Genomic DNA, 69467 nt, shown 5'->3' with positions numbered 1-69467 from the left:
CTTATATAGTAGGATCTAGAATTTGCTACCCTTATTTGTCATTCTAAACTTGTCCTTTAAATTTAGTAACTTATCACTTAAGTACGCATGATTGAGGAAGCTCGAGAGGCGCAAACAACTCTGCAATTACCTTTTTTTTTTTTGCCCTTTTCTTTTAATAAATATAGGGTTTGATCTGCAATTACCTTTTTTGTTTTTTGCCCTTTTCTTTTAATAAATATAGGGTTTGATTAAGAGGTGTGTGATGAAATTACCCATTTGTTTACAACAATGCAATTAATTCGAAAATGTATCTAAATATAGAAACATAATATATTTATATGGCGAGTTTGATATTAACTAATGCCTAATAAATGGAGTGCAAATGAATCATGTCTAGTCGAATTTTGATATAATCGAGTCGAATCGAGATTTAGAGTGCGTTTGATAAAATTGAAATTTGAATACATTAAATTATTAAATTGTTAAGTATTAAATTTAATATATTTTAGTGGATATCACATTCAGTGATAAGTGAATAGTTTATCACTTAATTTTGGGAGCAAGTTTTACTTAGAAAATTCAGTGTCACTTAATTAAACCATATGTTTAATTTTTTGTTATAAAAAATATGTTAAGATTTGAATTCATTAAATTTAAGCGTTAAAATAAGTTATCAAACAGGGCCTTAGTTTTATCAAGCAATATGGACGAGCTCTCAATGTAAAATTCAAACTCGAGTTTGACTCAAATTCAAGTCGAGCTTGAGTTTTTTTTAAAAAAAATAATTATTTTGTTTTTTTAAAAATGAATAAAAATATAATTATTTACCAACTAATAAAATATTAGGTTATATATGTAATTATACTATTAAAATAAAAAATAAAATGTATACATATATATATATATATATAATATCAAGCCAACTTACAAATTAATGAGTTGAGTATTTTTGAGTTCAAGTTTTACTTTTGATTCAACTCGAATTCAAATCAAAATTTGATTCGAATTGCTCGCGAGCATTCATCCCTACTAATAAATCTTAACAAATACATCATATTTTCATTAAATTTGACAATTACTGCTATGCTTCTCTAGTTTAGAGTTAAAATTTGGCATGAAACAAAACCTTTTTGTTTCCTCTGCTAGTTTCCTCTAACATTTTATAGATTGAAATTGTAAAATTGAATACAAAAATTTTCCTAAAAATTAATTACGTCTTAGAATAAAAGCCAGTGTATTAGAATTATCCATTTGAAGGTAAAATATCTAAGTATAAAGTAATGTAGATTTTTAGATTACCTCAACTTTCGTTTGTCAATAGAAAAAAAGAAAAAGAAGAAGAAATATATTAAAATAATTAATAAATTATAAATTGAAATACCGTCCAAGTTATATATGCAATAGTAATATGGAATACCACCATCTCAATTGAATAGGTGATATAATTTGCTTTGTCCTCAGTCCTCACTCGTTTAAACTGTACAGAACTCGTCACTTGCTGTCCTATTTCTCAAGTTAGATAAATGCCGACAACCTAATTTGAGATTATCCTGATTCATCACTTCCCAATTTGAAGGATAAATCTACAGGATAGACTTTGAACGCAACATAAATTTTACTGCTGCCCTGGCGTCTTTGGATTGTTGGTATTCGTTTGTTGGCATTACTTAATTATTGACGTGCACGACTATTATTAGACTCAAGTTAAAATAGCCAATTATTTATGTAATCACAAGAAATTCAAAAAAAAAGAAAAAACACATTAGACTCAGCCTGATAAGAAAAGAATCCCTTGCAATGCAACGGAGTTTAAAACTTCAATGATGTGTTGGTCTTCAAATGGGAAATGGGCAGTTGGGGCATTCGCTTTCAATTTTCTTTTTCCCAGATACTTATCGGATGTCGCAGTCACGTGCATTGCACAGCAAACCAAACACGTCGCAATCCGACAAAGTGTATCAGATTAGAAACAAGGAAAATATTGGTTTGGATGTAAATGTAAGGAAAACACGTCCAAATAAGGCTGCCACGTCATCCAGACAAGAGTTTGCTAATGAAGTGCCTGGCTTAATCCGGAATAATAATGAAATGCCTCGTCCAGCCCGTTGTTGGATTTGGGATGCTAGTCACACAACACGCGACAGCATACACTACAAATGTTAAGCATTTACTTTAATTAATTTAACTAGTGGGAACATTAGTCCGATAATTATCAATTCCTTAACGACTTCTATTTACAGTTCATTCCTTTTCTTTCTTCTTCTCCTTTACGAGTATAAGAATTGGAGTCTTTTCTTGAATTAGAAAAAAAAATAAATGCACGCGTAGATTCTACACCGTTTTCCGTCTCGTTGGATTTGCAATATATATGCCAAAGATCAGAAATTTTAGATATGATTACCATAATTGGCATAGAGTTAATGATTAATACCAAATAAAAATCATAAAGTATATGATACAATATTTTCTTATTTCGTATCGTGGGACGGGAAATAACCACACCAACAAAAAGGGTAATTCAATATAAAAATCCTCACATTTTAATTCTAAGCGTACAAAATTAACATATTTGCAAATAAAATTTAGCTTTAGACCCATTTTTATTTTAAATTTTTTCTTGGTTATCATGTTTCCTAGAAGAATCCATGCAATTGACACAATGGAAATAAGTATAAAAGTCTTTAGGAATCTATTCGCCTGAAATATTACATCCTACACCTCACGCAAGTCCGTTTCCTTAATCAGAGCTTTAAGAGGCATCTAATCCCCTACCGATCGAAGACAAAGTACATAGTTGCTTTAACGAACAAATACTACTGTTAAAACTTGCGAATGACCAGATCCATTGGCTTCAAAACTTTTAACGGGTAAAAAAGAGCTTTGAAACCTGCATTGCTGAAGTGTGAGACAACGATGATCAGGTCTAGAATCTCTAGATTGGATGTCATGATTCGGACGAGATGGACCACTGTCAAAACATTTCCCTAGTCCCCACCCACCTACAGCTCCAGCATCAATCCTTAAAATTTGACATGAAAGCTGTCCACTTACATAGCAACACGAAATTGCCATTACATCAATCAAACAAAGAAATCAAAACAAAAGAAAAAGAAAGACGGAAAGTGCCATAACATTCATGGCCTAACTTGAAGAGTCACGACATTGGACAAGCGCAAATTTTCGGTAGCAATTATGGTTCATGGTGTTGGGCAGACGAAGGTTGTATCACAGAAACAATCCCTCCGTCCCACTTTGATAATCCTGATTATTTTTTCACACAATTTAAAAAAAAATAGTTAATTTTATTGGAACAATCAATTTAGGTAGCTATTTTCCTAAAATACCCTCACATTAATTAGAGTATAACTTTATGGGAACTTGAATTGATAGTAAAAAAAGAATCAACTCTCATTAAATGGGGTAGGTTTATAGTAACAACAACTTACATTGAATAAGGGTATTTTAGGAAAATTAAAATACAACTACATTCTTCAATTGGAAACTGGACTACAATTTGGAACAGACGAACAAGAAAAACATGACTATCAAAGTGGGACGGAGGGAATATTTAATTATCCTTCAAGAATTCAATTTTTAAAAATAGTGTGATTTGATTGTGATGTTTGTGTTTATTTTTTTTAATTTTATCTCTATAAATTTAAAATTTTAATTTAAATGGTAACATACATATGATTAGAAAGAATGATTATATTGGAAAGAGAGGTTAAAAGATACTTTTACTTTTTCAACATAACAAATGTTTTGGGACATTCCAAAATGAAAAGCATAACACTTTGAATGGGATGGAGTGAGTAACTAAAAGATAAATTTTTTTGAAAAAATAAGGTGATTAAAATTTACGAAATAAATTATTTTATCTGAAATCATCTCAATCCGAACAAACCCCCTTGGCTTTGTAGTGTATTTAAATTTTTTTTTTTCAATCTTTGATCTCGAGTCTCTTGACGTTTTGCACTAAAAACAGATAAAGCACATGTCCAGAAGGGATGGCATAGATGACTCGTACAACTCTTGAATTTTCCTTCCTTCTTGGATACATCATTTATGTCAATTTGTTAAAGGACAAATCATTTTCATCCCCTTCTCCTCTTCCTTTTTTTCTTTCTTTCTTTCTTTCAGCAAAGACATCTCTCCATGCAGGATGCAACATTCATCGGGCTAGAGTGTAGTTCAAAAGCCTCCACGTGCGCGTGGACAAAATATCAAGACAATAATATACTCATACCTTTAATCAGTGGTCTGACCTTTTCCTCCTTTAGATTATCCATGACTCATTAATTGGAAAGAACAAGCAGTACTTAATAGTGATGAGACGCTAAAGTGACACGGTGTACTGACTCGGTATTTTCCCATAGAAAACGTTTGCAAGTCCTCTGTTCTCGTTTGTGGAAAATCCTCTCGTCAGAATATCGGCGAAAAATTGCTTTTGCATCTGCTGTCGTTTTCGCCAGTGCATCTCGTGTTATAATAAAGACAAGAGAATTCAATGGCAAAGTCTTGTAATTTGCGGTCAAAACTGGACCAATTATTTTTGAAGCGCGTCACCGAGAAACCTTTGTAACTTTAAAGCGGAAGGGATCTATAATTATCTGAGCCAGAGCCAGAGCCAGAGCCATAGCCACTGTCCGAATTATTACTCCCAGCTTCTCAGCTGCAGGCATTCCTTACTTCACAACCCTCGATTCACAGCCCCAATAAACGGTCCGCAGTTTCATCCAACGGCTCAGAATTTGCTGACGTACGTCAATAAAGTACGGTCCACGTTTTTTATGTTTACAACTTAAGGGAGACAGCTCTTAGCTGAAGATTCCAAGCCGATTGAGTCAGACAAAATGTAGCCGGCTCAGTGGGGCCCACAGTACTTGAACTTATTATAAGCACAGTTCCAGATACTGATAAGCAGCAGGGCTTATCACTATCACCTTGCTTGACTTATCTGCCTATAAAAATGAACATTTGCTAAACAAAACTCAGGTCTTATTTTAATTTCTCCAAGATTGGGAAGTGAGATAAAGTAGAGATAGAAGCTCTCCAGCAGAAATAGGACTTTTGATCCCTGTCCGAGTTCCTGTTCTGGTTTAAGGTAGAAGTTTTCTGAATCTTTGTTACTATGTCGTATATGTACAACTGTGTTTTTTCTTTTTTAAAAATCTTTTACTTTCTTCTCATCCTCTGTTCTATATTATGGATGAGAAGTCTTGACTTGCTTTTTGGGTTCTTCATTTGCGTCCTCTTTTCTTTTTTCATCTTGGATTCCAAGGTGTTTTAAAGCAACTTTCATTTCTCTGATCCGTTAAAGTTGAAGTCTTTATTTTTCTTTTTGCTTTTCTTTTTCCTGCTCAACCTTTCCACTTGTATTTGTCGGTGCATGCTGAAAGCTGTATGATGATGATCTTGTGCAGTCTTGTTTTCCTCTATTTTGGATTGCAGATCAGTTCTATGATCTGACTTGGGTTATTTTTCTCTTTGGGCGAGAGGAGTTGAGGTTAAAGGAGGGACCTTTATTTTGGGCAAGGACAAGTTAAATCTTATGATTATTTTATTAGAGTTTAGAAGGTTGTGTCCCGCAATAATTAAATGCTTGGACCCGCTAATTAACAAAGTCTTAGTGGCACTGACCTATTATTTAATTAATTTATTTATTTGCATAGGTATGATATTGTAAATCAATTTGTGGGTTTTGCAGATCTGCTATGATCTTAGCTGTTTATTGTGGCTCTGGTGTTTGAAGCCAAAGGTAGCTTGATAACAATGACATCACTCAGCAGAGAACTTGTGTTCTTGATCTTACAGTTTCTGGATGAGGAAAAGTTCAAGGAGACAGTCCACAAGTAGGTGGTCTTTTGCATTTATCATAAATATACACGTGTGTATTCTTTTTTTTTTTTTTAATATGCTTCTTTTTTTTGCATGTATTTATTTTGAGCATTTTTCCAATGAAATGGTAATAATTATGGAGTTTTCTGATGATAGGCTTGAACAAGAATCTGGGTTTTTCTTTAACATGAAATACTTTGAGGATGAAGTACATAATGGTAATTGGGATGACGTTGAGAAGTACCTCTCTGGTTTCACAAAAGTTGATGATAACCGCTATTCAATGAAGATCTTCTTTGAGATCAGAAAGCAGAAATATCTTGAGGCATTGGATAAGTAAGCTTGTGGTTGCTAGTAAATGTCAAATTATTAGCGTAAAAATGATCGCTTTTCGTGGTGTATTCATGTGAAATGATGTTTGTTTGCAGGCATGACCGGACCAAGGCTGTTGAAATTCTTGTTAAGGATCTTAAAGTCTTTGCTTCCTTTAACGAAGAACTTTTTAAGGAGATAACTCAGCTGCTGACACTGGAGAACTTTAGGCAAGTATTAACTCACAACATTTTTGTATAGTTTATTTGTTAATTTTGCAATATCTACTAAGTTGGGTTTCCATTGTTTTAGAGAGAATGAGCAGCTTTCCAAATATGGAGATACTAAATCAGCCCGAGCAATTATGCTGGTTGAGCTCAAGAAGCTTATTGAAGCAAATCCCCTATTTCGTGATAAATTGCAGTTTCCTAACCTTAAAAATTCCAGGTTACGGACTCTTATTAATCAAAGGTAAACTTTTGCTTGGGCTTAAACGTTCAGTTCAAGTGCCAGAGCTTTAACGTTAATATGGAAGTCGTCATGACTGGCACTGTGGGCATATTGCAGCTTAAATTGGCAGCACCAACTTTGTAAAAACCCCAGGCCAAATCCAGACATTAAAACTCTTTTTGTTGACCACTCTTGTGGACAAGCAAATGGTGCTCGTGCTCCCTCTCCTGCAGGCAATCCCTTGCTTGGATCAGTACCAAAAGCTGGGGGTTTTCCTCCTCTTGGCATACATGGGGTTAGTATTCTGAACCCATTCAGCAATTATTAATTTTTCTCATTCTCACTTATTGTACTTATTTTCTATTGGGTAATATTTTCAGCCCTTTCAACCTACTCCAGCACCAGTTCCAGCTCCTCTTGCTGGGTGGATGTCTAATCCACCTGCAGTTACTCATCCAGCTGTTTCCGGTGGACCTATAGGTATTGGTGCTCCACCTGTGCCAGGTAAATATTTTTAAACTTCAACATGTCAAGTATACTTCTAGTAGAATTCTTCACAAGAAAAAATTTTCCATTGCCCTGTGTAGCCGTTCTTAAGCATCCTAGGACTCCGCCAGCAACTTCTGTGGACTACCCATCTGGAGATTCTGATCAATTAAGCAAAAGAACAAGGCCTATAAGTTTGACTGAAGAGGTAGCTCATTGAATCCAATACATTTTCCTTTCTGAGTTTAGCTTTTAAGAGTACCATATGGTATGTCATCCTTTATGCTGTGTTCAACATGTGCAGGTAAATCTTCCAGTCAATGTGCTGCCAGTGTCATTTCCTGGACATGGTCATAGTCAAGCATTTAGTGTTCCTGATGATTTGCCAAAGACTCTGGCACGAACTCTGAATCAAGGATCATCTCCTATGAGCATGGACTTTCATCCTATCCAACAGACTCTACTCCTAGGTATGGTTGCGGTGATTCCTCCCCAAAACAACTTGGATCCGGGATGTTTGCTTGGTGATCATGCTGTATTTCCTGATGATTGATTTAAATTCATGCAATCTGATGCAACAGTGGGTACCAATGTGGGGGATATTGGACTTTGGGAAGTTGGCTCCAGGAAGAGATTGATACTAAGGAACTTCAAAGTTTGGGACCTGAGTGCATGTACTATGCCTCTGCAGGTCAGATTGTTAACTGTGTTATAAACAGGCCATTGCTTTTTTGTGAATTTACTTTAGCTTAATGACATTGTCGCATCTCTCCAAAAATTGATGCATTCTTGTTGGTTTCAGGCTGCTCTAGTGAAAGATCCTCATGTCTCAGTTAACCGTGTGATTTGGAGCCCTGATGGATCTTTATTTGGTAAGGATTTGATTTTTTTTAAAAAAAATTTACATTGAATTTTGAGACACAAGTCTGATGTATTTTTTTCCCTTTTTCTCTTAAATAGGAGTTGCATATTCAAGGCACATTGTACAAATATACTCTTATCATGGCAATGATGATATTCGACAGCATTTGGAGGTATATTATGAGAATAATTTAAACCTTGTCGGTCCATTATTGTTCAACTTGCACTGATCTATGCCTTTCCAGATTGATGCTCATGTAGGTGGAGTCAATGATCTAGCATTCTCTCACCCCCACAAGCACCTTTGCGTGATAACATGTGGTGATGACAAGACAATTAAGGTTGGTTTGACATTGATAGGTTTTCCTTTTGCTGTCATGGAGTTGTAATGGTTGGTAGTTGATTATTTGAAACTTCCTCTCGTCCTTGATGATCTTAGGTTTGGGATGCGGCAAGTGGTTCAAAACAGTATACCTTTGAAGGTCATGAGGCTCCAGTTTATTCTGTGTGCCCCCACTACAAAGAAAATATTCAGGTAGTAAAGCTATTAAATGTCATATTTCTATTGATTATTCTAAGCTCCAGGAGCATCAGCTTACTTGTGCCTTTATTTTTATTTCAGTTTATCTTTTCAACAGCCCTAGATGGGAAAATTAAAGCATGGTTATATGATAATATGGGATCACGAGTTGACTATGATGCGCCTGGCCGTTGGTGTACAACAATGGCCTATAGTGCTGATGGAACGAGGTTAAGCTCATTAATTATGTTTAATATATTCCAGAATCTTCCGCAATTATACTGAAAGCTTTTCATTGTCTTTTTTTCCATATTCCTTTGTTGGTCGGATTGATTGCTTTCCAGGCTTTTTTCTTGTGGGACCAGCAAAGATGGGGAATCCCACATTGTTGAATGGAATGAAAGTGAAGGTGCTGTGAAGAGGACATACCAAGGCTTTCGAAAACGTTCGCTGGGTGTTGTGCAGTTTGATACAACTAGGAACCGGTTTTTGGCAGCTGGTGATGATTTCTCCGTCAAGTTTTGGGATATGGACAATGTTCAACTTCTGACAACTATTGATGCTGATGGAGGTCTCCCAGTAAGTCTTTTCTTTTTTTCTTTTAGATCTTCCTGATATGTTAAAGCTGGAATAATCATGACTGTGCTACAAGTTTGGACTAACTCTCCATTCCTTTTCCCTCATCAAAGGCAAGCCCTCGAATCAGGTTCAATAAAGAGGGTATCCTGTTGGCTGTTTCTACCAATGAAAATGGGATCAAAATTCTAGCAAATAATGATGGTCTTCGATTGCTGCGAACATTTGAAAATCTTGCTTATGATGCATCACAAGCTGAGGCTGCAACCAAGGTGGTATATATATGTATTTGCATATACCTTTGCTAGCTAAATATTAACCTGAATCTTGAAAGAACCATGACTTGAGAATGTGCTATATTTTCATATCCTACAGCCCTCGTTGAATCCAATAGCAGCGGCAGCTACTAATAGTTCAGGACTTGCAGACAGGGTAGCCTCTGTTGTCAGTATTTCTGCAGTGGTTTGTATCTATGGACACTTCAACTATTAATCTCCAAATTGAATATTTTAATGATCTTTGGAATCAGTAACTACTGTTATAAGGAGCATTCATCCCTTGGTAAACTAAACCATCTAGACATGAGACATATCATGTTGCTTGCAAATTCAAGCATTTGACATCTCTGGTGGCGTGTGAATTATTTCATTAGAATGGAGAATCAAGAAACCTGGGAGATGTCAAACCTCGACTCAATGAAGAAACAAATGACAAATCCAAAATTTGGAAGCTCACCGAAATTAGTGAACCTTCTCAGTGCCGGTCATTGAAGCTCCCAGAGAATCTGAGGGTGACAAAGGTCCTTCCCACCACAACAAGTTCTTACTCATTGTCTTGTTTCATATATATATCAGTTTCTCAATAAGCTCCCCGTTGTGTTGGTCATATAAAGTCTCACTGATTGAGAGCTCTGTCATTTGCCTTGCCAGATATCAAGATTGATGTATACAAATTCAGGTAGTGCCATTTTAGCATTAGCATCAAATGCCATTCATCTGCTCTGGAAATGGCAGAGAAATGACCGTAATTCAAGTGGCAAGGTATAAGAAACTCAAAATTACCTCTTTCAGTGGTCATTTGGAATTTGAAATCTTAGTGACAAACTGTTGTTTCATCTGTAGGCAACTGCCAGTACGTCCCCTCAATTATGGCAACCAGCAAGTGGCATATTAATGACAAATGATGTAATTGATTCGAGTCCTGAGGAGGCTATACACTGCTTTGCACTGTCTAAGAATGATTCTTATGTGATGTCAGCGTCAGGAGGAAAAATATCCCTGTTCAATATGATGACATTTAAGGTGCGAAATGCTTATAAATTGTCGTCCTTGAATGCTATCATACATGCTCATTGCTCATTTGACTAATCTCAGTTTCTTCTGGACAATGCAGACAATGACAACTTTCATGCCTCCACCTCCTGCAGCTACTTTCTTAGCATTTCATCCTCAAGATAACAACATTATTGCTATTGGCATGGATGACTCCACTATTCAGATATACAACGTTCGTGTAGATGAGGTGTGTAGACATGCTTTTCTACTGTATCCTTGTGACTCTAGTGAATAAGTCTGTAATGAAATAATTCCGTTTCTGTTGGTGCAGGTGAAAAGCAAGCTAAAAGGCCATTCTAAAAGAATTACTGGCCTTGCTTTCTCCCATGTACTAAATGTGTTAGTCTCATCAGGAGCAGATGCGCAGGTTAACAACTATTTTGTATCCTGCAGCCATTAAATAAAGAAATCAGGCTGGACGCTCTGCATGGTTGGGTCTAACAAGCCAACCATGCAAATGTCATTAACTTCAAGTGCCTGGCTTAGTGTGCTTTTTCTTTGTTGCATGGAATTCCCTGATTCCCATTGGATTTGATTCTCAAAATAGCCTTCTTGAAACCATTCTATTAGCAGTGATTGAATTCTGAATCACTACTGACTGATGTCTGATTCTGTTCTGATTTTTTAACTAATTATGTTGCTATGCAGCTATGTGTGTGGAACTCGGATGGATGGGAAAAGCAAAAGGCTAGATTTTTGCAAATTCCTTCAGGCAGGACACCTATGGCACAATCGGACACTCGTGTGCAGTTCCATCAGGATCAGATTCACTTCCTGGTTGTCCACGAGACTCAGCTTGCCATATATGAGACAACAAAACTGGAATGTGTCAAGCAGGTAAGTTGCCGATTCATGTAAACTCAGCTGTTGAACTTCCCTCTGCTATCAGGCTGATATTTTTATTCCTTATAGTGGCTCCCACGAGAATCTGGTGCTCCAATTTCTCATGCAACATTCTCTTGCGATAGCCAGCTGGTGTATGCCAGCTTCTTAGATGCTGCAGTGTGCGTGTTCACAGCAACTCACTTACAAATGAGATGTCGTATAAGTCCTCCTGCTTATCTTCCCAACAGTATAAGGTACTCCTGCAGTATGCGTATTAGTGTAAATAATTCTCTGCGTTTCATACTTCTGCTGTGTATTAATCATTTCCAAAAATTCTCACTTCCTGTGCAGCAACTCCAATGTCCAGCCACTTGTAATTGCTGCACATCCACAGGATCCAAACCAGTTTGCTATAGGTTTATCAGATGGTGCGGTCCATGTTTTTGAGCCCCTTGAATCTGATGGCAGATGGGGTGTCCCTCCACTGGTCGATAATGGATCTGCAAGCAGTTTACCAGCGAGTGCAGCTGGAGGCTCAAGCTCTGATCAGGCGCAGAGATGACTGGATAGATGGGGAAATGCCAATTTTACCTGGTTTTGTTTCTTGGCAAGCTCCATTCTGTTGCACAAGAAGTAGAAAAATTTGAATCCCTTAAATGGTTGATTTCAACTACTACTCCAGAGCCCAGCTCAGCGTGGAAATTCTGCTCGAGCAGATGCCACCTTCTTTGTCAGATTTGTTTTTGGCTGGTTGCATAGCATTAGTCCGACAGTTGCTGAGTTGCTTATAAATAATTTTTTCATTTTTCATGTGCAGTTTATTTATTTGCCTTTTGTGTATTTGGGTATGTGGAAAAGATCTTTAACAGTAAATCAAGATGTGGCCTAAACAAATCTTCAAGTTTTTTATGCATCTTATATTTACTTTCAACCCTCATAAACGTTGAGGTTTTAGTGGCAGTAGAGGAACACACACACTCTCTCCAAAGTCATCCGCCCCATTTGGCATCTCCTCTCGTATTTGTTGGGAAACAGAAGGGAAAGGTGATTGTCAACCCAAATCAGGTACCCGGGCAATTGTGTTTGTCGAACACTCCAAGGTTTGCCGTTTCATAGTTCTAACCACAAACTCCCCAGCAATTGCCGCCATCGTTGCAAATAGACAAGCCCGAGTACATGTAATAGCCTCACCAAACGTCAATTGCAGCTTCTTGGGCACCAGACACCAGTACACCGTCCTGCCATTTTTTGAGTTCACCAGACACCAGTACATTGTTCTGGCCGAGAGTTACTCAGAAAGACTGGTAATCAGTGGAACGTTTTTGCCAGAGCTACAAGCTACCTAATAATCACAAGGATAGCAACTACGAAAATTAATTCGAGAATTTACAAAAGTGTTCCATAAATTATAGTTTCTTGATTGTAAATGCTTACATGATTATTTCAAGAAAACAAACCTTGCCAAGGAAGCTTATTTACAATTCTTTCATACTAACTGCACGATGCGAAAGAAAGCTTCACATATGGCAGCATAAGAGAGTATGTTCTGGACACCCAACAAAAGACAACTTAACAGCAACTCCAGAATCTAGGATATGTACAGTTCAACAAATGCAAGATTTATTCACTCATCATTCACAGGAGCACTCCATCACTGACTAGATTCTAGATATTCACAATAAATCTGGTTGTCCAGGAGGGAGCCCGGTGCTATTCTGGCCGAAAGTTCACCAGATTTGGGAGGTGAGTTGCCTGCAGTTTCTTTAAATCATTTGCAGTTACCTTGCAGGACTCTAAGGTAAGGGACTTCAAATTCTTAAGTGGCTTCAGATGCTGCAATCCAGCACTCGTTACACGAGAATTCGAGACATTCAAAGAGACAAGTTGTGTCAACCCTGCATTTACAAGATATTGTAAGAAGTCAAACTTGTTAGCAAAGGATAGCAGTGAAAGTAATACGGTTACACCAAACTACCAGAAATTGCTTCCAATGATTTATCAGTCAGGTGGCTGTTCTGGGAAAGATTTAGAAGCGCAAGTGAAGTGAGATCTTTGATATTCTTCACTCCTGCGTCAGTTAATCCTCCTCCACAAATTTCTAGCGAACGAAGGTTTCTGAAACCTGTATTATGAAAATAACGAAGGAAGCATATGTCAAAGGCCAAAAGCTAAACAAAGAAAGTGGTGCTCTCAAGAACACCCCGCTCTGCCCCAAATGAAAACCCACAAAAAGAAAAACAAGAAAAGGTCTGCAGTTTAAACCAGTCAAAACACACTTTCTTTTCACCCAGGAGAAAGGAGAATCCAGACAACTTAGGAGATTACACAACTAACAGTATATGCCAAAGATTCTTTGTTAGAAAACTGTAAGCCAGCACGAAAAATCCATATTATAAGGTAAAGCTTGCAACATTCAAAAACCAGACAGACGGGGAAAAATTTAACAAAAAAGAAAGACGAAAGAGAAAAAAAATTAACCGCTCAATCCTATTTCCATTAAGATGCAGAATTAGCATCCTGCGGAGGCCAGATAAATTAAATAAGCAATCCATGAGTATTGTATTCATGTCTCAATCTCCTATATAAAACCAGAAAAAGAAGAAGAAAAAGAAGGTTGAAGGAAAACACTATAACTGAAACCCAGAGGAAATTAAGAAAGTACCACTACCCACATACATTTTAAATAATTCGTTCCAGAATCAGTGATTCGAGCTCCAAATAGATCCAAATGAGTCAATCCAGTCAAACCTGAATCAATCAAGAAAGAAAGTTTATAATAAAAGTCAAAAGCATTTAGAGGAGCAATATTTTGCTGAATAATCCTTGCTATCAGCTAATTTATTGGAATTTCTGTGCTACAATATTAATTCAGATTTGAGACCATATTGAAAGCACAAAATTCATTTCCTATGGAAAATATTATCAATAAGAATCCAAACAAACCTAGATCCAGATTTCAGCTCAAAGAGAAATTTTAGAAAACATGGTACCAAGCATATAGCAAGATGGGAAATTCTGGAATCTAATAAACTCCATAGCAAAAAGCACCATTAAGATATAACCCCCTAAAAACTGGAAGGCAACTTAATAAAACTAGTTGGTCACAAGCAGCCGGTCAACAAAGAACGCAGACATGGAAATTAGTTCTGACATAAACAGATGATGATGGAAGTCTGTGCATATTTCCTAGAGGAAGTATGGGAAAGTGAAGATAATAACCACCCAGAATTACTTACTGGTGAGAGCTGCAAGGCCAGTATCAGTAATTTGGCGAGCATCCAAATTAAGTGACCTCAGACATGATAATCCAGATAACTTTCTAAGCCCACCATCAGTGACAACAGTAAATGATAGGTTCAAACTCTCCAAATTGCCTAATCCTACAAAGTGATAAATAATAATACTAATATGAGTAGTCAATACAAGTATAATAGTAATCATAAATCATGTACTTGGCACTATATAACTTTCCAAATTTACCTAACCAACTCCCTTCCCCATGGGGGGTCCATCGGGGGAAGAGAGAAGGGGGGAGGATATTTAAAAAAAAGAAAAAGAAAATAAAAAGAGGCTTAACATTATCGTGGAAGTATATCGACTAATATAGCAAGCAGCACAAAACAAGCACTAACAAAAGTTAAGATTTGAAACACAGAACAGATTGGTCTGTCAAATTCAAACTAGATAAAGATCAACACCCAATTTTTCAAGCGTATACATGCTTGCAGCTTTGACCAAAATTTCACCAGTTTTCTTGCACCCTCTCATTTAGTAACAAGAAGGAAAATGTCTAACCAGAAAGATGACGCAATCCACTGCTTCCCACTTCAGTATCAGACAACTCTAAACATTTCAAACGACTAAGGCCTGAAAATTTAACACCAAAATGACTAAGTCAACATTTAGAATTAGCATCAGCAGATAGAAAATAATTGGAAAAAATAAAAACAAAAATAACGATGGTTAGACACGTTAAATTAGGTCAACAACAATGGCTTGGAACAAGGATCCAAATGTCATGCAAACAGGGATATGCATCAGTTACCATTATGTTCATTGCATAATCGATCTGCTATTATCCTGATACCAAGATGATACCGGTGCATGAAAATCATATCTTCCTATTTCTGATATCTTGGTACCATGCAGCAAGTAATGACCAACAAAGAGTAACAATAACTTGCAACATACAACACTAACCTGCCAAGTTAACCAGCCCTTCATCACGAATACTACAAGAATCCAGGTTCAAGCTCTCCAAATTTGTTAAACCTGTTTAAACTATGGATAAGTATATATGATATTTCCAAATATTTTCATCTTTAGGCCTCACTAAATTTAAAAATATGCCAAAAGCAAGAAGCGAAGACAAAAAGTCAAAGAGCTGGGGGGGGGGGGGGGAGACCTTTTAAATATACCAAGATAGCATCCGAGATCTCATTGAACCCTAAATTCAGTACTTTCAGAGCCTGCAGCCCTAAATATCACAAAGACAGAATTCAAGAAGATGTTAAAAACATCACATGATAAGACTTCATAGTCAATAAAATCCTTTGATTTAAGAGGAAAAAAAAGAGTCAACAATCGAAGTGTTTCAACTCACTTGAAAATTTGTCACATCCATCATCAGCCAAATTACATCTGCTTAAATTTAAATATAAGAGGGCACCAAGGGCTGCATGAACAAGCAAACAAAGAATTGATATTTTAACACAAATGACAATAACAACATGCTTCATCTGATGCCAACAAGTTTCATAAACTCAGCAGGAGGAGGCAAAATGACAAAACAAATGTTCTCAACAATGAAGTATCTACCCAAATACAGAAAATCACCAATTCATACATACATAAAGATTCTTTCAGAAATCAAGTAAAAACAATCTATTAAATGGGAAAGACATTTCAACTGATCAACTCAAGATGGTATAACTTCAAAAAGTAGGACCTGCTGATTAGTGAATAAGAGCATCAAAGGGGTTAGTAAAAAACATACATAAATTCCAGATAATCAAAGCAGAATATGAACCTGAAAGAGACTCTAAGCATGCTGCAGTAACTGGGCAACCCTCCATGTTCAGCAATTCAAGCTTGTGCAATGCTGCAATGCAAACAGATATCTCAACAGAAGTCAAAGAAGATTGTACAAATGCATGAATATTAGCTGAAAGATAGGCAGTTCAAATAGCAACTGGCTTTGGTATCTGGTGCAAATATGATTCAGAATGACAAATACATTACTGAAAGGACCATGCTAAAAGATGTATGCTTGAAGAGTCCTGTGGATGACTCGTGCTTCCAAACGGGTACCCCATAAAAAAAATAATTTATTGAAAGTCAATAAAAACCAGTTGACAGATTGACAAGAAAATCTTCCTGAGAGATTACCTTTTACAAACTGAACTGTACCCTCAGTAAATATTTTTAACTAGTGCCTTACACTGAAATGCCTAAAACGTACATACTCCTCACGGATAGCAAAAACTCTTTAAAAAAAGACCGGAAAAAACAATTACATGGAGATCCTAAATCCAATTTTCTGACCAAAATCACATAAGAGCCATGATAGCAATAAACGACAACTTTCCAAGACAGTTCTGCTTAACCCACTGGGGCTCGTGTTGTTGATTTTTACGAAGCGTGTCCCAGGATTAGATCCCTCTATACTATTTAAAAGCCATCATAAACCCCATCTTTGAGTTCCCCTGGGCACCATAATGTTGAACAAATTTCTCCTTTTGACACTAATCAAAATCCTACACTTAGTTAGTTCTGTCTTGATACTCTCTTACATAGAATCAAATACAGCCTAGTGGACAAGATTTTTATCTTTTGTCTTTCAATTGGACTGGATTTTCAAATCTGAAAGCTCCCATCCAAGGTTCTTCCTTCCCTGCACCCTTCCTGGAAGAAATGTTTTTAGAGAAATCATTCAAGAACAAACCTGCAGACCTCAGCCAATATTGATATCTCTATCTAAGACAAACATATGGAGCATTTGAGTTTCACATCATTATTGGTAAGAATAAAGTTTGCTCAAATTTGATAAGAAATTTAAGCACAAATAAAACTTCTGCCAAAGCAATACAGCTATAAATATACACTAGCTGTAATACAAATCTAAAGTTCTTAAAGAAAGATAAAAACCAAGACCACTGTACCTTTCAAAAAATTTATACAAATCTAAAGTTCTTAAAGAAAGATAAAAACCAAGACCACTGTACCTTTCAAAAAATTTACACCATGATCTGTGACTTTACTGGATGAAATTTGTAAAGCTTTCAAATTTGCAAGTCCTGAAATAAAAAAAGTCCAGAATGATTTGAGATTAGCACATATGATCACATACCAAAAGCACTTTCTACTGCAACTGATCAGGTAAACTAGTCTAAATCAGAGCTCCATTAAAAATCACATCAGACGTTACTTAGCACAACAGAAAATTATATCATGCACTACTTGGCATCTTTTCAGCAATTTTTTCAGTCACTGTAAAGAGTCACCATCCATTCCCATTCATTTCCTACTCATCCAGAGGTTTTACAGGATAAGAGTTACCTTGGAGAGGCTTCATGTCAGTATCTGTAATACAATTGCAACAATTGATATTAAGAGACTCAAGCTTGGTTAAACCTGCCAAGAGTGAATTAAGGTTGTCTCAGCATCGTTAGCCCATTCTCAAAAACACTATAAATATAAGAACCTATTTATATTAAGATAAATTAGAAGAAGGATGATTCTGACAAATTGTCCCAGCAGGAGTTACTATACCCCATCTGCTGTCAAGTGCTTAAATAAGTCGAGAAAAACTACAGGAGAGGATGAAAATTATAAAACCTTTAATAAATTAGTAATCTCCCATTCACAGCTTTAGAAAACATCCTTTGTCCTACATTTTCAGGAAAAAAAGAAAGACATGGAGATGAGATCAGATTCATCAAATATCTGATGCTGTCTCCCTTTGAGAGCGAATAGGCATGAGTAAGAACTAACATTCTTCTCCAGGGGCCTACCCAGTTAACATCCAAATTTCTGCATTATCCATCAATCTTAAGTCACTGTTACGACACATGCACACAGTGTGGGCCCTTTTTGGTGATGCATTACCAAGTCACTCTCAGAACCCAAAATGGCAAACCTAGTATACACAGTTCTCATGTAAAGGTACCTAAAGGTCTTTTCCAATTCAAGGAAGCTCTTTTCCAATTTCCAAGATCATAGCATACAAAATAAACGGACAAGGTTCTAGAGGGATGGAACAGTCATGTTCGGGGAAATCAATAGCCCCAAGATCCTCAACCATGAAATAAGTTCTTTTGATAGAACCATAGTCTAGTATAAGGAGCAACGTTTTAGGTGGGAAAAACAATCAAATCTCTGGAAGCAGTAATAGCTCCAAGATTACTATTAACATAAAATAGGTACTTTTGAGATGATATTTGTCTACTGGTGATAAGTTCTTATCCAATAGAAGTAGAACCAAAACCAACCTCGTTGTGCAAGCACACATATTTGTCTCCCTCTGCTGATTACAACTATTCTAGCATGGCAAAGTTTACCCCTCCAGAGCTGATGAAACAAAACCAAGAACACCTAATTTAATTATTATGCTTATGTATTTCCTTTAAAAATAAAACATTTTAAGGATTTCTAAAGTTTATCAATCAAGAAGCTCACAAGAAGCTTTATTATACAAATACCAGTGCATAAAAACGTAGCAACTTTTTCAATTCAAGGTGAAACATTAATGGCTAATGTCCTTCAAGGATGGCAGAGATACTTCTACAAGGAGAATCCCTTCACTAAAATTTTAGTTCTATCCAACATAAAAAGATGGATTGAACGATACATCTGACTCTCGGTGATGCCATAGTTCTTTCTTCTTCACACAATTATTTTAAAAACTAGCCCATAAAGCACAACATCAGGTTCTCAAAATGGTTTTCCTTTATACAGTCTGCACGAAGGACCCTCACCTAGGTAGTGACTTTATTCTGCTGAGAAAAATTGTTGGAAACATAAAACTTAAGAGTGTACCATATATACTGAGCAAAATGGAATGTAAGATGTACTATTGAGAGGGAAGGAAGAGAGAAACCCAGATAATACCCTAGATAATCATTGCCTAAAACCAAGGTCTTTGCACATGCCTTCAACAAGTGATCTTTTCTATAAAACAAAAAGAAAAGCACTATGAATGCCTTTTCTCAACCCAGAAGTTGGCAAATACTTATTGTCACATCAAAAAATCTGCTAGCTTATCCAGCAATAGAAATGGTGCACAAAGAAGACAAGCCCCATATTGAATCATAGGGTTGAAACCTTTTATTCTAAATCTAAGAAACATACAAGCTGTCCTTATCAGAATTCAATCTAAGTGCAGCAGATTAGTTCTCTAATCAAAGCAAAACAAGGAACAAACCTTTAAGATGAACAAGACCTCCATGGATCTTTGGGCATCTTTCAAGGTCCAACTTCACTAGGTTAACCAAACCAGATAAGGCACTCATTCCTTGAGCTGTAATCATGTTGTTTCTCCTGAAACTCAGGGTCGTCATGTTTGAAAGACCTGATAATTTGAACCAAAAGCACATAGATTAATCACTCGGGGACCAAGATATAATCCTGAGAGATTATATGTTCTGTTAATGCATAAAACGAAGAAAATGATTGCTGATAAGAGAAATTCAGAGCTACAGCTGCTTTACCCAGTTCGGCATTAAGCAATGTACACTCCATTAGAAGTCAGGTAAAAGTATTCTAAGAACAACAAATCATTCAGAGAAATAAGTAACATTCAGGCACCTATGGACTGTAAGAATTAGACCGATTTCCCTACTTAGTACTCCATAAGCACAATTCCCATAATTTTTTACTGAGCATTTAAAACCTTAGAATCAACTCCATGCTAAGCCTCTAGACCAAGAAAATTAAATGTGCCTGTATGTGCACACTGATGCACAGAAAAGAAGCTAGCCAATTTCATCTACATTCACTGGGCAGGGGGAAAAGGAGGTGCATCATGGGAGTATTTCTTAACAGATCAATGAAGATGTGACAAATAACCCAAGGCTAGGAAGGAAACCACACCAGAGATATGTGCCATCCCATTGTCTGAAATCTTATCACAATAATTAAAATTCAACGCTTGAAGGCCTGTGCAGTCTTTGAGGTGGCTCAAGCCAGCATCAGTAACATCTGAACCACTGAAATCCACAGAAAGTAAAGATGAACCCTGTGAAGCAATCATGTCCATCCAACTGTCATTGAATCCTGGGTATTCCCCCAAATTCAAATCCTGCCAAGTACAATATAGATGCTCTCAAGTCTGCCAAACTGCCTAATACCCAAAAAACAAAAATCATTGCAGCAATTCCCACTTCAACAAATGGAAGTTCAACTACCTGAAGAGCACAATCTCGAAAAGCTTGAAGAATGACATCATTTAAACGTTGTGAATAGACCAACTCATCAAATATCTGTTGACTTACATCCCTTGGCAACATAGAGAAGGAACCGTAGTTATGGATGGCCTGTAATAGCACAAAGCAGAATAATCAATCCCTTCGATAACATATGTTCAAGATTTTCCGCAATAAAAGCTTATTAATAAAAATACATACTTCACAAATTTTGTAAGTACACAACTCCATGAGAGATGGGCTTTTCCCTATCCCCTGTTTAACATCTGACAAAGATCGCGAAAATGAGGATCCAAGCCATTTTGAACTTCCACTTTTGCAGTATCTCCCAGAAAATCCTCTGTGTATGTTGTCCTCATCAACCTGCTGGTCTCGTTTTCTGGAACAAGCTCCTCCCATTTATAAATATCTTATAATCTTTAATGCCAGTGTGCCAGCATATAAGCAAAAATTAACTCATATAATGGCCAACTTGTTGGGAATGCATTCTAGTACTGCATCCCTGCAGGACAAAACAGAAGAAAAACATGCTTAAACGAGGATGCTGGGCACAGAGAGACAAACACATCCCCAAAAAAAAAAACAATAAAAAAAGCAAACATTTACTTTAAAAGCATGGAAATATATCTTGCCTCAGTTTCCATTTTGACATACTATTAGATATCCATATTGAACAATAGAAGAACAATGAGATTAGACCACTATAATGACATAAATTTCTTGAAGCAGGGAGCTGTATCGACCAGGCTACTGTATGAAAGAAGCATTTCCACTGATGATGCTCAAATCTTTTTTTGGTTAAAGAGTTAACTAATCAAATTCTGCCTCTCTGCTCATCTGTTGGAGCTTTAAAGTCACAGTTCAAGAGTCTACGAGCATCCAGAAGAGTAAGTGTCTATTAAAAGGTCGCAATTCTACAACACACGAATACCACGCAACTAAAATATCCATAAAACCAAAAGGGAATTCCTGTTCATAAACACAAAGAAACTTACTTAAATATAAGAAACACTTATATTTTGCTCAAATGCAAGAGTAGCAGACAATTTCCATAAGGGTGCTTCCAGTTTAAGTTACAAAACTTCAATTTTTCTTCACAATTAATTAATTCTGCTAAAAATCTAGCAGGTAAGGCGAAAGGATAGTTGAGAGCTAGCTAAGCACCCATTATAACTCTCATAACATACTATATATTTTCTACCCCTAATAAAATCACCGCCAAAGAAGCCGACTTTACCCTTTCCTCTCCATTCTGCACCCCTCCTGGCTCCTGCCCCACTAAGACAAATATATAGACTTCTCCTGAGTGTTGAAACCTCAAAATTTTTAAAAATAAAAAGTAAAAAATTCGAAAAAGATTAAAAGAGCAAACTAGAATTCAAGACACAGAATTTTCATATTTTTTTTCGAGGAATTAAACCCAAAAGGCAAAGCTTTTGAAATCAACACATGCCCATGATTACAATCCAACTACTAAACTCCCCTGAAACAGTTAAACACTTCAGTCTTCAAGTACAGTATAGCATGAGAATAAAGTCCAAAACTTTAAGCAATCTCTCTTAAACAATTTGCATAATTAAGGAAAAAAAAATTTTAAAAAAGCAACAACAAGAACAACAACAACAACAACAAACGAACACGATCAACTCATAAAAATATCTTTTTTTTTAATGACCGTCGAGACAGAGAACAGGGATTAAAGCTAAACCTCGTGTTAATCATATGAATGATGATGATGATGATCACTCCAAATCACGAGCCAGGAAAAACAAAAAAGACAAAGTAATTTGTGATTATATTTGTTCTGTACGAGTGTGTTGTCTTTGCTGATAGTGCGTGAGTGTGTGAAGAAATATGATGATGAAAGTGGCAGAGGCCAGAGAGCAGAAGAAGAAGAAGAAGAAGAAGAAGCGTACAAGGGTAGTGCTGAAGCCGAGCCTCAGCTTTGGCGCCACGTGGTAAGGCTGAGGTTTGGAGTTAGGTGATTACGGGTGAGGCTTTTTCCAACTTTGTCCCCTTATTTTTTTCATTTAGACTTTATACCCTAAACTTTTCTTTCATATACTTTGCGCCCCTAAATTTGATCAACATTTTAATTTGGTTGAATTACTGGTAGCGTTATGTTAATGAGACGGCAAACATGTAACGCCCGTGACAATAACCCACATAGAAGTCCTCAATTTGTGTTCATACTTATAACAAGTTCTCCTAATAAATTCATGTAAACTAATAATATATATATATTTTTTTTATCAAAACTATCGAACATTAAACTAATTATTAGAGAGTCGAGTGAGTCAATTTCAAACCCTCTTGGCTCCCCAAAGTGTGAGAGTACGGCTCTGGGAAAGTTTCAAAATAAAAAGATGCCAGGGAACTCAAATAGGACAAATACAAAAATTTGCATTTAACATAAAAGATTAAGGTGCAAAATAGAAAACAAGAAAAGCTTTGAGGTACAAATTTAGATTTAGTCACTTGGGGTGATTAGATAAGACTTTGGGACGTGGTGCCGAAGGGGGCGGGGGGGTTTTGGGTGGGTCCCATTTGAGGTATAGGGATTTTTGTTTCCCTCGTTCTTTCTTTCTTTCTTTGTTTCCGGCCTGCTTTATCCTTTCGGGCTCGGATATTTGGGTCCACTTGTGGAAGATTGTTTACGCAATGTTTCTTGGTAATTTGTTAAATGGTGTTTAATTAAGTTTTAATCATTACCATGATCCTTGATCATCACAGCATTATCATCATTTGACGACTCTACTAAATTAAGTAATACTAGTAGTAACACTGCTTCTAGGGAATGGAATTCTCTATCTGAATGGTCGAATTACATATTATTTTCATCTTATTTACGTATTTTTATTTTTCAATCACCTTTTTATTTTACATATATCAAAGTAAAAAAAAAATGCGACAATATTTTTTCACAGAATTATCTCAAATAATTTACCGTCTAGCAAAATTCCTTCCAACCTTAAGAATTATATTTTTACAGATGAATGAACAATCCTTCTTACGGAAAGATGATGGTTATCTCCTTCGTAACAAGTTTAGAATAAGCTTTTCTTTTGAAGGGTGAATACTCAAAGAAAACTAATAATAATATTTGTTTATCAATCATCATTAGATTACAAAAATATTGCATAAATACCAATTAAAAAAAGAGTCGAATAATCTTCAACTTAAATGCATTTTTTTTTTTTTTTTTGGGGTTTCAAATGAATTGCCACAAAGACAACAACATCAGACAAGCACACCTGTCCATGTTGTGTTGTGTAAAATAAACAAGCATTATCCATACTTGAGCGCCTCGCCCAAATTAATGATAGGCAAGAAGGAAGAAGACACAAAAATGAAATGTTTAAAACATTACAAAAACTTGACATTTAGAATTTGCCTTAAATTTGTACAAGGTAAATTGTTGGCGTGTAAAATTCTACTTTTAACTTCAAGGACTTCAACAATGAATATATGATTCATGCTGATGAAAAAACTTTTTTTTTTTTTTTTTTAAAAAAATGAATGATTCATTATTAGGCACGTCAAACTCGTACACTAAACGTACCTTGTATAATTGGTGTACTATTTTGTCATTTTATAGGCTTACAAATGAGGGCCATCCATAGTCTTTTGATAAGATTACCCACGCCACAAAAAAAAAAAAAAAAAAAAAAGAGTTGTGAAAGAAATAATTGTTTTTGTACATCAAACTGAGGAATAAATGACTCCATCCCAAATGCCATGAAACATCAAAAATCAACTCGGGAGCTATTTTTTACTTACTAAAAAAATTCATTAATTAATATGCTAGAACTGCACAGCGGCGCGCACCTAGATTAGTCTTAATCCACTTCCGGATGGATAGTTACTTTTTGGATAAAAAGAAATTGAGGCGTGCTGAATCTGCTGACGCTACATGGCATTTGAACATTGAAAATGTCAAAGAAAAAACGAGACACCTTTTAAGTACAAAACTACGCTCAGCCGGCTTAAACTTATCCAGTTGTTCATTGCAATTGAGGGGTGCGTATGGTTGGTGAAACAAATTACTGGCCACGAAATTCAAAATCTAACAAGGAAAATATCAAGATTGAGTTTGTTTTTTTGTTAATGTACTTGTTGGCTTTCTTTATTTTTTCCCGACGTGATATTCTTTATTTTATTTTTACTGATACTCTCTGCTAAAAAAACGGGTGACTTCAAAAGAGTGTCGATGAAAGAATTCAAAAGGAACTGAACAACCATCAGATCAAACAGCTATGAACTTGCTGTTGGAATTTTCAGGAAAGTTTGGACGAAAATGTAAATAGGAGATTTTGATTCTTGACTTGCACCAAAAGCCAAGAAGGGACTTAAATAAAACCTTTTTTTCTGATGGCTGGCTCTTGCCCATTTGAATTGGTTATGTACTTGTTGGCTTTATGTGCATTGTTTTGTGCCCAAAACACAATATGTAATATTCTACACTGACATTATCATTTATGATTGAATAGGATAAACTGCAAATTTTGATGATATTCCTGAGGAAATTATTGTACTATGAAAGAGAGGGGATTGGGCCATGTGGGGATTGGGGGGGTCCCCTGGGGGGGCTAAATAGTCGTCACAGCCTTGTAGTAATATACTAATATCTTCATGACTTTGATGATGCATTTACTTGATGGATAGAAAGTCCAAAATTACAACTCGAGCCGAAAAAGACATCAACCAATCAAAAATTATCAAGGCACGAATAATTCTCGGATAATAAGTCAGACGCATCAGGTACAGTGGTATTTAGATTACGTGTTCATGGGCCTTGTTCCCACACCTCCCAAGCAAGCCCAGTGAAAGCCATTTCTCTTTAGATTCAACAGTGACGGATCAAAACTCTACGTCCGATTTTAAAAACATGCCCCAACCATTTTTAGTAACGACTTTCAGCCCAGGTCCAAAATTTTGGCCCAACTATATTTAGACGCCTGGACCCAAACGTCAAACATCATAGCCCTCCTACTACTTACTACTTATTAGGCATTCATTACTTCAACTTAAGTATGCTCAAGTTCAAGGCTCAAACTGTGGATTAAGGGTTGTAAATTTATCAAAAGTCTTAACTGGCTTTGACAAAAAAGACACTAGCCTTTCCGGGGTAATTGGGCCTCTTTAGGATTTAGCAGCAGGTTCCTGCATAGGTTAGTTCCCACATCGGGGTTGGGGGGATTTGGGGTAGATTTATAAGTCTCCTCAGGAACCTCAAGAGTTGCCGGCTTTTGTGGTTTCCTGTGGATTAAGGGTTGTAATTTTATCAAAAGTTTTAACTGGCTTTGACAAAAAAGACACTAGCCTTTTCGGGGTAATTGGAGTCTCTTTAGGACTTAGCAGCAGGTTCCTTGCATAGGTTAGTTCCCACATCAGGGTTGGGGGGATTTGGGGTAGATTTATAAGTCTTCTCAGGAACCTCAAGAGTTGCCGGCTTTTGTGGTTTCCTGTGGATTAAGGGTTGTAAATTTATCAAAAGTCTTAACTGGCTTTGACAAAAAAGACACTAGCCTTTTCGGGGTAATTGGGGTCTCTTTAGGACTTAGCAGCAGGTTCCTTGCATAGGTTAGTTCCCACATCAGGGTTGGGGGGATTTGGGGTAGATTTAAAAGTCTCCTCAGGAACCTCAAGAGTTACCGGCTTTTGTGGTTTCCTGTGGATTAAGGGTTGTAAATTTATCAGAAGTCTTAATTGACTTTGACAAAAAAAAAGTTCAAGGCTCAAACTGTCCTTTCCAAAACTGCAAAGTGTAGCTCCTTTCCCCCCACCCCAACCAAAAAAAAAAAAAAAAAAAAAACTCTTAATATCACAAGTCAAGTGAAATTTAGGTTGTTGCTTTCCTTAAAAAAAAAATTATTTGGTTGTTGCCCTCTTGAGTCAGTTGAGTGGTTCGTAACTTACAAATAAAGCTAGTACTTTTACACATTATTGGCCCAATTTGACACGTCATATATACTAAAGGTTTTAGTTTGTTGGATATGTTTTTAACACGAGGATATTACACATTTGGCTATGAGGAGCTATTTTATAAAAAAAAATTTTTTGCAATGATTTTATAAAAGATTTTATACAAGCTAGAGTGAGAGTTGCTCTGTTTGGATTCTTCAGTTTTTTAAAAATTAATTTTTCAAATACTATAAAATTTTAAAAAAATATTCTAAAAGGTACTCTAAAAAGTAGTTTAATTTTTTTTAATGTTTAAAAAATATTTCAAAATATATTTTAAAAACTCTACTACTTTTAAATATTTTAAAATATTTTATAAAAATATTTCAAAATATATTACAGTAAAATTTTTTAAAACCACTTCAAAAAACAGTTAATCCAAACATATTTGGCTATGATTTTAATAACGGGTTTGATACAATATATTTGTGCCTTCAAAATGCGCAATTCTGCGAATACACGGAAATGCATGATGAACTGCCGTCTTAAAACTTAAAAGTTAAAAGTACTACTACTGTTATTGTTAGGAAGCTATAAATGCTGCTCATATGCAGCCGTGGTTCTTGAGAGTTCCGACAGAATCTTCATCCCAGCCTCGCGTCGTAGTACAATTTCTGTTACCACGACTGTCAGACTGGAGTGCTGGACCCGATCCAACAGGATTTTTTCCCATTTTTATTTGAAACCCATAAATTATTTTTGTCAATATATATCTGTTTCGGTTACATCTCCCCACAGCAACCCCACACTATCCAGAAAAACCTCACCCTCTAAAACCCCACAGACCCCTAAAATCACCACTAGAAAACGCCCTAAAAAATCCATAGAAGAAATACTAGAGGAATATTATCCATGGCTTCAATGTCCATAGATATTGCAACTACCTTTCTGGGCCTAGCCAAGAGGCAACCAGCTCCTCTCAATAGATTTGGCGCTACAGTCTTTACTCAGTTGTGGAAAAACGAGGTTTTTGTGAACCAGAGTTACTCAATCTGCTCTTCAGTTCGTTCAAGAATTGTGTCTATTAATTGTACATCAAAAGCGAAAAGGTTCTCCCGCAGATTTATTGCCTCCGCTGCTACTACTTCGACACCTCAGAGTGAGGATTCTGATATTTTGACTAAGATTCCTCCTGATGATAGAATTCCTGCTACTATTATCACTGGGTTTTTGGGCTCTGGAAAGGTAACACGGGATATTGGGATTCTTTGATTCTGGCTGCCGTGTTTGATGTTTGTGTAGAGATTTTCGTCGAGCAATTCTTTATAGTTGTTGTTTGATGTTTGAATGTTAGAGTAAAGAAACTCGTGATGCATTGTTGCTAGAATCCAGTATTAAGTGCCAAAGTTGCGACCTTTATTTTAAAAAAATCACTTTGTTTTCTGTTAGAAATTTTATTGGGACTTGATTGGTGGATTTTTTGTAGTAATTTTTATGTTAGTGTACAAATGATGAAAAAATTTACTTTACTTTAAATTTTAAGGCCGTGAAGGGAGCGATAGTTCCAAGTCAAGTGTGAAGAATAACTCGGCCAACCGATATAACTATAAAAGTACAGTTAGAAAGATAATGATTTGGATATCGTATGCTAGGGTGAGCTCTGGAGCAACGTGGTTACTCTTGGAAGTCTTGTTCAATATACGGATAAGGTGTGAATATTAGTTCAACAGCTACTTCCACTAGGTCTGCCCCTCTGGTTGTCCAGATAATGTCAATGAGGAATAAAATGAGGGAAATTCACTCTATTTCATGTGATAATTCCTAATGTATCTTTCCTTTTTGGTGATGACAGTTTGGAAACTTCAGTCTGAGAACATTGCCCTACTGAAGGCTATATTTTTCTTTTCCCTTTTTGCCTCCAAAGTTGTTATGTATCGTAATCATCATGATGCACTGTGTCACTGAAACCTACACATATTTTTTTATTATTTATTATTTTAATTTACTTTTTAGCTTGAACATGTGGATACTTACTAATATTTTATTTAATTCAATGTAATGGACAGACTACATTGTTGAACCATATACTGACTGCTGATCATGGAAAACGAATTGCGGTTATTGAGAATGAGGTATGGCATCTAGCCCTCCTTTCATCGTGATAATCTACATTTCTGACTTTGTTTTGAAATGGGATTTAAACTGTTTGAGATTATCTAACTGACTATTTTACAACTACTTACTTGGTTACAGTATGGTGAAGTAGATATTGATGGTTCATTAGTTGCTGCAAAAGCGGACGGAATTGAAGACATTGTCATGCTCAACAATGGGTGCCTGTGCTGCACAGTAAGGGGTGATCTTGTGAGAATGATATCAGAATTGGTAAACAGAAAAAAGGGGAAATTTGATCATATTGTAATAGAGACTACAGGTAAGCATCAAAGGAAGTAGAACTTTTGTGTTGTGTTGGTAATGCGGTGAAGATACTTGGTAATAGAGACAAAAAGAATTGCTTATTATATTTCTCAATGATATTTTTAACTCTTTCTCTGGTACTGGATCTTTGACGTTGCACTTGTATTTCAATAGTGTATCCATGACTGAAGTGCAAATGCTTCTTGCTACATTGTAGGATTGGCAAATCCAGCACCAATTATTCAGACATTTTATGCTGAAGATCAGGTTTTCAATGATGTTAAGCTGGATGGTGTTGTAACACTAGTTGATGCTAAACACGCTGGTTTTCACCTTGATGAAGTCAAACCTAAAGGCATAGTTAATGAGGCAGTCGAGCAGATTGCTTATGCTGACCGTATTATAGTGAACAAGGTAGACAATTTCTTAATTAGCAATGTTCAGTGTCCATTTCTTCACTTTCCCCCACTGTCAAATGCCTAGGCTGCAAGACGTATTCAGGGCTTGATTGCACTTTGAATTTATATTAAGTTCCTTAGATAGTTTATGTCTATTCTGAAAAAGATTATGGCAGGTTATACTGAAAATCTTAAATCTTTTCTATGATAATTGCACCTGTATATCTTGCCTAATATTTCTTTTTATGTTGCTTACAGACTGATCTTGTTGGTGAGCGAGATATTGCCTCTTTGGTTCAGAGGATAAGGGTGGGTGTTCTCTTTCTTCCCGTTTCATTTTGCACTTTTTCCTTTTTTTCTTTTTCTTTAGGACTTTCTTCAGCCCTCCTTTGTGTGTGTTTGTGGGGGGGGTGGTGGTGGGTGGGTGTTGGTGTGGGAGCCTGGGAGGTGGGGGAAGCTATTCAACTGAGCTTGTATTCCATATTTTAGATGAGAGGTTCAGAGGATAAGGGTGGATTTTCTCTTTCTTTCTCTTTTCTTTTAGCACTTTTTCCCTTTTTCTTTTTCTTTAGACCTTGCTTTAGCCCGGAGGTTGGGGCATGGAGTGGGTGGGTGTGGGAGCCTGGGAGGGGGGGAGCCATTCTAGTGTTCTTGTATTCCATATTTTAGATGCATCTTTTTGTGAAGTCTTTGATTAAAGTTTGCTATGGTTGATGACAGAACATTAACCGTATGGCTCAACTTAAGCGAACGGAGTTTGGGAAAGTAGATTTGGATTATGTTCTTGGAATTGGAGGCTTTGACTTGGAAAGGTTGTACTTCTTTTAATATTTCTTTAGAATGGTTCCGACGCCTATCTGCTTCTTGTTATTGACTCTATCAATTTTTTGGCCATCTGTTTGTGTATCTCCCAATTTATGGTTTCTGTTTCTTGCAAAATGTCTTAACTAATACTGTCTGAGCATAATCACTGTCTCTTTTTCTTGTCATGGGATAAACAAACTTGGGGTTTCTTTCCATGATTTCAGCAGAAGTGAATGTAACTTGTAGTTTTCTACTTTAGCTAATCTGATGAATTTGTGTGCATAAATGCTATTTTGGGAAAATAATAGAGAAAAATTTTGAATCTGTAATTTGAGGAATTATGTACTCTTGGTTGTCTCTTCTTTTATTGACTCGACAGCCCCTTGCTTGAGTTTGCCCTCCATACTTGAAATACTATGTTGATATATCGCTATTGAATACACTGAAGATGAGTTTTTGGTTTTTACTATACTAGAATTATTTGTTGATGGCATTTACATCCCCGTTCAAGTTTCCCAAATTTCAATTGTATAATAAAAGATACTTTTCAAAATACAATTGATGGGCCATATAATGAACTAGTTTTTGGTGTTTGTAGATAGAAGCATATAAACCTTTGATCTAAGGCACTTTCTGCTCTCATACAATGTATCCAGATGTTGAACACCTTTTTGATGTTTCAGAATTAATTCTGTTCATATTTCAATTTAACCTTCCTTATTACTTTAAACTCTTGTCGGGTATGATCAGGTGTTAAATTTGTTGTTGTTGGAGCTTAGAATACAAGCCTTCATGCATTCATCTGATGGACGTTCTTTTCTTGAACTTGTTAATGCTACTGCAGAATTGAAACTGCTGTCGATGCTGAAAGTTCTAAGGAAGATCACACCAGCCATGGCCATGACCACGATCACCACCATCATCATGAACATGAACATGAACATGACCATGAACACGACCATAAACACGGCAAGTCCACCCTACATTTCTTAGATATTAGGAATAGCTTAAGTTAAGACATTATTCTGCAGTCTGCACTACTTAAGGTACGCAGTAATGACAGAGTTAAATGGGCCTGCTATGAGTAGAAATTAGAGTTAGCATGCATCTGAGTTATTGAAGATGATTCCTGCCGCTGCTTAGATAGATTTATGCCACAAACATAAGCTGTCCTTTGCTTAGTCATGTGATTTGTCGCCAATTCTGTCCAGCAAGGTTTACCATCCATTATCTGGAGAGTGAGTTGCTATTCTCTGGGAGACCCCCCCCCACAAACACAAAAAAAAAACTCTTTTGTTTCAACCTGAATCCATGGCTTTCTTTCCTTATTGAATATTTAGTACCTTTATAGGTTGATATGGAATTCTATCTGTATGTCTTTTTGTTAAGAGAACCACATGCTCCACATCCTTGGCCATGTCTGAGTTTCTTAGAGCCGTTGGATTGCTGCTAATTGAAACTCATAGAAATGTGGGCATTTTCAACTTTAGTCATGCTTTCTGTTGCTCCCAGCACACCCCATCCAGTGTAGTGTCATCTGTCCTACAATGAGAGTAACGCTCATAGTAAGACTTCGGATTGAAACTTGGCAGATTTCTTATTTGGCTTCCAATTATGTATCCTGATAGTGCATTATTGACTCTTTTATGTATCTGTAAGCATGTGGTTCGAGATTGATTACTTCGATATGCTTTATTTTGCTTACTAGTGGTGATGCTAATAGCTAGCATCTTGGAAATCATTCACTTATATCGCTTGTTGAATTATTGTGGATATTCTTGCAGAACATCATGATCACCTTGCTCATGATCACACTCATGACCCTGGTGTTTCTTCTGTCAGCATAGTTTGTGAAGGACGCTTAGATCTTGAGAAGGTTTGTTTGTTGGTGATTTATTTGGTAGTCTTATTCTAATTGATCTTCCAGCTTTAGGGAGTCTTAATATGTATTGATTCAATATATTCATTGCAAGATGAGATTGCTGAGTTTGATGGACTGAAAAACATTTACTTTCAATATCTCAGGCTAACATTTGGCTGGGTACATTGTTATTGGAACGAAGCGAGGATATATACCGTATGAAAGGTCTTCTGTCAGTTGATGGAATGAATGAGCGATTTGTCTTCCAGGTGATTGACTTCTTTTCAGAATGCTATGAGTTTTCTCTGAATATTTCTAACTTGTTAGATGATTCTCTCAGTAAATTTGCAATTAGGAGCATAACAAGCCCAATTCTGTTTAGATGGGGAAAAAGCATAATGCTTTACCCCTTTTTATTATATGACTACTTCTGGAAAAGGTTTGGTGAAAAAAAAATGACGAGTAACTTGGAATAAAATTTTATGAGCTGATCCAACATGGTTTTCAGATAGAGGGGAAACATTTGGAAGGAAAAGCAGCAGTCACATTGCTCACCAATTACTAGTTTACTAATGACTGTCTCTGCTTTTCTTTGTAACTTCCTGGAAATAACTCGATGCTATTCATCATTTCATCCTTTTGGACACTGAGATGGCTTTTATTGCAAGTTGATCTTTAATTTATTTTGTACAAGTGTCGAAGTTTTTGGTTTAAGTTATTAAAGATAATATTCTTTCTACTTGTTAGCTACCTGCTGCTGAGTAAACTCTCTGCCCAAGTTAACCGAAGCAATTGGTTAGGGCATTAGGCAATGTTCAATCTCGCAATAATATACAGGATGTGGTTACTACTGCATTTGGGTTAGCTTAAAGTTTTACAGCTCCAGTTGGATTGCTCTTTTTCCGGATTAGTACCTAAATAGGAGTCATTAGCTACATCATTAGTAATGAGGCCAAGCACATAGATGGGTCTAATGACAACATAATTTTCTTCAGCTTGCTGCTTTGAAATTAACAAGTAGGAAGATATGGTTTAATTTAGAATTCTGCATAGGACAATGTCACATATGGAGTCGATTGAAGCATTTTTTTCAAGAGTAGAGTGGAGTATGGTATGGTGCTAACATGTTCAGTGCCCAATTTTCTTTAGCAAATGCTTTCTTGTATGTTTATTTTTTTCAGTCTTGGGCTTTTATCGCATGCTTGTTTTTTATGATCGGCATACCTTCTTGTTTGTAATAACTATTATCCTGTTTAACAGGGAGTACATGACATATTCCAAGGTTCGCCGGATAGACCATGGCTCCCAGATGAACCAAGAGTAAATAAGATCGTCTTCATAGGAAAGAACTTAGACGCACAGGAGCTGGAGAAGGGCTTTAGGGCTTGTTTATTGTGATTCCACTACTTAAGACTCTAGTAATTAACAACGAGTTAACTATTTTATCGTGTGTGGTGAAAACAATAAAAACTATAAAAAATTTTCTGATATGCTTGTGGAAGCCTGAGTTTCATGCAGATTCAATCAATAGTCCACATCTTCTTTCGCTTTCGATGTTTTTCTAGAATTCCTGAAGTTTCCGGCGAGTTCATGGTAATATTGTAAAATGAAGCTGCCGCTAGTCTGTAGTCCCGGCGGTCATTAGCAATTTTGTACTCCTAAGGCGTACGGATGAGAGCGATTACCAATTCATTTGAGCAAACCTAGTAAAACTTGCCAATCTTAGTGGATATCAAATCTGGTCTTGAACCTGTTTCAGCTTTTCCATCCTTGAATATTTTCATCAGTGAAGTAACAGAAAAATTGCAATCTTGGTCACCCACCAAAGGTTGATATGTTAAAGCATTTCAGACATACATTGTGCAGATAAGCGTATGTGAAATAAATTATTCCATTAGTTTTGCCGCTAAAATGATGCTAAGCTTCTATTTCCTGGGGGGTGCAAAAATGGTAAATGCTCATGACTTGAGTTGCCTTGGGATCTTCATGACACCGGCGGTCAAATGGACCTCGACCAGCTTTAGACTTAGAGCGGTAACTGGTACCAAGATCTGGGGCAATTTGCAGACGAAAAGCCAAATTTCACCCAGAAATTGATGTTCCCTCCCATCCATGCACATCCGAAGTTAATGGCCCATAGCCCTTTCTATCTCCTCAGTCCATACTTCAGGGTACGTCAAAGGACTCTTGTCGCTCTGGTTTCCCTTTACCCCAACCCACCACAACTACAACTTTCTTTCTAATCTGGTCTCCGGTCTAAGCTCAAAAGAAACAAAAAGATATCAAGGAAAATGGAGTTCGAAAGTCTCTGCTCTTCTAGAGCTGCTTTGGAGAAAATGGTCTGCACTGTTGTGGTCGGTTCAGCTCTGGCTGCTCAAGAGTCCCTTCTTTGGCTTTTCTTCATGGTACATTCTCTGCACTTCACCTAGAAGGCGTTGCTTCTCTGTGGTATATTTGTTCTTAAAAGGTTCTAGAGAATCCAATCACTCCATTCTTATATGTTATCCTAAATAGTGACTGAAGAGCTTTCTTGAGATGTCTGTTCTCCTAACCTTGATTACTACATCAAAATTCTGCATTTGCTTGGATAAGCAGTTCAGAATTATCATTTCTTGAAACTTTTTTTTTTCGCTGCTTATACACTAGGTCAGAGATGCAAGAAATGCTACAGCGATTTCCATGCGGATTATTTTGGCTTTTTCACCCCCGTTCTAGGAGCATTATTTTCTTTTTATTTGACAATCTAGAATTTCTATCTTTTAGATTGAAGGCAATTTAAGAAAAAGAAGAGGACGACAATGAAGAAGATGAGGAAGACAAGCATACAGCAAAGAAGAAAAATTGAGTAACTTTAATTCTCTTCTGATGCCTCACCCTTTTTTCCCTTCGTGGCTTCATCAGTTAAATTGAGCATTATTTGAAGGAAGACGACTTACTTATGGACAAGATGATATTTTGTTTGGATGGTATGTTACTTGCTTGCATTAACAATACATTTTCCAACCATCATTGTATCTTACATACATCAAATCAAAAAGTTACTACAGTAATTTTTTTACAACTAAAAAAAATTAAAAAAGAGTCACCATTGTGGTATAACTTCGGAAATATATTTTATCTAACCCCTGCAACTTCTTCAACAAACCTACTGCCATATGTAGACTAAAGCGGCAAGAAGGAAATGAAATGGAAAAGCATCTATATCTTTAAGTACAACGCTATGCTTGTAATGAAGCCCACATGAGACTATGGGACAGGCAAAAGGAAGGTGAAGATGAATAGAGATTAGCGGCCGAACAAGAAATATATGACGAAGTTACAGATATGCAGAGGTTTTATTATTCTAAATACATGTCACTTGGTGATTCCTGCAGCGTTCAACCTATACACTTCAATACCTTCACCCAGAAAATAACAACACCACTAGTTCCTCGTACTTCTCCCAGTGTTGATCTTTGCTGTTAGATTCATCATGCGAATAATTTTCCCAGGGAATCATATTATGTGCTCATGTTAAAGCCTTAGTATGCATCTTCCTCCCTCCCTCCCCATTTTTCTAGAAACAAAAAGCGAACAGTCTCCTTCAACAACCAAGATTTGTTAGACATAATTGATCATATCAAACTGTATAAGATCAGAGAGCTGCTTCCGGCCCCAGCTAACTAAACCATAGGGAAGAATTATGAGTAAATGCATGCAAGTTTAACTTGACCAAACTGTTCAGTGAGAGATACCATTTGCTCAACTGATATAGCAACTAATCCAGAGCTTTTTAAACCTTAATATACTCTAGTACCGCAATAATCCAAAGCTTCAAACTTTGGTCATCGAAAAAAAAAAAGAAAAAGAATTTAAAGCTTAGTATTAATCATTAGCTACACTAATAGTATCGGAAGAGTGGCTTATATCAAAATGGAAGAATACATAGTTACAATTTAGGCACTCACTGAGGCAACTTTCCAGCCCGAAAAATGGCGAACTTGTTAGCCTTTGAATAAGAATACTCAATCCCGTTACTCCTTAGCAGCTCCTCAAGCAAATTCTTAGCTCTTTCAGGTTCAGAAGTCTCGCATTCAATCTCATAACACGTCCCAAAATCATAATTTGTTTCATCAAGCTCCAATTTTAATCCACTCCATTCGTACACTGCTCTCACATTTCTAAATCCTCCCAAACATACCAAACACTTGTTATCATCTCCAACAACTCCATATTCTTCTCTCACTCTCTTCATTATTTGTGAAGAATGATCGGCCATGAGTAACAGCCGCCACGGCTCCGCCACGCTAGCTCGGCCTATGACAGGGTCGAGGGGCTCTTCATCTTCCTGAATGCGGCTGATTCCATTGGACATCACTGGCTTTGCTTTGAGAGAAAGGACGCATTGGGAGTCGAGGTCGTAGAAGCGAAGGCGGAGCGCGGCGAGGTTGGTGGCCAGCTCAGAGTTAGGCCCGTCAAAGAAAATGTTTTCTTGGACGTGGGTTTTGAGGTGGAAAGGTGAAAGGACAGTGGAGAGGCGTTGGTGGGCGTTTGAGTCTGGTAAACGGAGCTTTACTTCTACTTCCATTATGATTCGGCGGCGCTGGAGGTGGTGGTTGGTAACAGAAGTCGATTTAGTGGTGAAGTAGGGGAAGAATTAGGACGGTGACTGGTGGAGCAGCGGGGGATATGGGTGATGGATATGTGAATATGTGGCGGTTCTCGCCCTACAGAAAAAGTTCCAATCTCTCGGAATCAAATGCTTGGTGCGCAGAAAAAATTAAGTACGTAGAATATTATTCTATTCTCCTAGGACTGGGAGTCTTTCCTCTATCGTCCAATCGGAGGCGGGGCAGGAACGGTCTCAAGTTCATGTCAAGATTTGATAAAAAAAAAAATTAAAATTATATCTTATATATAATTTTTAATATCATGTGTGAGGTATATAAAATTTTATTTTATAATTATACTTTATTAAAAATGAATTATATCGTATGTATATAAAGTTGTCTTATGCATCTTATATAAAATCGATCCAAATAATTTTCTGACAAATAGTTTCGCCTCTTGTCCTGTTTAATTGGGCATCTTCAAAAGTGAATCATAACTATTACTCGCTGATAAAGTATTCATTTTACCCTTATAAGACTTATTTCTCAATTCTCAAATTTTTATTAGCTTTAGATACTATTGAAATTCACTTTTTAACACTTGAACACTTACCTGAAATCTTGCTTTCCAGCGGTCAAACATTTTCACTTATACTCTGTAACTATTTTCAGAGTTTTGAAAGGATTTCTTTTAGCTAAAACTAGCTTTATGTCTCGTGCTATATGCACGAGAACAACGAATGATTAAATATCGAGATTTGGTGATTTGAATTTAACAAACAATAACTATTGAATAGCATCAATTGTAACTCAACAACCTTAGAAAATTTGACATATGTCACAGTATTAGAAACCTTGATTGGCATTGTTATAGGATTTTTTTTAACGAAAGCATAATAAGTTGAAAGCATAAAGCGTTAATTTATTGTAAATTGATTCAAAAGGATTTCTTTTAGATAAAAATTTGTTAAAGATTTTTCAATGATTGGAATGTGTGGCATAATTTTTTTTTCGGGGGATAAAAATTTGTGGCATAAATTGATACTACAAGGTATTATTTTATTAAAACTAATAATTTTTAAGTAATAGTGTAGCAGCCTAGTGGTTAAAGTTAAAAATTCCGAAAATTAGAGATCTTAGATTTAAATCTGATTGAGACAAAGGTCTTAGGAGCAAAATTCTTGAACAGATCGTTATTTAATTCATAAGCTCGTTAAAGGTACAACTGATAGAAGAGATCTGGAACAGAAATTTTTAGACATCCAAGTCTCAAGTGATGCCAAAAATGCAAAACATTGAGTAAGCTTGGCAAAATTCCATGGCCTTGGAAGAATTTCAATATTCCTCAAATACTAGTATACTATTTTATATGCTTGGGAACTGGTCATATATTTAGCTGGGTCCTGCTTGAGCACTCAGGTTCTGGTTTTTTTTTTTTTTTTTTTTAAATCAATTAGGGAGTATCCCAATTTTATCAGACTAATTTTTCTGGACCTAGAGTATCCCGTCTCCCAAAAGCATCCGGACGATATATGAAGTTAGACTCAAATCGCGCCCTACGAGAAATACCCCCGAGGATTCACTGGCTGAGCTGACGAGGGGCACTCAGGGTTCTGGTCAAAAGTGATGCTCCTCTCCTTCTGTGCATCACGAAGGGAAAAAATGACAAAATTACTGATTTTTTCTTGTTTTTTTTTTTGTGGGTTGGGGCCTTGGGGGAAGTGAAGGACCAAGCATCAATGTACACGACACAAGAACGGGAAAGGAAACTCGAGGCATTACCTTGAGAGGTTCAATGGTCAAAGCTCCTTGGGAGGAAATGTCTCCGCATTCTTGGCTTTTGAGACGAAAATAATAATGCATATCCTCAAAGTGATTGCGAACCTCAGCGATTAACTCTGCCCTTTCTTGCATGCTTCTCATGAATTCTCCCTCGAGGATTTCACCTTCATCTTCAAGAATTCCCAATCTCTGGTCCAGTTGCTTAACTAGCTTGCTGTTGACGTGCATCTTCCTCTCGTGATTCCTTTTCCCAGAACTAGTTGTATCTGATGAGATCTCACACGCATGATTTCTATTCAAAACCCTCAATTCCAGTGACTGAGCAGTAACGCTCCTGCTGCCTGACATGCCAAAATCCAGAGCAACTGGATCAAACCCTCTTATTGTTTTCTTTTTTCCCTTGATTGCAATCACTCACAACGTGGTCATGACAACTCTGCCTGAACTTGCGTGGAAATTGAGAACGTTTAGCTATTGAATTCGAAAGAAACTAGTATATACGTACACAATACAATGGAGATGATGCTGAAACAAAGCATGCATGTGCATGAAAATCACACAAGTTTGGTTTTAGGGACGATAAGTCCTCCCACAAATGATGCATGAAATTTAAGGCTAAGTTCATGTATGTTGGTGAGATCACATGATTCTCAAGTGGATGATGGTTGCTTGTCTGAGATAACTCAAGGAGTAGGAAAGAAGTTTACAATCTATGCTGGTACTAGCGCTCTTTGATTCCCCTATAGCAAGGGAGAAGTAGGGACTCAGGGTTGCCGGGGGCTGAAGGAAACATGAGATATCACGGAATTATTAATTGATGAGATGCAGTTGCAGACTTGCAGTTACTGACAATTTTGAATTCCGCGGCCGCAGGAATTGTCTCTCACATGTTTGGCAGGAAGTTTCGGCTGTAATTATAGCAGTAGCAATTAGGAAGGTGCTTAGTCGGTTGGTGACTCTTGCAGACTCTGCCTGCCTCCTGTGAGAACTGATTCTAGTAGACTATTTTCGGCCTTGAGAAAATTTGGCTGGACATCAACAGAATGTGAATGTGGCACTAAAAAGGGGTTCAAATTTTAAAGAAACCCACAATCAAGGTGAGTTTTGAAGGACCTGAATTGTGTCAAAATAATCTGCTAAAATTGAGTTCTGAATACCGGCCATATATATACATTGTGCATGTTTTTAAACTTTTAAGCCACAGATGAAAGTTGTTCATCTATGGTCAAAGCTTTGTGTCAGCATTGCTTCCAAGCGTTATAACTTTGGAAATATATTTGATCTAACCCCCGCAATTTCTTCAAAAAACCTACTGCAATATGTAGCCTAAAGTGGCAAAAAGGAAATGAAATAGAAAAGTATCTATATCTTCAAGTACAACGGTATGCGTGTAATGAAGCACACATGAGACTGTTAGGAGAGGCACAAGGAAGGTGAAGATGAATAGAGATTAGTGGCAGAACAAGAAATATATGCACAGGTTTTATTATTCTAAATACATGTCACTGGGTGATTCCTGCAGCGTTCAACCTATATACTTCAAGACCTTCACCCAGAAAATAAAAACGACAAATGACTTTAATACAGAGTTGTGGTTTTACAAAGGACGGCTGGATGTACTTTGCAAAGTCATCTTGACTTAAGCTACAGAAGAAGAACATAGACTGCAAGCTTAGCTAGTCAACCGGAACTTCCACCTCCATCTTCAAATTAGCATGATCAAATACCTAACACAAAAGCAGGTTAATGATCATTTTGAGAGAGCAGATTATGATAGACAGTAACAAGCAGCAGCCCCAAGTGAGGCAGTTTAATATAACATAGGTATCACTTAATTGGCTGTTACCACGACAGAGAAGGACAAGTACCACCATTATGATATCTAATTCTTGAAAGTTTCAGACACAAGAGTACCTCATCTACAGCAGTATCAAGATCTAGAAACTAGAAAACATCAGAAGTCTAGATAGAATAGGCAAACGCTGTATCAAATGGATCAACTATAGGTACACCATCCTATACATTAATGTTTTACCAACTTTTCTCAGGCGTAGATAGGCTCCCTATCTCAAAAACTGAATCGTCATAATCTGGATGGGCAGGCTTCATTTACTCTCTGTGAAAGTACTCTTGACTTATGCAATGGTAATTTCCTTTGCAAATCATTATTAAGTGTCTTAAAATCATATCCTTCACGACAAATAGATGGAGCTAAAGATGTTGCATCTCTACCTCACTAATTTCCAGATTCATGAGAAGTAGGAAAATGTAAGTATTACAGGCTTCCTAAACATAAAATTGAGTTGGAAACAAGTCATTTAGCCCGGGTACACCTTTCTTCTATCCCATTCTTAGGTAGATAATCTTTTTGCAAGTTACACTAAGAAACAAACCTTGATAAAGTCATCCAAGAGTAGCACAGACTCCTTTGTATAACCAGCTTCGTGCAAAACTTGGCCCAATACTTCCTACAGAAAATATAATCAAACGAACAAGAGCTTGTCATGCTTTTGTTGCCATACCCAAAGTTGACAATGGAATACTAGGATATGACTCTCTGATGTACAGCAACCAGACAAAAAGATATGGAAAAAATAAAAGCGCAACCTCAGGAATTCAAGGACCACTTAAGAAAATACTCAGAAGCAACCAAGGTGAATCAACATCTGAAAATTAAGTGACTCCATCAATTACCGTACACACAAGATTTATGACAAATTTGCTATGTTGGGAATACTTGTTTATGCACAATTGGAGATAGAATTTGGTCCTAGGCATGAGAAGAGACTAGCAAAACCATGTAATGAGACTATGGTGTGTCCTCATGGTGCAACACCACATGCTATCTATTGGGGCATCATTGTTGTCGCTAGATGTCAAGCTAATGCCAGATTTTAAATAGAAAGTTCATAAACTATCAATTGTATGAAAAACAGCCAGAGTGAACTACACCTAAACAGGTGAGTCATTACTCTATATCAGAATATTCTCAATGTTCAACTAAATCTCAGAATTCCCTTTGAAAGATTGAATTTCTACCATCTTCTGGACCTCTCCAAGTCCATCTAGAAGCTTTACATGGTCATGATTGCTTCTTTTGAATTAAAGATAATGTTCCCCAATATGTCTTGTATTTGTGCATAATCTACCAGTAACTGAATATGCTACTAACTCTTGAAAACTGGCACAACTTGGTGTATATACACCTCTTAAACAAGGAATTTCTTCAAATGTTTTGTAAGTAGCAAATTCACCAGAACTGCAAAAGTTAGTGATAGCTGCTGCCCTTAAGTTCAGCAATACATCGCCACTAGTAACCTAAAACAGGAAGGTTAGCAGCAAAAATACCTCTCTTTGTTGATCTGACATGAAAGAGCCAGCCAAATCCTGAAGCACTTGTATCATGTCATTGAATGTCACCTTCCCATTGCAATCAGAATCATATACCTTGAAAATAACTGTCAGGCATGTCACAAGGATTAACAATATGCTAAAGGAGAAACAAAAACACAAGAAAAGTAATACAAGGGACACATTACATAGACCACCAAACACATTAGTCAATCCACAATATGTTCAAGAAAGTATACTCTTTTGTTGGAAATTCATTTTTGCACTCAAGTCCAGTGTAAAGAGCACAGAGGAAATAGTTGGTGGAGGGGAACAGTACAATTCATTCATCATGAAATCAATTTTCACATATGCATTCACAATTACAATAGTGAGACTCAAAAGTCCAAATACTCAAGATTAAACAAATCTTAGACTAAGTACTAAAACTTCCTACGAAACGTCACAACAATATTACAGTGTTAGCCATCTGATTCCGTTCTGTAAAAATTTTCATTCAGAGCTACATATCAAGAAAATAAGTAAAAAAAAAATTGTCTGATCTCCTTTAGATCCAAAATAATACTCTCGATATGTATCAGATAAACATAAAAAACTGCAAAACCAACTTAAGAAAACTTGCATCAGTTAGGAACCACACTCAACTCCTTCATTTACTCATTCAACAAGTTCAATTACACAGTAATTCAAAAGACAATCACGTATTTTAGTGAGAGACATCAAATCATGTTTACTGGGAATTTTAATTCCTAAAAGAGAAACAGAGAGATGGTGAACCTACCTTCAACTTTCTGGGCTAGACTTGCTTTAGCACTAAAAGCTGATAAAAATGCGACGAAATCCTTGAAATTCAAACCATCCACCATCTTAAGCAACCTCTGTAAAGAACCACAAAGTAAAACGAAATGACACGCTTAACAGAAAACAGCCAACCAGAAAAGCAGCGATATACAAACTAAGCAGGATTAGATTCCAAAAAGGTTCTAAAAATAAAATAACAAGAAGAATTTAAAAAAATAAATAAATAATCCCAACGTCCACCTGAGAAAGTGGATTCATGGCAAACTCTGGAACTGATAAAAATTCATCAGCTGATATGAACCCCTTTGCGTTCCTATCGAGTTGGCAAAACCTCTGATAAAGAGACACTATCTCTTGTTGGGAAACTATAACAATTACAAGGAAGGACAGTTTTCAGTTCAAATTGCATCCTTGAAAAAAGGAACAAAGCTTGGGAATATGTCAAGGAAGACATACAAAGATTGTTACAGTGACGTTGTACTTCTTCAATGTCATATTGAGTCAGTGTGGATGAAGCATTACCCATCTTCTATCTCACTGCAGCGATCAAATAACTAGCAAAAACAAAAGAAACAAAGCCCATTAAGTCCATCAATCAAAATCGGCTTTTTTTTTTTTTATTGATTACAGATCATCTATCTTAATTTCAGCACTAAACGAACAAATCTTAATCTCCATGCAGAAAGTCAATGAAGTTCACAAAACAGCATAACTCCACCAACCAAAATCATGTATTCTTAACTTGTTTCTGTTGCAGCATATGGAACAATGACCTTGGAATTAATAATTCGAAAATAAAAGAATAAACAGAGACCTGAAAATTCGAAGAATGAAGGGATGAAGACCGAGGGGTGTGAAAGCGTTGGGGACGGTTAAGAGAGAGAACTGGTGCGTGATGACATATAAGTTTAACTATGTTACAACAGTAATCGATAATAAGAGCATAATTCTGTATCAGACAAAGGATTCTACTGTGATAACTTTGTCATCATCGGACTACAAGTTTTTACAATCAACTAGGAGGCATAAAACGCCCGTTGCGCGTTGGGATAAATATAAAACATGCCCTCTTAAATATATGGAGTCATAGAACAAAAATATTTGTCGGTTAATAATTTTATGTACGCAGTTAAACATAAATATACATAAATAAATAAAAGGTACAATCGCTTCACGAAAATAGTATGAATATTTATTTAGATTTATATAAAGGTACTGCTGAGATTTAAAGCTAATATTTTTTTTAGCTAGAAATTGAATTCTTGTCTTATCTTTACTCTATTGCTCGTTTAGCATGAGAATAAAGTTCAGCATTTTTCATTAAGTGTAGAAGCATAGAACGTGATGATTTGCATATATCGTACGTCATAAGTCGTACGTTATAAGAGAAAAAAAGTACTGTTGAAAAAAGGGGAAGTAGAGGATTGCTAAAGAAGCTGTTAAGGAGAGGGAGAAATGGCATTTGCAAGAAAACAGTTTCATAAGCTGAACTAATGCTAAAACTGAAGTACGGAATCCAGTAACAGTGAAAATCGATTTAATATTTTTTTGGTTAGAATACTATAGTGTGATTTTTGCCTTGCATATCTGTGTGTGAGAGATGATGGGTGTCTCTTTGTTACTTCTATTATATATAAATTCAAAAGAATACATTTCAATTGAATTAGAATTAAATTTTTTTATTACACCAAGAATACAGCAATTTTGGGAGGAGGAATAATCTAGATCATCCATGTTCAACACATAGAACTTACAAGGATAAAGCATTCATCGAAAGGAATATTCAAATCTTAAGTTGGTCATAGGAGAGAGAGAGAGAGAGAGAGAGAGAGAGAGAGAGAGAGAGAGTATGCTCTCTATAAGAGGTTTTAAGATTTTTGCAGAACTCAGAGCCAACGGCCTGCTTGTGCAGGTGACTTGGCAGGCAGAAACTTGGTCTTGAATTCAATTAAATGTTATAATCAACGTCATAACATAATCCAAAATATCATCTTCGGACGTAATTCCAGAATTGAAGGCGGTAGCAGATTACAAAATTGGAAATGTAGATGAGAGCAAAATATGAACATGCCAAAATCAACTTCAATTCAATTTCTGCATAGCACAATTTGGCAATTTCATGGAACCCAACTTCCCGATAACATTCAACAATTCGCTCAATAGCCGACAATGATATATGAAAAAAATGTGTATTCATGTACAGCTTAAAAAAAGTAAGTGGAAACAATATATGAACCAAAAATAGATTGTGAAAAAATAGAATCTACACTCGTACAAACTACATATTTTGGTAATTATGAACTAAGCATTAATCTATGATATTTTTAACATATTACTGGATTCCATTATGACATGACTATGAAAACTACCATCCATAAACCATTCCCAATTTGAAGAAAAGTCAGCTCATTTAAGCACCTTGTTCAAATCCACAAGAAAATTTTTGCGCCATCAACCTGCAAATTACATACAAACAATCTCAAATTTGGATGGAATCAACCATAATTAAAGCAAACTAAGGACTACATGTCATCATGCACCAAACTTAACAAAAAAATAATAACTACTATCACCTTTTCGGGCAAAAACATTATGCATTATTATCATTTTCATATCCAAAAATCTACCGTTACCAAACATACACCTCATTATAATATAATTCCTTTCCCCTTTAACCAACCCCTATAGCATTATGTAACTCACTATTTACATTATCATCAAGTAAATAAAAATAGCTCATTAATTGAAGTCAGCTCACTTAAGGAACAAACACTTGCATTACACTACTCTATCCCTCTCAAACTTGGCATCAGACCCCATCAATTTGCATAAACCATTATTCTAAGCAATTATTTCATGGTACCGGATATAGGCCATCAATGTACACAACTAACAAAACGAAAAACTTGCATTTTTCATGTAAAAATGTGAATGTGGCATTTTTCTCAAGGGCTGAATTTTATCATACTCAACCTCACCATTTACCAGAACACTCATTATTCTTGCCTAAAATGTAATAGAAACACCTTTGGCGGTAGGGTAGGCAGATTATATAGTGTATTGCTGGCACAATAAAGTTCTGGTAACTTAACAACATTGTAAACCTGCTAATAAGTATTCATTAGCCAAAATGAGTCTCACTTTGAAAAATATTCCAGAATATTTTTTTTTTTACATGCATGTACCTTGGCTCTGCATTTTCTAGAAACTATTGCAATGGCAAAATGATAAGAAATGTCTTGCAAAGCTCATCTCATCTGATTCAAATAGGAAAAAGCAACAAATTCATTAAGATTAAATCTAATCTTTGGAAAATAAAAATTTTTCATAATGAAAAATGATGGAGAAGAAACCTCATTGGAAATGAAACTAAGTAAGGTCAGGTCTTCAACGATGGATGGAAGTGTACAGTTCATGTATGCTCAAGATCAGGAAGAATTAACGCCAAAGTTCCAGTATCAGGTATTTAAGGTGATATTTCAGCACAATGAATCCAAAAGAGATTGGTGATATCTTAAGGTGAAGTAAATTTCTAATCTTCGTAAGTAATATGGATTGGATTTTAACAACCTTGTGGATTATTCAACACTTCTACCAAAATATGGTTTAACGTAAATCTACCAAACTTGTTAGCATGGATTACACTTATGGACCACAAAACACAAGCCAGCTAGACAATAACATTACCTCCTTCACTATTCACAAACTCAACAAGGGCTTCTGCAGGTCGTGCACCTTCATACCTGAGAATAAAAATAGATTCATGAGGAATACAATTGTATGAACTCAAGGCATGTAAGTTATATTTACATAGAGTCAACACCAGGATAGATATCATTTCAACAGAGCAAGTAAGGAAAAACAAAGACCTTTTGAAAACTCCAGCATTTCACATAAACTAACTTTTTGGGCTCCAAAGAACCTTTTGGAAACCATTGGATATAGGGTAACCACAAACACTATATCTTATGCTCATTGCAGTTCACCTACAACAAATATAATTTGATAATAAGTTCAAAAATTAAACTTATTTTGCTATAATTCATAGCTAAATCGTTGATTAATCTTTTAAGTATTGACATTAAATCAGATGCAAAATAGAAGATTCACAATAGCTAAGACAGTTAAACTGATGTTGATGCCAACAAGCAACCAGATAGCAATGGACCTCAGGTTCCACTTTCTCAAGATTTCAGTGATGGAAATCAAATAGAACATATCCAGTTTGCAAGGATAAAAAGAAAAATGTAAGCACTTTTTCAACACGAAATAACCGTATAGTTTGTCTGAGAGAGTTTTGCCGTAGCATCTTGCTCTATATTAATGTAACTTCCAAGGATGGCAACTCCCAAGGTGATCAGAAAAAGCACAAAGATAGATGATTCAAATAATGACAAAACCCTTAATAATGTACAACTCCAAAATTCATTAAAACAAGCCCACCACGATAGCATGGCAAAAACCATGAATTTTGCATCATATATGAGTTCTCTGCAGCAATGCAATAGTAACATTCCCAGAAGTTTCAAGTTTTAGATTGTACCAACTTTAGCTAAACTATTTAATAACCCATGGCAAATGTCCTAATTGATATAGCAACACTACGAACCTAGAGTAAAAATGAGACTTTTCCTACCATATCTGAAAGGGTCAATGGATCAAAAAAGAGCTGAAAGGCTAACCTTTCCAATCAAAACAGATTTAACTTTCTTGAAACTTGCACCGACCTTCTCGTACTCTGGAGCAAGCTTCTTATAGTGCCCACACCTACAAATTCATCATGGGGAAAAGAAAAAGAAAAAGAAAAAGAAAACTTCTTTACATCTTCCCTTACAAGAATAGCTCAAAATCACTTCAAATCAGCAAACATAATGATGCCAAAAATCAATTTCGCATTCCAACACAGTAGTTTTCCATGCTAGTCCACCTATCTCCTAAATAGCATACACGGTGATAGACGAAAAATTGGCAGTGCACACGAATCCATACACAAATATACAACAGAGCAAAAGCACAGCAAAGATCCGAATTCGACTATTACAACCAAAAGAAAAGAAAAGTCACGGATCTAAAAGCAATTAAACACATAGGACTCCAATTCATCAAAACCATCAAAAAACTTACATACAATTCACCATGACCAAAAAAAAAACCTCTAAAAATAACAAATGAATGAAATCACGGGCAATCATCTTGACCGACCTCTTTCTCAAAATTCTCTTCATAGGGTTGTTCGTCCCAGATGGTGTTGCACCCTGTTGTTGAAGCTGTTGAAGAAAAATCCCCTGAAAAATAAAAAGAATACAATCAGCCAAGATAAAAAAAAAAAAAAACCACTAAATGACCATCTATTAAGCCATAGAATTTCAAGATGTTTTGGAAAACCAAAGCAAAGCATCACAAAAAGCAAAGGCATCTTCGCATGTAGACTGGGAAACAGGAAAATAATCGAAAAGCCAAAAACACCGAAATACTGCCTAATATTGATATTCAGGCTGCAAAAAAAAATGAGGAGCAAAAAATTTAAAAATAAAATTGAAGGGCGAGAGAATGGAGATCGAGGGAGGAAGAGCAGTAAAAAATGCTGATGACTGCGAGGATCTTGTGGTGGGATCGAAAGTCCTCCCAAAGGCTGGGAGGGGATCCGACGACGACGAACTTGAAGCGCAGGGAGGTGGAAAGGAAATCACAGGGAGGTGGGAGAAGGGGGACTCGTGATGTTGGGGGTAGAAGGAGCTCCTAGAGGAGAGGGAGACGGTGTGGTGGAGAAAGTCAGAGGAGAAAATAAAGAGGTCAAGATCGAGTGTGTGAGAGAGAGAGAGAGGAAGAAGAATGATCGGGGAGAAAGGTTGAGGAGAGAGACGAGAAGAAAGGGAAGGGAAGAGAGGCGGCATTTTGGTCTGACCTAGGGTTAGATCGAAAAGCCAAAAACACCGAAATACTGCCTAATATTGATATTCAGGCTGCAAAAAAAATGAGGAGCAAAAAATTTAAAAATAAAATTGAAGGGCGAGAGAATGGAGATCGAGGGAGGAAGAGCAGTAAAAAATGCTGATGACTGCGAGGATCTTGTGGTGGGATCGAAAGTCCTCCCAAAGGCTGGGAAGGGATCCGCCGACGATGAACTTGAAGCGCAGGGAGGTGGAAAGGAAATCACAGGGAGGTGGGAGAAGGGGGACTCGTGATGTTGGGGGTAGAAGGAGCTTCTAGAGGAGAGGGAGACGGTGTGGTGGAGAAAGTCAGAGGAGAAAATAAAGAGGTCAAGATCGAGTGAGAGAGAGAGAGAGAGAGAGAGAGAGAGAGAGAGAGAGAGAGAGAGAGAAAGGAAGAAGAATGATCGGAGAGAAAGGGTGAGGAGAGAGACGAGAAGAAAGGGAAGGGAAGAGGGGCGGCGTTTTGGTCTGACCTAGGGTTAGAGTTCGAAGAGTCACGCGCGAGGAACACATTGGCGAATAATACAAAACGACGTCGTCAGGAACCACACACAGCGCACGTGAGAGGACGACGAAAACATTCCAGGTCATCAGAGCCCTTCGCTCTTTATCTACTTATGTTGATAAGGTAACCTTTCTCGTCTGTGCAAGGTGACGCGGCATTTGATTCTGATGTTTATCCAAAAAAAAAATAATAATAAGAAATAGAGTGAAAAGGCATTCATTACACTTGTTTAGTGATGATTGTATGCATCTTTGGGTTGGGCTTTAACATCTACTCTCCGAGGCACATGACTCAGGCCCATTGTATTTTACTAGCAATAGGGTGCAAAAAGGGGCAGCTTTTTGTTGGGCAGCCTACAAATGCCTTTTTGTTTTTTGCAAAAAAAATAAAAAAGGAATGTTCAATATTTTGAGAAAAAAAAAACCAGAAGATCGAATCCAACTTAAATCGGATATCAAATATTCGCCGCAAAGATATGGGTGAAATCCATTTATAACTCATTTTTAAAGTTTGGTATAATAATTCTGGAATAAATATTGAAGTTTGATTTTCGAATTTTCGATTACTGATTAAATGATTGAATTTCATACATACATACAACAAATAAGATAAATGATTAAATTTCATACATACATACATACAACAAATAAGATAGAGCACTCGTGTTCACTTAAATCAGCTTTAATGGGAAGAAACTCTACAGCGAATGAGAATGAGCCACGTCGTATTGAAACTCTTGGTTTCGTTGCATCTATTACTCAATCTGCAAATATTACTTAGGTATAAGTGATGCAAATACAAAGTATGCACGCAGAGGGATCCCTTGATTTGTATCCCTCTCTCTCTCTCGGGTTTTTTGCCTTCTTTTGGGTCTTCTTTTCTTAGTTTTCTTGTTTGGTAGTCGTCACTCCTTTAAACTTTTGCTTCGTCCAAAAATTGTGCGCCCCTCGATTTACACAACCGGAATTTCATACATCAATTTTCAAACCAACATTTGACCCACTAAGCTTGCAGCTAACCGTCAGATTTTCTTGACACATAAACGGGCCTTCCAGCGAACTCAATTTGATAACACATTGCATTGCAGGACTGCTTTAAAACACACACACACTGCTGCAATAACCAAATACAGAACATGTTGGAAATACAGAAAGCCACCAGCCAAAAAAGAAAATAGTAACCGTAAAAAGAATAAAAAAAGAAACTTTAAAGTAACTCGGGATGCCAAAACGCCATGCATTCAATGACAGAAAATCTTGTTTTTCTTTCGAGGATAAAAAGTAATACTACAAAACAAGACAAGCAACAGACTCCGTTCTGAACTCTAAGCAAACAGTCAAGTATAAGCCACATCCCAGTTCGACCATGCTATTGCTTTCATCAGCCAAGAATAATGACGTTACAGCAGAAGCTAGGAATCTAACTGTTACAAACTGTTACAAACTGTCATACTACATCTGTTCTCAACTCTGCAGTGATCACAATTATCATCATCATCACCATCGACTCGTCAAAAATAATGTTCAACTAGCTATAAACTAACTTGGAAACTCATTGATTGTGGTGAGAAATTCACGAAGCGAAGGGTGGTGTAAGATGGAGACTAAAATAGACAGCTGCCTTGAAAAGTAGGATAGCATCTTTGTCCCCAGTTGATATATGGTCATCACTCCCATCATATCTTAAACAGAAGGCCGCCATGAGTGGCAAAAAAGGGAGCAAAAACAAGGGACTCAACAGCCATGAGCTTGATAAGAATGTTAAGTGAAGGCCCTGAAGTGTCCTTCAGAGGATCCCCGATGGTATCCCCAATAACAGCTGCTTTGTGTGGTTCAGATCCCTTGGGTCCAAGGGTTCTCGCATGCTCAGAAGCGCCAGCCTAGCATTAAATCAAAATTAAATAAATATCAATTCCATCTCAATATTCAAATCATATGATCACTGTAGTGCCATTTGCCATATATTTACCTCAATATACTTCTTGGCATTGTCCCATGCACCACCGGTGTTAGATGCAGAAATTGCAATCTGTGTAAACATCACGTGCAAAAGAGCAAAAATTAACAAGAATCAATCCTCACATCAGCTTCACAAAAAGGAATTATCAAAAACTTTAATGACCTTAGCACCATGCAACAGATCATGTAGCCAATGAACGTTATGTCAAGAAATTATGTCATACCTGGACACCAGAAACAAGAGATCCAGCAAGAACACCAGAGAGAGTCTCCACACCAAAGAAGGTACCGACAATGAGGGGTGTAAGCATGACAAGAGCGCCAGGTGGAATCATCTCCTTGATAGATGCATCAGTAGAGATCTTGACACAAGTTGCATAGTCCGGTTTTGCACGGCCCTCCATGAGACCAGGAATAGTATTAAACTGCCTGCGAACTTCCTCAACCATCTTTAGTGCAGCACTACCAACACTCTTCATTGTCATAGCAGAAAACCAGTATGGGAGCATGGCGCCAACAATTAAACCAATGAAGACCTTGGGAGTCAGAACATCAACTGTTGAAACTCCAGCTCGACTGACAAAGGCACCAAAGAGTGCCAACGAAACAAGAGCAGCAGATCCAATAGCAAACCCCTGGAAACAAATGAAAAGGGTAAAATTTTAAAGAATGCACAAGCACTAAAAAACCATCAACAAGAGGTTCAATTTAATGAAGCACAAGAGCCCAGCTACAGTCACTGATATTTTTCACATGATGTGCATTAAACTACGAAAGGTAACGCCAAAAATAAACACTACACACTCTTGGAGAAGAACAATAGCCCTGGGATCCAAAGAACAAGCTATTGCTGATTGTAAACCTAACAAGCAAAATGCATCAGATAATATCACTCAGCCACAGTTTAGATAATAACATCAAAAGGCAATAAGGCCACAAAAGGAAATATCATGGTACCTTTCCAATTGCAGCGGTGGTGTTCCCAGCAGCATCAAGGGCATCAGTTCTTTCTCTTATTCTGTGGCTCATTCCAGCCATCTCCGCTATGCCTCCAGCATTATCGCTGATGGGACCATAAGCATCAATTGCCAACCCAGTAGCAATTGTGCTCAACATTCCCAGAGCAGCAACTGCAATACCATACATGGCAGCAAACGAGAAACTAACAAAAATGCTGATTGCTATAGCAAAAATAGGGATGATGACAGATTTGTATCCCAAGGCAAGGCCAAAAATAACATTAGTTGCAGCACCGGTCCTGCAGGAATCAGCAACATCTTGCACAGGACTGCAAAATTGAAGTAAAGTAACTACAGTCAAGCAAGTTTTTACTAAGAAGCACTGCAATAAAAGGCAGAAAAAGAAAATGCTCATCTTATGGAAACCTGTATGCATTGCTGGTATAGTACTCCGTGACAAAACCAATGATAAGCCCAGCCCAGAGACCAACAGCAACACACAGGAAAAGCTGCCTGCAAAACCAGAAAAGCTGTCAGTCTCGATCTGGATGAATACATGCAGGGCTGTCTAATCGTGATAGCAGCTGCAAAATTGACAGGAGTGTGAAACTCAGATAGTAAAACTGAGAAAAAGAACCACCAAAAGTCAATAAACGTGAATTGAAATTACCTAAGGTTGTGTTGCTTCAAAAATAAGAAACAGAAACTACGAGATAAATAATGGAAAGAGGCAAAAAGCTCCACAACAAATTTTCTCTCCAATGGTATGATTCACAGAACCAAAGACAACCATCTAGAATAAAACAAAGGGTGAGGGGATTTTATATCCAGGAAGCAAAGCAGTGACCGGGTGGCAAAAGGCATCAGTCAGCTTGTCAACAACACAAGGGACATAACAATTCTTCCAGAAATCAACTAAAACAATATGAGAATTATGTTTCCAAAGAACCTTGTTGACTTTCAATATGAAAATAATGCTTACCAGTTTTTCACAACCTTCTGAGCACCAAAATTGAAGATTGTAAATGTTGGGGGCACACAAGTCCAGGTAACTATTGCAATTCCAATAGTCATAATAGCAGTGGAGATAATAAGCTGCCTCTTCAATGCTGGTTCAATTTCCTTCACAGCTTTGATCTCAAAGAAGTCGGTAGCAAAAAGAGTTGTGATCAAGCAGACAAGAATCCCCATGGAACTAATCAGCAAGGGATACAACATGGCAGTGAAGTCATGATCGATTCCAAATGAGGAGATTGAAGCCACAACAAGGGCAGCGCATGATGATTCTGCATATGAACCAAAAAGATCAGACCCCATTCCAGCAATATCCCCGACATTGTCTCCAACATTGTCAGCAATCACCTGCAAAGTAGAAGAAAAAAAAATTTTATGTCAACTTTCCCCTTGAGATTCAAAGGCTTTAACATCAAGAAAGCACTCTTGACTTACAGCAGGATTCCGGGGGTCATCTTCAGGAATGTTCCTTTCAACCTTTCCAACAAGGTCAGCACCGACATCAGCAGCTTTGGTGTATATTCCTCCACCAACTCTGCCAAAGAGAGCCATTGATGATCCACCAAGACCATAGCCAGTGATTGACTCAAAAAGGCCTTCCCAATCATCCCCATAATACAGCTTGAAGAGACTGATTGCAATATAGAGCACCAGAAGGCCATTTGCAGCAAGCAGAAAACCCATAACTGCACCAGACCTGAATGCAGTGATAAAAGCTTTTCCAACACCTTTCCTAGCTTCCAAAGTTGTCCTTGCATTGGCAAATGTAGCAATTTTCATGCCAAGGAAACCAGAAATAACTGAGGTGAAAGCACCAAGTAAGAAGGATACAGTGCTAAAGGCAGCAGTTGCAAGAGCTGGCTTGCAGAATTTCTCCTTGTTAAATGTGCATGGCTGGCTCTTTGTGCTGAAGCCCTCAACAGAGCCCAGGAAGAGGAAGATGAGAATTGCAAAAGCAACCATGAAAACACCAACATATTGATACTCAGTGAATAAAAATGATGTTGCACCTGCCACAATAAAGCACAACATCAGTCTGTAGCATTAATAAACATGAAACAGAACACAGTACCAACAACTCTACTCCAGAATCAAGAAGATGATCACATCCAGAAACAGTAACTAAACTATAAATCTAATACTCCTTGTTACCAAAAAGAAAAATTGGATTCTTTAAAAATCAAAGGCAGCCTCTGTAGATTTTATTTAAGGTTGTCAACGTAAAAATTTAACTCATCAAACCGTACAAAATTTGTAGGCAAGTCAGATAAAGTCAGATATTAACCAAAGATGTATCCAATAAAGTTCAAAATTTGAGCAGCCAAAACTTCCTAGCAATGCAGGTCATTGATAAGCAAATTGCCAATATTACCAGAACTCCAGCTATTAAAATTTCCAGTGAAATTTATCATCAGATCCACAAACCAATTGCATGAAAAACACAAGAATTTTTGTAATCAACAGAAAAATGCAGATGTCCTAAGTCTAAAGATATAAAGAACCCGTCTCTCACAATTACAACACTGCCAGCATGAAACACTTTCACCACAGAGAAAGATTCTTTTCCTTTAAAATTTGGATTTTTGTTTTAAGGTTTACTGCATAAGAATATTTACCAAAAAAAGGTTGGCCAATGATGCATAATGATATCAATTAGAGATTATAAATACATAAAAGAATATAATAATGCAAATAAATAAACCTTGTGAAAAAGACAAAAACAAATGCCTTTGAAAATAATTGATTTCTATTCTTTGTTATATAAAGTAAAAGCATTACATAGTAGTGCAACAGAATCTACCCAGAATAAATTAAGCAAGCGAAACAATAATGTTCACAGAAGAATTCATCACATGCCAGATGGCACCACGTGCAGCACACATGCTATTGATATCAGGCTTAATATAATAAATCTCCAACCACTGGCATAAATCTAGAAAGCTTTACCAGGAAAAGATAGTGGAGAATCAACTCCCCCAGTTAAACCTTAATCTTTCACAGTATTTACCAATTAATTATTAATCCAATCTTCCAAAAATCGCGGTACACTTATCACAAAATAACTAGAGTCACAGCATTTATAACAAAAGTATTCAGTTCCCTATATCAGATCTATCCAAAGTGCCACCTCAGCATCACGTAAATACGCCATAACCTCATTACTATCCACCTCTCCCACCCGAAACCCTAAACCCGACATTCGCCGCCAATAAGATACAAATTATCAATATAGTTCCATGACCGCCAAGAAATTATACAAAAAAAAATTAACTCAAAACAATCACTCAAAAGTACAAAGATTCAATTTTTACTAATCACTCATTATCAGGATTACAGCACAAGCAACTAAATTAAGCAAAAACAACGAAACTTTAACTTTTCTTTCGATCTTTCCTCTACTTTCAGGCTAACAAGCAGAACTCCACCAAAGATCTATAAATCCAATGAAAAGCTCAAACAATTTAAGCTAAAAAAGAGGAATTAGATGTAGAAATGCGCCATGAAGATCCAGACAGCTGAAATCTTACCCTCGGCGATGGCGCTCTGAATGTTGGCGCACTCAAGGACGACGTTTTGTTCATTGATGCCTTCCTCTTCTTCAATCAGGCAATCATTGAATCCATTCTTACTGTTATTATTCGCCTCTTTTCGCTCCGGTGAGAGCTTCACGCGCGAGACGAGTACCCATTGGATTAAAGAGAAGATGATTCCGATGACAGCGCACACCGGAATCACGATCTCCGTTCCTAGATCTGGCAACAACGCCATCCTTCCTTCACCTAAGCTCTAGACAACTCGCCGGAGTAACCGGCCGGAAAACTAACAGGGAAAAGATAAATAGAAAACTAGAACCCAAGACAGAGTGAGGCACAGACACTGTGAAGAATGGAAGGGTTTGGCCGAGGCTTTTATACTCGGTGGAGAGAGAAAATCCCAGGATAAGGTGGAGTAATATGGTGTAACGCGGTCTGTGGGAAGCGATCGTGGGGCATCTCAATTCGACCGTCGGATTGATCGAGGTTTTAGAGAGTTGGAGACTCCATATGATCGAACGGTGTGGAATTGTTGATGAGGTGGCGAATGGTGAAGGTGGTGAGAAAATGGCCTTGCATTAGGTTTTTGAAAAGGGGAAAGAGTTAGCGGGAATGCAGGCTAAATGCAGCGCGTTATTACACGCACTGGCTTTTTTCAATTCTTTTTTATTTTTTGTTTTATTTATTTATTTATTTTTCGTTTCAACTTTTTAAGTTGGTGATGAGGAATCTATTCCGTGCTCCTCGCAACTATCAAATGCCATACGCTTTCTATGATGGCAAAGTATAAGTAGCTAATGAGTGCTCGTGGGACATAGCTTGTGCTTCCATTTTTTATTGTTCATTTTTCTCCAAATTTTGAGTGGGGCTTTTGGAAGGATAAAAACAATATTTTTAAGAAGGATTAAAGAGATTTCTCCATTATTCGCCACTAATCACGTGGATCATTCTTTGATTTTATTTTTTTATAACGTTATTTATGTTATAATAAATTAGGAAAAAAGTTAGATTGATGTTAAAATGAAAGAAAATTAGGATGACCCTTGGGGGGAAAAGTCCTTCTGGACAAGCAGCAACCGATGAAATGGATCATGGATTTTTATCATCTTGAAGACGGTTACTTCTACAGTTAAAGGGGGTGGGGGTGCATGGCCTGCAATGGACTTGTGAACAGGTTAGAGTTGCTTTGTCTGTTGTATCGTAGGATAAAGAAGATGGCATTTTTTGGAAGTGGTCGAGCGGTAGATGACGTTACGCTGTATTGAATGGCGTGCACAGACAGCTCTGCTCCTGGTTTCCCATCAGATAATCTTTTTGTTTTTTTTTTTAAATTTATTTTTATCTTCAGTCTCCAAAGTCCTTTCCGAACTTTTGCTGTTTTTGTTTTTTAATCCCTTTGTCCTCCTCACGTCAAGAAAGTACTTTTCGTTAGTTTTTGGTTTCTTACTTCTTACTTCTTAGATTATACTCATTTTGGCCTCCATCCATCATCAAGTATCCCACCAAAGTGGAGATACCGCTTTATATTTTATACATCCAATTGTCATAAATATATATATTTTTTTTATAAAAATTTTAAAACATAGTAATTCAAACGAGAGCTTTTGTATGTATAAAACTTTAGGTTTCGGTTGTGCAACGTCTACATATATTTTAATGCAAGCTGGATTCAAGTATGTGACCAACAATCACTCATGGCTAAGCAAAAGATAGAAGTAATAATAATAATAATTAAATTTCAGTATCTAGAAGTTATAATTGAACAAAACAAGGAATCCTGCGAAATGTCTTGATCGTCTTCTTAATAAATGCACGGGCAGTTGACGTGATTCGCTCTATAAAAGTACAAGTGGCATTTGATGTCTAATCTTCTTCTGGTTTGGGTTGGCATTTATGCAGTACTCTCCGCAAAAGCACAAAGCGCATCAATGGCCGAACTCCCACAAATGTTCCAGTTTTGTTGTAACAAATAATTTTATTCCTTTTGGATTTTCTAATTGATCATCCAACTATTAATGTAAGTGTCATATCTTACCCATTCTTATCTAATTTTGCCAACTTACTCTCTCAACTCATTTTTCATTTTTAAAGTGCAAGTGAAAAATTTAGAATCCGCGAGCTCTCATTTACACTCCTTCATCCGTATCATCCAATTCATCATTTTCCCTTCTACTTGCCCCTTCAACTTAACACCTCGCATCTAAATTAGTTATATACTATTTCTTAGTATTTTCTTGTTTTTGGTTTACGTAAACACCGTTTCATCAATGTATCTCATTTTCTTTAAACCCTTTTTATTTTAACTTTTTTAAAGCATGGGATGGTTAGTATTTAAGAAGCAAGAAATGAATGAAGATTAAACTTAAAACCTCTGATTATTAGAATCTTAACCTTATTCACTAGATTAAGCCATCTTCAACCAATCAATACTAGTGTTAGTGGGCACACCCAATGCGCGTGCGATTAGAGAATAATTAAAATGAATCATTTTTTGTATAAATTTTGTTTGTTGCATGCAAAAAAGTTTATACAAAAATTTAATGAAAAATTTTGGTAGTTACAATACTTAGGATGGTTATGAGTATTTATATTGGTAAAATGTGATTAGATGATTAGAGACTTTAGAGTAAAAAATAATTTTATAAGAGTAAAATTGAAAGTTCAAAAGATGATAAAAAGTGTTTATACCAATTGTCTTCACTCAGTCATTATATATTGTATAGACATCTCATTTTTATACATAAAGAAAATACTACTATAAGAGACGTAGGACTATACGAGAGATACGAGCTAAATGATGATTCATAATTTTTATTTTAGAAGTTCTCGTATGTGTATCTATGATTTAAACGTGTCATGATTTTTTAATCATTTTTTTTGTGAAGCTAATAGATGAAAATGCTTCAAAGTAGGTGCAATTAACTAAGATGCAGGATTTGTTGACTAACTTAACGAAAAAAATAGTTGAAATAGGTAAAACGAGTCACTTGAAATAGCAATATGACAATTTAAGAGCCCACCAATCCCCCCTTCCCCCAAAAAAAAGAAAAAAAGAAAAAAGTTTAGTTACTAAAACTAGACATTGTAAATCGTTGAACGATCATTGCTACGCTATGAGCCTGTGACCTTTCTGCTTATGGTGAAGCAAAAGCTTCACCCAGTGGCAGTGGACAGATGCACCATTTGCCTGAACGAGACATTATTGTGCTTCCATTTTTCCTTTTTTTTTTTTTGGGGAGGAACCTGAGCAAAGATTCATCCAAATCCCTATGCCTGCCATAAACTTCTTTATTCTCTTTTTGTTTACGTCACTAGCTACTTTTTTTCCATTTCTCAAACACACCTTTATCTTTATGCCTTCGTCTTGCAAGAATGTCTGAGTTGGAGAATGGATCAATAATTGTGAAACACCTGGCCACGTAAAAGAGCGGTAGTGTTTCTAAGGATTTGTTTCGCAAGAAATAGACCTCCATCGTCACCAACTCACACAAGTCTCGCCAATGAATGAGGGTATCGAATCAGTTTCAAATTATCTGCAAAACAAAAAAAAAAAAGTTATTCTTTACTCGTTAGAGTGAGACTTGATGAATTTTGGTGGTACCTCATTTCAGCATTTTTCCTTTTTTCCCCTGCGTTTAGACTTTAGAACAACCTCCTGTCACGTACGTCCAGATGTATAAATAATTGCAGAGACCACCAAGCTGGTTGAAGTATATTCGAATATGCGCCACCAAACAAAGCTAAAAGTAAGTGCATGCACAACCGGTGTTTTGCAAGTTTTTTCAACTGAACAAATTTGGGTACCAACCAGAAAAGCTTTGACAGCCAGCCCTTGTGCCGACATTTTTTTTGGAAAGGAAGAGGTCCCCCGTAAATGCTTCGATCCATTTTATTCACACATACCATAAACATGAAGGAGTGTCAAAATTTGAAGCTATTCAAGTGGAAAATACCTACTCAAATGATACCCTTTTGCTATGCAATAGAAAAATGCAGCAGAGTTCAATATGGGTGAACATGAGTTGAAGTACAATTGACAGTGGCTATTTTCGAGCCTCGACCTGTTACAATAAGGTTTAAAAAAAAAGGCCGCGATATATGTTACAATAAGGCTAATCTTATCGCTATAATTTTTTTTTTCTTTCCTCTTTTTTTTTTTTTATTTTAACACTATGATTTTTACAGTATGTCTAACGGGTGCCTGTAGAGCAATCGTTAATCTATGTTTCAGATGTTATATTTGTGAAAATATAAAATTAAGTAGATAAAGTAAATAAATACAAGAAATAGTAGGTAAAATTAAATAAGAAAAGTATATAAATACAAGAAATAATAATCATTGTTGATATGTGTATGTATATGGTAGATCAAATGAATGTTAGGTGTTCCAAGGAGCGTACTAAAAACACCCATTACAAAAACTAATTTTTAATACGTACTTATTTTTCACACACAAAGGTGATGAAAACTATTCTAACTTGCGAGGAAGCCGGGGTTGGGTCTTTTTGGATTCACTTCTCGGTAGCTTTACACGTATTGATTTTGGTTTGATCAGGATTCAGGATTGGTGTTAAAGGTGCCTTGATTGCAGACTTAGAGATAAAAAGACATTAATTGTAAGATTAAAAAAAGATCAAACTACAAGTTTTTGTGTTGAAACTGACAGAATGTTGCATCAATAGCCAAAATCTTATTTCAACGTGGTTGAAATTTTAGAACTTATTTGAATTGTCATTTTTTTCCCAAAAAAAATATTTTTTATGAAAATAGTTTTTATTTATCTTTTTATCTTACATATATCATATTGCTGCAATATATTCTTCTACAAAATTTATAGAAAATAATAATCCAAATGGGCAAGAGGGCAGCCCATCTTATATACTCTTTCTATCCCACTTTGATAGTTCTATTTTTCTTTTTCGTCTGTTCTAAATTATAGTCCACTTTTCAATTGAAGAATATAATTATATTTTAATTTTTCTAAAATACCCTTATTCAATGTAGGTTGTTATTAGTATAAACTAACTTATTTAATATAAATTGTTATTGGATATAACCTACTTCATTTAAAAAATTTAGATTTTCCAAAGTATATTGATATATAAATGAGAATTGATTCTTTTTTGACCATCAATTAAAGTTTCCATAAACCATTAATTAAAGTTTCTATGAATAATTAATATAAAGTTGTATTTTATTTAACATAAGAATATTTTAGAAAAATAGCAATGTAATTTTGTTTTTTTAATAAAATTAACTGCTTTTTAAATTTTGTGAAAAAAATTAAATTTATTAAAATAGGACGGAAGGAGTATATATATATATATATATATATATATAGAAATATTTGGTTGGGAACTTCGCATTATCTGGAAATAACTCGGATGACTGAGCGCGGGCTACGGTGATAACAAATCAGAGAAAGGATACCTGTGTGTGTCTAGAAGCTGGCCTGACCCACCATGTCCTCAATATCGGTGAAGCCAAGAAGATTGATTGGTTAGAATTTTGGATAATCTTCCAAATTAATTGCAATTGGATAACCTATTACCGACCATCCAACAAACAAACGCTGGCATTGAAGATTCCACGCACGCTGTCAGTAAAGGATTAGCAAATGAGAAAAGGAGAGAGACTTGCTTAGTTGCTCGAAGGTCCGGGCTGGACACGTAGATGCACTTTGAAAGTCAAAATCCAGCACAACTACTTTTTCAGGTTGCAGTTAAATATCTCCATGATTTGTCAAAAAAAAATATTTCATGTTCAAAGAATTTCCATAAAATCTGTCAAGTTCGATTTTTTTTTTCTTTTTATCCCAAAATACATTTTTTTACTCCCTCAAATCATGTAATCAGAATCGAAGTTATATGCAAATTTAATACTTGACTTAGCTGTAGCTCTCAGTGAAATATATTTAATGAAGGAGACAGTTTCCAAAATAAATTAAAAAAAATCTTTTTAGATAAAGTAATTGGACAAATACTACCCTTTGTTATCTCCACATTTTACTCTTTAACCTCTACCCCTTCCCGCATCTCCCCTATATGATTTGACTCATTGACTCCAGCCAAGTTAACGAACTCTCTCTGTTTTCCTCCCGAACCACCGCGCAGCAAACGCAAGAAGGAGAAAGAAAAAATGCCTGGGGAAGAAGTTTTCATTGGGTCCATTGATCAAGGCACAACCAGCACAAGATTCATCATCTATGACCGATCAGCCAAACCTATCGGATCTCACCAAATGGAGTTCACTCAGTTCTATCCACAAGCAGGGTAAAGTTCCGCTCTTTAGAATATCAATAATCAGAAAGTTGCTATTTTTTCTCTCCAACTTTGTGAAAATTTCAATATTTTTATCGGGTTTAAGTATTGGGTTTTTTTGTAGGTGGGTTGAACATGATCCCAATGAGATTCTTGAGAGCGTCAGAGTTTGTATTAGCAAGGCGATTGATAAGGCGACTGCAGAAGGACATAATGTTGATGGTGGATTGAAAGCTATTGGCCTTACTAATCAGAGGGAAACCACTGTTGTTTGGAGCAAATCCACTGGCAGACCGCTCTACAATGCCGTTGTTTGGATGGATATTCGTACCAGCCCTATCTGCAGGTCAAAAAAAAAAATGTTTTAATGAAGTTTTCTATTGATTCTTTGGTTTATCTGATGTTCTGATTCAAAACTGTACTCTTGGATCGAGAAATTTGTTGGTTTATGGCATAGGTAAAAGTTTAGCTGTTAATATTTTATTGGATTTCCAAACATTTGATATTTTGCATATCCCGTATTTGTCCATAGTTGAATGGCTTCTACGTGAGATTGGATTTGGTTGATCATGATTCTGGACTTTGCTTAATACTCACTCCATTTTTTTATAACTGACGTTTAAGATTTTGCACACCAATTAAGAAAAGTTTTTCATTGCTTAAATCTGTACACTACTTTCCTTTTGTACCCTCATTAATTGTCCAATTCACCCATATTTTCTCTCACTAGAGTACTAAATGGTGCTGTTTTACTAGGTCAAAAGTAATGCAAACTAACTCCCACCAAACTAGGAGTAGTAATTAAGAACCTTGTATTGGAAAAGAGAGATAAAAGGGTAAAATTGTAAAAAAATAATTAATACTGTATGGGGATAATAAAATGACAGATAAAAGTACACTAGAGCAAATTTCTTAAACGTCAGTTATAAAAAAAGAGAGGGAGTAATTAGCTATAATTATTATTTTTGCTTGGTTTGACTTTTGATACTATTATCTGTTTTTGTGTAGAAAATTGGAGCAAGAGTTACCTGGGGGAAGAACTCACTTTGTCGACACATGTGGCTTGCCGATAAGCACTTATTTTAGTGCTTTGAAGTTGTTGTGGTTGTTGGAAAATGTTGATGCTGTCAAGGAGGCTGTGAAATCAGGGGATGCCCTGTTCGGGACTATAGATACGTGGTTAATTTGGAACTTAACAGGGGGGGTTGGAAATGGTTTACATGTCACTGATATTTCCAATGCATCGAGAACCATGCTGATGAATCTGAAAACACTTGACTGGGATAAGCCTACGTTGGATGCATTGGGAATTCCGAGTGGTATTTTACCAAAGATCATTAGTAACTCTGAGATCATTGGAAACATCACTAAGGGATGGCCGATTACTGGGATTCCTATAGCAGGATGTCTTGGTGATCAACATGCAGCAATGTTGGGGCAAGCTTGTCGGAAGGGTGAGGCCAAAAGCACCTACGGTACGGGGGCTTTTATACTTCTAAACACAGGAGAGGAAACGATCAAGTCAAATCATGGGCTATTGAGCACTTTGGCCTACAAGCTTGGGCCAAAAGCTCCCACCAACTATGCTCTAGAAGGCTCCATCGCTATTGCTGGGGCGGCTGTTCAGTGGCTTAGGGATAGTCTTGGCATAATTAGCAGCGCAAGTGAAATTGAGGAGTTAGCCTCGAAGGTTGACTCGACTGGTGGAGTCTATTTCGTGCCAGCATTTAATGGTTTGTTTGCTCCCTGGTGGCGTGATGATGCCCGAGGAGTTTGCATTGGGATCACACGGTTTACAAACAAGTCACATATTGCTCGGGCTGTTCTTGAGAGCATGTGCTTTCAGGTGAAAGATGTTTTGGATTCCATGCACAAAGATGCTGGAGATACCGGTGAGACTAAAAATGAAAAGGGGGAGTTTTTACTTAGAGTGGACGGAGGTGCAACAGTGAACAATCTTCTGATGCAAATTCAGGTAGGTTTTTCCACGTTCAATCTGTTGATCAAATTGCATCATTTGTCAATTACTCATGGATTTCAAACTTTCGTGTTGCTGTCAACTTTATAGTATCCCTACTTGCTGAATATTTACCTACACTTGACGAGTTTGCAATCTGTTCTCTTCTATGAAAGCTTTAGTCAAAAACAAAGAATTTTCCATGTTGGCTTGGTACATAGAAAACCAGTCGTGTTAACAAAAGTATGTCTGTTCTGTTGACTCTTTACTGCTGGAGGGTACTCCTGTGGTAATAGGGGAAATTTTTGGTGCTCCTTTGATGTTTTGAGTTGATTTATATGGATATTCCTTGGGCCTTTATTTTCCATGTTCCTTGTATCTGCTTCCTGACTTTTTCTGTCTTAAGTTGATAGTTTATGGAAACATTAGTTCTTGTGTGGCTAGATAAGCATCATAATCATAAAATTCAATTCTGTTAAAATGATCTGCAGGCGGACTTGCTGGGTAACCCTGTAGTGAGACCAGCTGACATAGAAACAACTGCACTTGGAGCAGCTTATGCGGCTGGATTAGCCGTTGGCATATGGACAGAAGATGAAATATTTTCTGCTGGGGAAAAGATGAAGAAAGCGACTACCTTCCAACCAGTTCTAGAGGAAGGATTGAGGAAGAAGAAAGTGGAATCTTGGTGCAAAGCTGTTTCGCGAACTTTTGATTTAGCTGATTTATCTCTGTAATTATCCCTCGCCTACAATGTGACATATTCTCAACTTTCGGTTATCTTTTCTTATCGTCTTCGTTTCCCTCGTTAATAAAGCTATTTCGGATGACTTCTTTGATCTTCTTCGGTTGAACCTCCCTTTCGGTACTACTTTGCAGGAAAAGAGAAAGTACCTGATTTTATAACCATGCTTGAATCACAAATCACAAATACCTTTGCTAAACCTCTGCTCAACCTCTGCAGTATGATACAGTTTAGGTCGCCATTAGTCGTGCATGCCCATAGATAGAGTTCCAGCTTTCAAATGTTTGTTTGCCATGCATTTTGTGGTTACAAAAATGTCCATACTCCATACTGTTAATAAACACAAAGAAACGCTCAGCCGACGTCTACGAAAGCCAAATTACCTTTGCATCCGGAGCTATGTAAATTGTCAAGTTCTTGTGATACCGAGGAATCAATAGACCTTGGATGACCAGACAGACCAATTAATTGTGACCGATATGGTATCTGAATTTTTGTTTATTCATGTTGTTCTAAATGAATTTGACTATGGCAGAATTTCTTTCCCCCATCAGAATTGTTCTGGCGCACCAACAGGCCACTTTCATTCGTCCCAAGACTAACAAGTTCAAGCTTCTAAAGTACCATAATGTGGCTAAACTTGCTTTAAGTAGGCTTAATGCATTATAATGAACCTTAGGGAGTGGAACACACATACACCTATCCTTAAGGCTAGAAGTGTCAAAATAGATGATTCGACGGGTTATAATTGAGTAATGGGTATAAATGATTACCCGTTTAATAAATGGGTATGGATATATCCAATTATCCGTTTGTGAATCACTCAAACTCCAGCTTATTTTTTTTTTCTATTTTTACGCATGTTTTATTGGACAAGAAATTATGGCATTTTATTGTTATTAGATTGATATTTGAAAATTTTTAAACGTATTTATCATTTCATTTAGTTCATAATAGAGGATAAATTTTTAAACGTATTTTATTTTTAAAAACACAAAAGCAGTTATAAAAGTACTAAATTTGAGCTTTTATTAAAAGTACTTTTAACATCAAAACCTCCGCTCCTAATTTTATGAAATGATCGGGTTTGTTTGGATAGTGGGTTATTTCCCCAAATATATTTGCTTACATCACCATTACAATTTCCAATACAATTTTTTATCTTCCCAATTACCTTTTTATCTCACATACATCACATCACAAAAAATGCTACAGTAAAAATATCTCAAATTACCCATATTTTTTCCATCCAATTACAAAAGACTTGAAGATCTAGCAGAACTAAAGGCAACACCTGAGTTGGAAATAAATGATGTACTATTTGATAAGATACATACACTGCACAGTATATATGAAAACAAGCCAGAATTACTACAATTAGTGTCCCGGGATAAATGAAAATGTGTAATTTGACCTGAATGCTTCAGGCCGGCAAATGTTGCATATGCATACACAAGATATTTTGACCATTTATTTTATTTATCAAAAGAGAGAAGGATGAATTTAGGTGGGCTTCCCGAGTAGGTAAAATATGGGCTGATACAACACTCAACTACTTGGAAGTTACCTATCTTGTTTTTGGGTCATTCAAATCTTAGGATTTTTCCTTCTTCATTGTCTTTTTCAGTGCTGGATCATACACAAAAATCACGAGAGAGTTGTGATCGCTCACGAGAGAGTTGCATTTTCCCTAATTCAAGTATACTTGAGAAAATAAATTTGTCTATTGTCCAAAGCTTTTTTGGAGCAACACCATAATACAATTCTCTAATGCCTATAGCAGTATTTCTTTTTTCTCTCTTTCTTTCTTTAATAAATTCTTTAGATGGGTTGCTAAAGTAAAGCGTCGGTTCACCTTGTGAGTTGCTCCTCTCCTTGTAAGTTCCAACTTTAATTATCTGATTCCTTGACATAATAGTAGTTCTTTTGTTTTAAAATTACGTTTATAACAGACAAAATGTGAAAAGAAATACCATTTTGTAATCAGTGAAGACTGCTGATTCCATTAAAGTCAGTCTATATCATATCATGATACTTATAATAGAATCCACAAAGTTTAAAAAGAATAAAAGGTTCTTATATATATATATATATATATATGAATAATTTGGAAGGAGTGAGTAGTAGGGTCCCCAGGAATTAAAAATGGATTTTCATTATCTTCAGTTTTCTGAACCTAGCTTATTTATTGTTGAGTTTTCATCGATAGCTTGGAACGGGTCTGAAGTTGCTTCATCAGGTATCCAATTTGAGGTTGATTCATCAGGAATCCAATCCCAATTTGATGTTTGGCCTTTATCAATGGTTTGATTGTTGTTTAGTTCTCCATCACAGGTTTGCACCCAATTAGAGTATTCTTCAAAGAAACAGTTGTTTGTTTGTTTCTTTTCTGGATGGTATGATGATGAGCTTCCTTCGTCTGCCATGTTTCTGCAAAAAAGGAATTAGTTAGTTTATCTATATATATATATATATATATATATATTCGCAATGATAATATTTTTTTAACTTAATCTATCATATTTTATAGGGAGAGGGAGCCTAAAAAGATTGTGTAACGGACTAGCAGGTATGCAGATTTGACTAGATTAAAGAGGCGTCTGGCATCTCCTTTGAAATTTCACCTTGAACCTCCGACTTATAATTCAAACATAAATTTCTTTTTGGTGGCCATGGAACCAAAGGTCTGGTGGTTAAAAGGTTCGTTTTATAACTACTCATGAAAAAGTTGTAGTAATTGTGGATGTGATTGAAACCAAAAAAAAAAATAATAATAACGGCGCTCATCAAGTGGATTAAGGTAAAAAATCTGTGCAACATATATAGAATATTTTGGGGAGTTTGAAATGGGAATGTAAATATCCTCAAAAGTCAAATTTTGCTTTCTTTTCAAGGCCACTATATGTGTATATATGTTCTCTTACCATTTTAATTGGTCTTGAAGTGCATATCTTTATTATGTTTTTGAACCAATAATGAGTACGTCGTCCTCACAGCCACAGGGTTTGGAGACATGTATACATGGATTTGGTGTTTATTTTTCAATCCACTTTTTGTTCGTTATATCTTTAATCATAGTAGGAGAATTCGAGCACATGAACGTGTAAATATTCTGATCTCTCGTCAGTTCAATAACCAGTCCGCTTGAAACTTCTTGGCGACATATTCAGCCATGCTATCATGTTGTCTTCCACACAGACACAGGGCTCTTTATGATTGAGCATTGCGTTCACATCATTCTTGCGGTGTAGGGAATTCCAAAGCAACACCTGGACGAAATAACTTAAGTTTTGACTACAGCAATAGATTCTTTCGTTTCTTGTTTTTGGTTTGTTCATTTAAAATCTGTCAATGGATACACACCCGCTAATGTCTAGGCTTAGAATGATGATTAATTAAGATTCTTGGATCCCATCACAATTGCTCAATTAGTCAATGCTACTTTGTTCTCATACTTTGGCATTGCAAAATTAAATTATGCAATCGTGTTTAGATTTTTGTCACTTAATAACAATTAAACAATTTTTTTTTAGTTCAAATCCTTCTTCTTCGCCGTCCTCGCTCCTTAAATTTCATCACTCATTGTCATTACTTAAAAAAAAAATTAACAGAAAATTGATAATTTGGCAGTGAATCTTTTGCTTTTCCTTGAAGCTATCAGAGTACAAACTTTAACCTAGCTATCTTGTACTAGTTACTGTATGGGTGTTTGGACAGCCATTTTTCACCGAAAAATTGCTTTCATGAACACATTTCTCTATCACTTTTTTATCTCACATACATCAAATCGCTACAGTAATTTTTTAATAAAAAATCCAGAAAAATACAATCCAAACACAACCTAAGATTTTGTGTGAAAACACAGTAGTGGAAGAGATGTACGAAAATGCAAATACGCAAAGCACTGAGAAGAAGGGCGCCAAGCACTAAGAAGAAGGGAAGGGTGCAAATGATTGGATAATGTGAAGCGAAACATTCCAAGAATTCAAATTTTATGAAAGAGAAAGGTTCCGTGAGATAAGATAACAAAGTCTGGAACCAAAAACAAAACCATCCCAGCAAAGCAACTGATCGATCATGGAAACGGAAGAGAAGTGTAAAGCAAAGAAACTGCATAAACATAGTACAAAAAAAGCCCAAGCTATGGAACAGAAAGGAAGAATGGTGCAATCTTTTTGACCCCATTTTCAAAGTTCATTTCCTTCACGCAAACGATAGGGAAGAAACCAGGGTCGTTTGTTGAAAACTTTTCTGGTGCAACTGCTGTAAAAATGTGCCCTAGTGTAACAAGTAAACGAATTACTAGCAAAGCTATTTTTGCCGCATGCATAGTCTTAACATGTTTTCGTACTACATACGTTCTTAGATTTCAAAGTTATATGCAGAAGTTCATCAAGAACCACAATAATATTACTTGCATCAAAAAAATAATGCTAGTGATTAAGGAGTTGATATACCATTTGAAACAAAAGTGACTTCGAATAAGTAAAAAAGATTCACCAGACATTTGGTTTTGACTTGTTTTTTTTTTTTTTTATATCGATTTGGTAACCAAAAATGTTAAATACAACTGATATGTACCATGAAATTCAGTGATTTCTTATGCTCATGAAGAAGTCTTGGAGTTACTTTTTACCTGATGAGAAGTGAAGTAATTTCTTTCCTATATGTTCGTAAATGCAGCAGATGCTGGATTTGTCTACAGTTCTTTTCTTTTTTATTTATGGGTAGGGGATGGATTAGTTTACAGTTGCGTGTTAGGATAAGGGTAACTCTTTAGCACAGCTATGTTACGCAGTGGAAAGAAGATAGAGGAGGAATGAGAAATCTTCAGAGAGTCTCCCGTCCCGGGGATGGAAGAAGATGAGATGAGGAATCTGAGCAGCAAATGTGCCACTGTGGTTGGTGCTGCCAAGTCTTCCTCGTTTCCCGTTTCAACGCCCCGCTGACCCCGCATGACTCATCCATGGCCAGCTAGCTAGCTCTAGATTGAAATTCCCCATTGATTTTATATATTGTTCTTTTCTGCTTCTTCCATTTTCAAACTTTTCAGCTCTTAACGCCCCCACGCAAAAATTTCAACCCTGC

General features: G+C 36.5%; 8 protein-coding genes and 1 long non-coding RNA gene across 10 annotated transcripts; 3 read left to right on the top strand and 6 right to left on the bottom strand.

The window, feature by feature from the left end:
- The first annotated feature begins 4995 nt into the window (after positions 1-4995).
- LOC113768071 (topless-related protein 1) lies at positions 4996-12102 on the top strand. Of its 2 annotated transcripts, none has more exons than XM_027312304.1 (26): positions 4996-5086; positions 5690-5834; positions 5977-6156; positions 6249-6362; positions 6445-6603; positions 6700-6877; positions 6963-7086; positions 7170-7276; positions 7373-7538; positions 7650-7759; positions 7871-7940; positions 8029-8102; positions 8175-8270; positions 8369-8464; positions 8552-8679; positions 8794-9028; positions 9139-9297; positions 9401-9487; positions 9678-9824; positions 9955-10065; positions 10147-10326; positions 10418-10546; positions 10631-10726; positions 11008-11196; positions 11272-11438; positions 11536-12102. In XM_027312304.1, the coding sequence occupies exons 2-26, from the start codon at positions 5755-5757 to the stop codon at positions 11744-11746; spliced, it is 3393 nt and encodes a 1130-aa protein (XP_027168105.1). In that variant the 5' UTR covers positions 4996-5086; positions 5690-5754; the 3' UTR covers positions 11747-12102. The 2 variants fall into 2 exon arrangements, with proteins under 2 accessions (XP_027168105.1, XP_027168106.1); XM_027312305.1 differs by lacking the exon at positions 4996-5086 and adding an exon at positions 5463-5559.
- Positions 12103-12569: 467 nt separating this feature from the next.
- Positions 12570-22524, bottom strand: LOC113768072 (F-box/LRR-repeat protein 14). Its single transcript, XM_027312306.1, has 16 exons — positions 22315-22524; positions 20808-21108; positions 20589-20717; positions 20275-20482; positions 19607-19753; positions 17743-17817; positions 17409-17480; positions 16214-16285; positions 15788-15859; positions 15590-15661; positions 15385-15456; positions 14980-15051; positions 14421-14564; positions 13861-13932; positions 13160-13306; positions 12570-13079 (listed from the first exon to the last, which is right to left on the bottom strand). The coding sequence occupies exons 2-16, from the start codon at positions 21003-21005 to the stop codon at positions 12895-12897; spliced, it is 1737 nt and encodes a 578-aa protein (XP_027168107.1). The 5' UTR covers positions 21006-21108; positions 22315-22524; the 3' UTR covers positions 12570-12894.
- A 4631-nt stretch (positions 22525-27155) lies between these two features.
- LOC113768174 (P-loop guanosine triphosphatase YjiA) lies at positions 27156-33543 on the top strand. The gene is made up of 10 exons (XM_027312431.1): positions 27156-27755; positions 28577-28642; positions 28764-28944; positions 29146-29342; positions 29585-29635; positions 30047-30138; positions 30975-31099; positions 31915-32006; positions 32156-32260; positions 33252-33543. The coding sequence occupies exons 1-10, from the start codon at positions 27423-27425 to the stop codon at positions 33387-33389; spliced, it is 1380 nt and encodes a 459-aa protein (XP_027168232.1). The 5' UTR covers positions 27156-27422; the 3' UTR covers positions 33390-33543.
- Positions 33544-35281: 1738 nt separating this feature from the next.
- LOC113768287 (triphosphate tunel metalloenzyme 3-like) lies at positions 35282-36746 on the bottom strand. Its single transcript, XM_027312571.1, has one exon. It carries the CDS (start codon positions 36556-36558, stop codon positions 35935-35937), a length of 624 nt encoding a protein of 207 aa, XP_027168372.1. The 5' UTR covers positions 36559-36746; the 3' UTR covers positions 35282-35934.
- Positions 36747-37758: 1012 nt separating this feature from the next.
- Positions 37759-38710, bottom strand: LOC113767920. The gene is made up of 2 exons (XM_027312123.1): positions 38363-38710; positions 37759-38220 (listed from the first exon to the last, which is right to left on the bottom strand). Exons 1-2 carry the CDS (start codon positions 38708-38710, stop codon positions 38137-38139), a joined length of 432 nt encoding a protein of 143 aa, XP_027167924.1. The 3' UTR covers positions 37759-38136.
- A 1073-nt stretch (positions 38711-39783) lies between these two features.
- LOC113768453 (calcineurin subunit B-like) lies at positions 39784-43477 on the bottom strand. The gene is made up of 7 exons (XM_027312814.1): positions 43329-43477; positions 42971-43068; positions 42755-42879; positions 42495-42591; positions 41711-41820; positions 40756-40830; positions 39784-40089 (listed from the first exon to the last, which is right to left on the bottom strand). Exons 2-7 carry the CDS (start codon positions 43038-43040, stop codon positions 40039-40041), a joined length of 528 nt encoding a protein of 175 aa, XP_027168615.1. The 5' UTR covers positions 43041-43068; positions 43329-43477; the 3' UTR covers positions 39784-40038.
- Positions 43478-44653: 1176 nt separating this feature from the next.
- LOC113768866 lies at positions 44654-46322 on the bottom strand. The gene is made up of 3 exons (XR_003468151.1): positions 46202-46322; positions 45700-45771; positions 44654-44970 (listed from the first exon to the last, which is right to left on the bottom strand). It is a non-coding gene; the product is annotated as an uncharacterized LOC113768866 (long non-coding RNA).
- Positions 46323-50171: 3849 nt separating this feature from the next.
- On the bottom strand, positions 50172-55749 carry LOC113769571 (pyrophosphate-energized vacuolar membrane proton pump-like). The gene is made up of 8 exons (XM_027314056.1): positions 55412-55749; positions 53319-53893; positions 52852-53231; positions 52296-52382; positions 51868-52198; positions 51135-51545; positions 50921-50980; positions 50172-50831 (listed from the first exon to the last, which is right to left on the bottom strand). The coding sequence occupies exons 1-8, from the start codon at positions 55650-55652 to the stop codon at positions 50628-50630; spliced, it is 2289 nt and encodes a 762-aa protein (XP_027169857.1). The 5' UTR covers positions 55653-55749; the 3' UTR covers positions 50172-50627.
- A 5723-nt stretch (positions 55750-61472) lies between these two features.
- LOC113767823 (glycerol kinase) lies at positions 61473-64478 on the top strand. Its single transcript, XM_027312025.1, has 4 exons — positions 61473-61689; positions 61802-62023; positions 62686-63652; positions 64126-64478. Exons 1-4 carry the CDS (start codon positions 61556-61558, stop codon positions 64369-64371), a joined length of 1569 nt encoding a protein of 522 aa, XP_027167826.1. The 5' UTR covers positions 61473-61555; the 3' UTR covers positions 64372-64478.
- Positions 64479-69467: the final 4989 nt, after the last annotated feature.

Source organism: Coffea eugenioides, chromosome 4 (assembly GCF_003713205.1).
Source record: "Coffea eugenioides isolate CCC68of chromosome 4, Ceug_1.0, whole genome shotgun sequence".
NCBI lineage: Eukaryota > Viridiplantae > Streptophyta > Magnoliopsida > Gentianales > Rubiaceae > Coffea > Coffea eugenioides.
The sequence above is the reverse complement of the archived record's forward strand: the minus strand, read 5'-3'. Positions and strand labels throughout refer to the sequence as shown.

Bases quoted from the DNA above. Each gene is read 5' to 3' on its own strand.
- LOC113769571 (XM_027314056.1), bottom strand. From the start codon at position 55,652: ATGGCGTTGTTGCCAGATCTAGGAACGGAGATCGTGATTCCGGTGTGC. The intron at 53,894-55,411 runs GTAAGATTTCAG...TTATTGTGGCAG, and splicing joins TCAGAGCGCCATCGCCGAGG to GTGCAACATCATTTTTATTC. The intron at 52,199-52,295 runs GTTTCCATAAGA...TCAATTTTGCAG, and splicing joins TATACCAGCAATGCATACAG to TCCTGTGCAAGATGTTGCTG.
- LOC113768071 (XM_027312304.1), top strand. From the start codon at position 5,755: ATGACATCACTCAGCAGAGAACTTGTGTTCTTGATCTTACAGTTTCTG. The intron at 8,680-8,793 runs GTTAAGCTCATT...ATTGCTTTCCAG, and splicing joins TATAGTGCTGATGGAACGAG to GCTTTTTTCTTGTGGGACCA. The intron at 11,439-11,535 runs GTACTCCTGCAG...CTTCCTGTGCAG, and splicing joins TATCTTCCCAACAGTATAAG to CAACTCCAATGTCCAGCCAC.
- LOC113767920 (XM_027312123.1), bottom strand. From the start codon at position 38,710: ATGTCAGGCAGCAGGAGCGTTACTGCTCAGTCACTGGAATTGAGGGTT. The intron at 38,221-38,362 runs GTAATGCCTCGA...CGTGATGCACAG, and splicing joins TGACCATTGAACCTCTCAAG to AAGGAGAGGAGCATCACTTT.
- LOC113768072 (XM_027312306.1), bottom strand. From the start codon at position 21,005: ATGGGAGGAGCTTGTTCCAGAAAACGAGACCAGCAGGTTGATGAGGAC. The intron at 17,481-17,742 runs GTAACTCTTATC...TTTTTATTTCAG, and splicing joins TGACATGAAGCCTCTCCAAG to GACTTGCAAATTTGAAAGCT. The intron at 15,052-15,384 runs GTTAGTGTTGTA...TTAAATTTTCAG, and splicing joins AGGGCTGGTTAACTTGGCAG to GCCTTAGTCGTTTGAAATGT.
- LOC113768453 (XM_027312814.1), bottom strand. From the start codon at position 43,040: ATGGGTAATGCTTCATCCACACTGACTCAATATGACATTGAAGAAGTA. The intron at 41,821-42,494 runs GTAGGTTCACCA...CATGCCTGACAG, and splicing joins TCTAGCCCAGAAAGTTGAAG to TTATTTTCAAGGTATATGAT. The intron at 40,090-40,755 runs GTTTGTTTCTTA...CTTTTGTGTTAG, and splicing joins TCTTGGATGACTTTATCAAG to GTATTTGATCATGCTAATTT.
- LOC113768287 (XM_027312571.1), bottom strand. From the start codon at position 36,558: ATGGAAGTAGAAGTAAAGCTCCGTTTACCAGACTCAAACGCCCACCAA.
- LOC113768174 (XM_027312431.1), top strand. From the start codon at position 27,423: ATGGCTTCAATGTCCATAGATATTGCAACTACCTTTCTGGGCCTAGCC. The intron at 30,139-30,974 runs GTTGTACTTCTT...ATGCTACTGCAG, and splicing joins GGAGGCTTTGACTTGGAAAG to AATTGAAACTGCTGTCGATG. The intron at 32,007-32,155 runs GTTTGTTTGTTG...TCAATATCTCAG, and splicing joins GACGCTTAGATCTTGAGAAG to GCTAACATTTGGCTGGGTAC.
- LOC113767823 (XM_027312025.1), top strand. From the start codon at position 61,556: ATGCCTGGGGAAGAAGTTTTCATTGGGTCCATTGATCAAGGCACAACC. The intron at 61,690-61,801 runs GTAAAGTTCCGC...GTTTTTTTGTAG, and splicing joins CAGTTCTATCCACAAGCAGG to GTGGGTTGAACATGATCCCA. The intron at 63,653-64,125 runs GTAGGTTTTTCC...AATGATCTGCAG, and splicing joins ATCTTCTGATGCAAATTCAG to GCGGACTTGCTGGGTAACCC.